Genomic DNA, 60,948 nt, shown 5'->3' on the forward strand with positions numbered 1-60,948 from the left:
GAGTCTGGCGTGATTCTTACCTCTCAACACATGTAGCCCCTGACACACACAGAGCCACCTCAGGACTCCCAGGGGGCTGTTCTGACCTTTATTTACCTCCAGTGGCCAGGGAAGCTGGGGATCCGAAGCAACAGGCCACACCTTCTTCTTCTTCTTTTTTTTTTTCTTTCACCAGAGCACTGCTCAGCTCTGGCTTATGGTGGTGTGGGGTATTGAACCTGGAACTCTGGAGTCCTCAGGCATGAGAGTCTCTTTGCATATCCACTATGCTATCTATCCCCCCACCCCACTCCTGCCTAGGATTCATTCTTAATATTGAGATTTAGTTTTTTTTTTTCTTAATTGAATAAAAGCTCCTCAGATTGCTCTACTTAAGCCTCAGAGTTTTGAAAGTGTTGATTTTGACTTTTTTTTTTTTTTTTTTTTTGCCTCCAGGGTTATTGCTGGGGCTAGGTGCCTGCATTAGGAATCCACTGCTCCTGGAGGCCATTTCCCCCCCATTTTTGTTGCCCTTGTTGTTGTAGCCTTGTTGTGGTTATTATTGTTGTTGTTGATGTCCTTCATTGTTGGAGAGGACAGAGAGAAATCAAGAGAGGAGAAGAAGACAGAGAGAGGGAGAGAAAGATACACACCTGCAGACCTGCTTCACCGCCTGTGAAGCGACTCCCCTGCAGGCCGGGGGACTCAACCAGGATCTTTATGCCGGTCCTTGTGCTTTGCACCACTTAACGCTTAACCCGCTGCGCTACCGTATTTTATTTATTTATTTTTTAACCAGAGCACTGTTCAGCTTTGGCTTATGGTGTTGAGGGGGATTGAACTTGGGACGTTGGAGCTTCAGGCTTGAGAGTCTCTAGTTTCTCTGCATAACCATTATGCTATCTACCCCCACCTGACAATTTTTTTTTAAACCAATATTTTCAATACTCGAATAGAAAAATTCTTGCAAATTTTTCCTCTGCCGTCTAAGTTGATTTTGAAATAAAATGTGATAAAATTCTCAGATGTTTACTGTGATTATACCTAAACATTTTTGTATGTATGTATACATGTTGGTGTTTCTTTATCAAAGTTAACACTCTTTGTTTTAGAAACATGAGGAATAACCTTATCTGTCCTCCATTACATAATGAATTCTGTGGAGTGAACCTGTGAGTCATAGCAGAGGAATTAGGTGGATCAAGATGAGTCTGGAGAGAGGGACTGTAGTCCGAGCGAGCGAGGTAAAGGGCACCTGCCGCCATACCATGGAAACGTTACTGTAGCCTGAGCAAGGGCTGTTACTGGAAGATTTAAAAAAAATAAAATAAAATCCTATCATGCCATTTTAAAAATGAAATCCTATTATACTAAATATTGCATTCTAAAAAGAATGATTTGAGTAGACATGCACAAATCTTTGACTGTGGGACTAGCCCAGGTTCAAGAGACAGAAAAGAGGTGTCTACCTCAGTTTGTTGTGGAAGGGCATTAAAGGAAGTACTAAGGTTAAAATTAGAGTTTTGGGGCCAGGCTGTAGTGCACCTTGTTAAGTGCACACATTACAGTGCACAAGGACCTAGGCTCAAGACCCTGGTCCCCAACTGCAGGGGGAAAGCTTCACAAGTGGTGAAGCAGGTCTGCAGGTGTCTCTCTGTCTCTTTCCCTCCTTATCTCCCACTCTCAATTTCTCTCTGTCTCTAACCAATAATAAGTAAATAAAATATTAAAAAGGGGGGGCTGGCTGGTGGCACAGTGGGTTAAGTGCACATAGTGCAAAGCACAAGGACTAGTGCAAGGATACCATTTCAAGCCCCTCAGCTCCCCACAAGCGGTGAAGCTTCACAAGCGGTGAAGCAGGTCTACAGGTGTCTTTCTCACCCCCTCTCTGTCTTCTCCTCTTCTCTCTGTCCTATCCAACAACAACAGTAGCAACAACAACAACAGGGGGAAAAAAGGTTGCCAGGAGCAGTGGATTCATAGTGCAGGCACCAAGCCCCATCAATACTTGGAGGTAATAAATAAATGAATAACATATATATATATGTATATGTATATATATATATATATATATATATATATATATATATATACATATATATATAATTATTTTTAAATCTGAGTTTCTTGTTTGGATATCTGTGTGAGTGAAGATGCTGTTGACTATTTTGTATTGGTTACACAGGAGGAGATTTTGGGGCAAGGTAATGAATTTTAATATGAACAGGATGACATTGAGGTGCTGGTGAAATATTCAAGTGTAGTAGTGAGAGAGAATGGGAAACTACCCCTCCCCCTTGAATTTTTCTCAAACATAGCAAATAATCAAATTAGCTTCAGATAGATTAATGAGGGATGGCAGTACCAAATTCAGTTAGGTATATATAGATGTCTACATGGAAATGGGAATTCTAAAACCTTCTATGTAGATGGGGTACATATCCTGAGCTGAGGATGAGATAGAAGGTAGGGGCTTCGGAGTTGGGCAGTAGTAGCGCAGCAGTTAAGCGCAGGTGGCGCAAAGCACAAGGACCGGTATAAGAATCCTGGTTCAAGCCCCCGGCTCCCCAACTGGAGGGGAATCGCTTCACAAGCGGTGAAGCAGGTCGGCAGGTCTGCAGGTGTTTATCTTTCTCTCCTCCTCTCTGTCTCCCTCTCCTCTCTCCATTTCTCTCTGTCCTTTACAACAACGAAGACATCAATAACAACAATAATAACTACGACAATAAAACAAAAAGGGAAAATGAATAAATAATATTTTAAAAAGTATATTAAAAAAAGAAAGTAGGGGCTTCAAGGGGGAAAGGAGATATTACAAGATGAGGAGAGGGTGTTTCACATAAAAAGCAGATGCTCCGGGTCGAGGTAGTGCAGTGGGTTAAGCGCACATGGTACAAAGCCGAAGGACTGTCATAAGGATCCCTGTCTGAGTGCCGGCTCCCCACCTGTAGGGGGGCCGCTTCACAGGCGGTGAAGCAGGTCTGCAGCAGGTGTCTTTTCCTCCCATCCCCCCTTCTCCTCTTCTCTCAATTTATCTCTGTCCTATCCAACAGCAACAGCAATAATCACAATGACAACAACAAAAAACAATAACTAGGGCAACAAAATGGGAATTCAATTCCTCTCCTGGGGATATATCCTAAGGAACCCAACACACCCATCCAAAAATATATCTGTACACCTATGTTCAAAGCAGCAAAATTTGTAATAGCAAAACCTGGAAGCAACCTAGGGTTCCAACAATAGATGAGTGGATAAGAAAACTGTGATGTATATACACAATGGGGTATCACTCAGCTATTAAGAATGATGAATTGGGGGCCAGGCAGTAGCACAGCGGGTTAAGTGCACCTGGGGGTCACTTCATGAGCAGTGAAGCAGGTCTTTCTCTCTCCCTCTCTGTCTTCTCTTCCTCTCTCAATCTCTCTCTGTCCTATCCAACAGCAGTAACAACAACAATAATGACAACAACAAGGGCAACAAAAGGGAAAAAATGGCCTCCAGGAGGAATGGATTCATAGTGCAGGCACTGAGCCCCAGTGATAACCCTGGAAGGAAAAAAAAAAAAGATGAATTCACCTTCTTCACCTCATCTTGGATGAAGCTTGAAGGAATCATGTTAAGTGAGGTGAGATAAGCCAGAAAGAGAAGGATGAATAAGGGAGTTTCACTCTTGAACAGAAACTGAAAAATAAGAACAGAAAGGGAAAACGCAGAGAAGAACTTGGACTGGGTTAGGTGTATTGCACCAAAAGTAAAGGACTCTGGGTAGGGGTGGGAGCATTTTCAAGTCCTGGTTTTCGATGGTGGAAGAAGACCTAGACTGGGCATAGTGTTCTGTAAAAAAATTGAGAATTTTTACATATGTACCAACAACTTTATTTACTGAAAACCATTACACCCCCCCCCAAAAAAAAAAAAAGTAACGTGATACAGGGCCTTTTACAGACTCCCTAATTGGTGTTACTTAGCCCACACAAGCCCTACAGTAAGCTCTGCCAGGACAGCTTCATAGGCTGTCATTCTCCCTCACGACCAGCAGGTGAGGCCCGCGGTCTCTTCTGGGAGCTCAGGTCACAACCCCGGAAGTACATACTCCATTTGGTCCTCAGAAATGGCGGCGGCAGCGACTAGAGCTGTGTTGTTGCCATCTGCTCGGCGGCGACTCTGGGGTTTCACCGAGAAGCTTCTGGTCCAAGGTTCAGTCGGGCGGGTGAGTTTCCCTTCACTTGTCAGGACATTGCCTGGGACGAGCCAGTCTTACCCTCGTGCCTCCACGCAGCGACCCTGGGCCGGTGACACCCTGCCTGGCCCCTGGCGTGGGTGCCACCCACCCAGAAGGCCGCTCTGTTCCGGACTGTGGGACCGGGACCCACTGGCGGTGCCAGTGACGTAGTAATGACGCTGATAACCGGCGCCTCTCCTCCCAGTTCCCGAGAAGACTTGGTGAAGCAAGTACTGAAAGCGTGTGCCTGAGGAATGGGGAAGTGAAAGGCGCACGAGGTTGAGCGCCCATGTTGCAATGCTCAAGGACCCAGGTTCGAGACCCGGGTCCTCTCCTGCAGGGGGAAAGCTTTGCAGGTGGTGAAGCAGGGTTCCAGGTGTCTTGCTGTCTCTTTCCCTCTCTGTCTCCCCCTTCCTCTGGATTTTCGACGGTCTCTATCCAATAAATAGATAATAAAAAAAATTTAAAAGAAAGAAAAAGTGGAATGGATACTGCCTTGGAGTGCAGCTTTGGCTGAAGACCGAGTTTGTTTTTATGTTTTAAATTTTTGAGTACTGACAGTTCTTTTAAATCTTTATTATTGGATAGAGACAGACAAATTGAGAGGGGGAGAGAGAGGGAGAGAGGCAGAGAAACACTTGCAGCTCTGCTTCACCACTCGTGAAGCTTTTCCCCCTGCAGGTGGGGTCCAGGTTTCTGTGCAGTTATGCGAGCGCTTAGCCAGGTGTGCCACTGTCTTCCGAGACCGAGTTTTTTTCATTATCTGCTGGGCTTCCTGTCGACCCCAAGTAGTTAAGGAAAACTTTTGATTGTAAATGCATTTTTCTTAGGCGCGAGCGTCAAGTTGTTCACAAGCTATATGGTATTGAACACACTAATGAAAGCTAGGAAAAACAGTTAGAAAAAACACAGTAACACAATATACTTTGAACATCAGTGTATTTTTTTTTCTCTTAAAAAATTAAGTGAAAGCCAGCTTCAATCCCCTGCACCACCATAAGCCAGAGTTGAGCAGTGCTCTGGTTAAAAAAAAAAGTGAAAGCCTAAATTTCACTTCTGTGTGTATAGATATTTTTGTAGATTTCTCCACCTTCCTCCCCTCACCCATTAGCCCCTCCACAGTAGTAGACACTTCTAGCAGAGTAAAAGCAATTTCTGTCTGGATAGTGAAAATAACTGCACATTTTCCTTAAAAGAAGGGTATGTTCATAGTCATGTTGTTTTGGGCTTATGAATAGTTGGTTTTACTGTTGATTGTAAAACATTAATTCCCTAATTAAAAAATAAATAGTAGTTGGTTAAGGAAGATTTCTAGGCCAGGCAAAGGAAAGGAGTGAATCTCAGAACAAAAATTGAAGAAAGAGTACTTTTAGTCTTTTTAGGGATAGTTTTTGTATTTAAATTTTTTTTATCTTTATTTATTTATTGGATAGAGACAGCCAGGAATCAAAGGGGGGGGACAGAGAGGAAGAGAAACAGAGAGACACCTGCAGCCCTGCTTCACCACTTACAAAGCTTTCCCCCTGCATGTGGGGACTGGGGACTTGAACCTGGGTCCTTCAGCACTGTAACATGTGCGCTCAACCAGGTGCACCACTACCCAGCCCCTAGTTTTTATTTTCTAATCAACATTTAATAGTGAACTAGAGGTGAATTTTGCTTCCTTTCTTCTATCTCTCTACTTCCAACTAGTCATATTTTGGAGGGAACAGGTGGAGAAGTGCACAGGCTGCTACACAAGTTGTTCTTAATGTTCCTGAAACACGAGTGACATGTCTGGAGAACGGACTCAGAGTGGCCTCTGAAGACTCTGGGCTCTCTACATGCACAGTAAGTGATTCATTCATGCAACCTTTGAGTGACCTCATAAGGAGAGAGCAAATTGTTGCTTTTCAGCTTGAGCTTTTTAGTTGACTAGTGGTTGAAAACTAGTGGCAATTATTTTACATTGACAGTTGACTTTCAGTTATGAGTCCTTCTAGTGATTGTTTTATATTAGATGCAGGTGTTGTTTTTTTTTTTAATATTTTATTTATTAGTAAGAAAGATAGGAGGAGAGAAAGAACCAGACATCACTCTGGTACATGTGCTGCCGGGGATTGAACTCAGGACCTCATGCTTTAGAGTCCGATGCTTTATCCACTGTGCCACCTCCCGGACCACACAGGTGTTTTGTTTAAGTAACTACATCTGGTTCTTGTGGCCTCTTTAGTAGAAAGAGTGTTCATAATGAAAGACTACTGTTGACTACTCTGATGGATGCTTTTTACATTTTTTTTTTTTTTTTTTTTGCTTCCTCGCTGAACATGGGCGTTGACTGGTCGGTCCATACTCCCAGTCTGCCTCTCTCTTTTCCTAGTAGGATGGGTCTCTGGGGAAGCTGAGCTCCAGGACACATTGGTGGTGTCTTCAATCCACCAATATGATTTTAGATCATATTGTCTTATATGATCTAAAAAACCATCAATTTTACAGCTGAAGACAAGTTTCAAAAAATAGTTTGTTCCATGTCATGCAACTAGTACAGAACAGAACCAAAACTTAAACTTACATTTCAAATATCTTTCTGATGGTTTTTAATCTACAGTTTAATCTACAGCCTATGCTAACAAGTTGTACTAAGCATCCTCAGTGAAGCTGTCAGGTAGATGTTTGTAGCACCAGTCTGGTAATTAAAATTTCAAATTTTGTTTAAAAAAATGTCTTGCCTAAGGTAAAAGATTATATCTTATTAGGCGGGAAAAAATAGTGTTGTAATTGGAAAGTATTTGTCAGAAAAAGTGTCTTCACACTTACATGCTCCTCAAAATAAGGAACATATTTAAAAAAACCATGTTTTTCTTAACTGTCCCTTAATTACATTGAGGTTGGACTCTGGATTGATGCTGGAAGCCGATATGAAAATGAGAAGAATAATGGAACAGCTCACTTCCTGGAACATATGGCTTTCAAGGCAAGTTGTTATAAGACACTTTTTTTTTCTTTCAATTTTTTATTTATAAAAAGGAAACACTGACAAAAACCATAGGATACATAGGGTACAACTCCACACAATTCCCACTACCAGAACTCTGTACCCCATCCCCTCCCGATAGCTTTTTTTTTTAATATTTTATTTTTATTTATTTATTCCCTTTTGTTGCCCTTGTTGTTTTATTGTTGTAGTTATTATTGTTGTTGTCGTTGTTGTTGGATAGGACAGAGAGAAATGGAGAGAGGAGGGGAAGACAGAGAGGAGGAGAGAAAGATAGACACCTGCAGACCTGCTTCACCGCCTGTGAAGCGACTCCCCTGCAGGTGGGGAGCCGGGGTTCAAACCGGGATCCTTATGCCGGTCCTTGTGCTTTGTGCCACCTGCGCCCCTGATAGCTTTCTTATTCTTTATCCCCCTGGGAATATGGACCCAGGGTTATTGTGGGTTGCAGAAGGTGAAAGGTCTGGCTTCTGTAATTGCTTCCCTGCTGAACATGGGCGTTGACAGGTCGATCCATACTCCCAGCCTGTATAAGACACATTTTTATAAACATGCATTTTCTTTAAGAAGTAGTGAGCATAAGAATCTCCCAAGGCAAGGAGAACTACTTGAACCTGGCCTGTACAGTAGCAGATACCCTACTGGTTTTCCGACCTTTTTATCCAGGATAATTATCTGATATAATTACTGAACTTGCCTTGTGGATTTTCTCTTTGGGATAAAAAGGTAATTTGGGGGCATACCACTGTTTTCTGCAGGTTGGTATACTTTTGAAACTGAATTTGGCCACTTGCAAGGAACTGACATAAACTAATTTCTTTGTATTCATTGTTTGAAGTGATTAGAACAAATGGGGGATAAAAGAAAAGTATCATTTCTTTCTCTCTCTTATTCTAGGGCACCAAAAAGAGATCCCAATTAGATCTGGAACTTGAGATTGAAAACATGGGTGCTCATCTCAATGCCTACACCTCCAGAGAACAGACTGTATATTATGCCAAAGCATTCTCTAAAGATTTACCAAGAGGTATTGTGGTTATCTGTTCTACAGATAATGACATTTTCATGAGGGCTCAGAAGTAGTACTTTTTTTTTTAATCATTAAATTCATAGACAAAATTGTCATGGCTGGGAAGGTGGCTTAGCAATTAGCACAGGATTGTATATGAAACCCTGTATTGCATATGCCAGAGTGGGGCTATGCCTCTTTTTCTCTCATGAAATAAGTAAATCTTATCTTAAAATTATATAATTTAAAACTTTTGTGAATTAGGGTCATATTTGTATAATTTTCGGAGGTTTCATTATGCTTCCCCAGGGTTCATTTTAAATCCTTTTGGTACTTAGCTCTCTTGAACTGCTCCAGTTACCATTTATGAGTGACTTTGCTAGTGGTAAGAATCTAGCCAACATTCGTGATCCAGGAGGTGGTGCAATGGATAAAGAATCTAGCCAACATTAGTTAGATGAATAGTAATAGACACTGAGATTAAGTGAAATGGGGAAGTATATTTGGGAGGATATTAATTCTGTAAGTGAATCCTGGGTGCCTTGTCTTTTGTATGGCCTTTAGCTTCCTGTGAGTAGCAGCCCTGTGTCTGTGGGAACTTGGGTCATGTGGAATTTCTGTACACACCTAGATGTTTTGACTAGCAAAATTTTCTGTTTTCATATAGAATGACATACTTGAGCAGACATGCATGCATTTTTCAAGCAATTATAGGTAGAGTGATAACATTTGTCATGGGGACTTATGGCAAGTAGGAATCTTCTAATGCTTTACCACAATAATTCATATTTTACTTTTTTTTTTTTAAGATTGTCTTTCTAGTTTCTGAGTTTAATCACATGAATATTATAGGGTGGCTAGTATCATGGTATCTGATGCTAGTTTAATAAAAAAAGATTTCTTTGTTTCCTATATTTTCAATTAGCTGTAGAAATTCTTGCTGATATAATACAAAACAGTACATTGGGAGAGGCAGAGATTGAACGTGAACGTGGAGTAATCCTTAGAGAGATGCAAGAAGTTGAAACCAATTTACAGGAAGTTGTTTTTGACTATCTTCATGCTACAGCTTATCAAAATACTGCACTTGGAAGGACTATTTTGGGACCAACTGAAAATATCAAGTAAGTGCAATTTTTAGAAATTTTTGAGAAATATTTGAGTTCTGAAAATTAATGTTCACAAACATCCAGAAAAGTCTATTTCAGTCTCTGAGCATTTACAGATGGAACAATACCCATTTCTAGCAAAAGGAAATTCTAGCAAAAGGAAAAGAGGGAATACTCCATACCTCTTTGTGAGACCAGCCAAAACTTGAATTGTGTAAGACCTGAAAAGATCATTACAAGAAAGGAAGACACAACACAGCAATCCCAGTGAACATCAGTTCAACAAAGCATTAGATTATTTCATTAGATGCAGAAAAAATTTGGAGCTAAAACTCTATGTTCATCTATTTTTAGGGACCAGCAGGCTTTTCCTGTAAATGGCCAGATAGCCAATATTTTTTGCCTTGTGGACCACATACAGTTTCTGAATGTTAGTGTAAAAGCTGCCACAGAAAATATGGTCATGATTTGGGGTCAAGCTTTGTTGCACCCGATTGCATGCACACGTTATCTTGTGCAGGGAAACAGATTGAAGCCCTGCTCCTACAGGGGGGTGGGGACAAACTTCACAAGAGGTAAAGCAGTGTTGCAAATGTCTTTCTCTCTTTCTCTGTCTCTACTTCCACCTCCCCATCTCAATTCCTGTCAAAGAAAAAGAATATGGGCATGACTACTCTTTTTTTTTTTTTTTAAATATTAGTGGGGCAAGGGGGAAATAACCCAGCTGGTAGAGTATAGAACTTGCATGCCTGAGGCTCCTGGTTCCATCCTTGGCACTGCATGTACCGGGGTGGTGGTCTGGCTTTTTTCTCCCCCTCTCTCATTCTCATAATAATGAATAAAAAAAAGTTTCTTTCAGAAAGTAAATTCCCACCCCCTTAATTTGAATAAAATTATAATTAGTTATACTTTAGTGCCACCAAACTCCCAGGTATCTGAGTTCATAACTACTATTGGTATAAATATTGGTCCCCCATACCCCTCTCTCTCTCTCTCTCTCTCTCTCTATATATATATATATATATATATATATATATATATATGAAGTTTTATACTTGTTGCATTTAAGTTTTAGAATACCTTTATGATCCAGTTGATTTCATATATATTATGTGAAGACTGGTACTTAAAATTTTTCTTTTAATTCTGCCTTTCTTACTCAATTTATAGATCTATAAATCGTAAGGACTTAGTGGAGTATATAACCACACATTATAAGGGTCCACGAATAGTACTTGCTGCTGCTGGAGGTTAGTCCATTTATACTTCTGTAACTTTTTTTAAAATTTATTTTCCCTTTTGTTTTGTTTCCCTTGTTTTTTATTGTTGTAATTATTGTTACTGATGTTGTCATTGTTGGATAGGACAGAGAGAAATGGAGAGATGAGGGGAAGACGGGGTGGGGGGGGGAAAGATATCTGCAGACCTGCTTCACCACCTGTGAAGCGACTCCCCTGCAGGTGGGGAGTCGGGCTCGAACGGGGATCTTTACACCGGTCCTTGCGCTTTGCGCTGCGTGTGCTTAATCCGCTGCGCTACCGCCCAGCTCCCCTTCTGTAACTTTTTAAAGTCATTATGGTGATGGGTTTATTGGTTTAATCTTATTGGAAGATGTCCTAAGAGTTATATTTACAGACTATTGCAAATTGATATAAGACCATAAGAGGGGCCCAGGTGGTGGCATACCTGGGTAATAAGTGCATGTGTTACCACATGCAATAACCCATGGTCTCCACATGCAGGGGGAAAGCTTCATGACTGAAGCAGTGTTGTATCTCTCTCTTTCTCTCTTGTCCTCCTCCTTTCCACCCCCTTACCCTCTGTTTCTCTCTGTCCTATAAAATAAAACTTTAAAAATATTTTTAAAAGATAATAAAACCTTAGTCATTCTCCAATACCTAATTATATCTACACAGTGGAAAAAAAAAGGCTTCCCTATGTTTTGGATAGAGGTGGTGTGGAATCAGAAGCTGAATATCTTAGTATCTGGATCATTTAATAAGAGAGCCATATGTGGTATGTCATAAAGTAGTAGAGACATTTGTTGTTGGGTACTGAGAACTGTGCAGACTCATGGTTTTTCACTCTCTTGTGTATCACCTTTGTACTGCCAGGGTCTTTTCTATTGTTTTGTTACCCTCTGGAATGATATCCAGAGTGACTCCTACATAATTATTTTGAAAACGTTAAATGGCGAGGGCTGTGTGGTAGCGCAGCGGGTTAAGTGCACATGGTGTGAAACGCAAGTACCGGAGTAGGGATCCCAGTTCAAGCCCTTGGCTCCCCACCTGCAGGGGGTGTGTGTCATTTCACAGGTGGTGAAGCAAGTCTGCAGGTGTCTCTTTCTCTCCCCCTCTGTCTTCCCCCTCTCTCACAATTTCTGTTCTATCCAACAGCAACAACAACAATGATAACAAGGGCAAGAAAAGGGGGAAAAAATAGCCTCTAGGAGCAGTGGATTCATAGTGCAGGCACCGAGCCCAGCAATAAGCCTGGAGGCAAAATAAATAAATAAATAAATATATACCACCTTGGGCATATTATATAAACAGAAGTGTTGGCTTTCTGCTTTAAATTATACTATTAGATACTATGTGAAAATATTTTTCTTTAATTTAGGAGTTTCCCATGATGAACTACTTGAATTAGCCAAGTTTCATTTTGGTGACTCTTTGTCTACACACAAAGGAGAAATACCAGCTCTGCCTCCCTGCAAATTCACAGGAAGTGAGGTAAGACTTGCTTCCTAAACTATTATTTGGTCTGTCAGGTTTTTCTAGCATTATAGTTATGAAAGAGTGTACAGTATGAACATCAAACGGGAAGAAATCAAAGACATAAGCTGAAAGATAGCAAAAGGAAGAGGGTGAATTTATATGCTTTTATTCCTTCCGATTGTAAATTAGCCAAGCACCTGTTTTTTTGTTTTTTTTTTCTTCCTAAGGAAGCAGTTTTAAGGGCAGTATTATAATTTGAACTTTTGTGGTCTGGGAGGTGGGCAGTGAATATAATTGGAACATTTTTTGCTCTTTGACATGATGTCTGCCCATTTATGTGGCAGGCACAGTGAATAAAGCAGAATAATGCTCTGGTTCTGTTTCATCAATAAATAAATAAGTATAAAAGTAATTAAAAACACCCCAATGTTTAACTTTCGCATTAGGTTTACTCTGGACTAAGTTCTGCCTATGGTACATTTCTGGGGATAGCCATTGGAGCCTTATCTTTAGGAGAATCTGCTACATTAATAGCTTTAAATTATGTTGAGATTTAAGTCTGCTGCCTTACAAGATTATGCTTTAAGTAGGATTATTTAGAAAGAAGTCTGATACTAGCAGTTGCATAGAACCAAATATTGGCAATACAAAGATAAGCTTATTTCAGTCTTAGTTTAAGTTGCTAGACCAATTCATATTAACCATTACAAATGCTTCATTTCTACCAAAGATAAAGCAAAACCTTTTTGAGTTGGTAACTATCTAGTGCATGTGTCTGTAGTATTTCACTTGGAGATCTTTTGTTTCCTTGGTGTTGGGGACTGAATCCAGAGCCTCATACATGCAAGGCATGTACTCTACCATTGAGTCTATCCTAGCCCTGCAATGGGAGATTCTTCTTGAAAGTCATGTTTACCTATAAGTCTTTATTCAAGGTTAGATTATATACAATCTAAGGAGGTCTGATAGTTTTAAAAACAATAGTTATTTTAACCTTAAAGCTAATGGAACTGTGGTGGATTTGCCTATCAGGTGTCTTATATAGAAGTAGTCATCTTTACTAGAATCTCGTTTCCTCTGTCCTAACTAGATCCGAATGAGGGATGACAAAATGCCTTTGGCACACATTGCAGTTGCTGTTGAGGCTGTTGGTTGGGCACATCCAGATACAATCAGTCTCATGGTGGCAAACACACTGATTGGCAATTGGGATCGTTCTTTTGGTGGAGGAATGGTAGGTAATTTTAAGTTAATGGACATCTGTATTATGAATTTAGAATTTTAAGATATAAACTGATCCTGAATTTTTGCAGCCTGGAGCAGAAACATGTAATTTCTTTTGAGATAAAACTTGTGGGGGGGTAGTGCAGTGGGTTAAGTGCACATGGAGCAAAGCCCAAGGACCGGTGTAAGTAAGGATCCCGGTTTGAGCCCCTGGCTTCCCACCTGCAGGGGAGTCACTTCACAAGTAGTGAAGCAGGTCTGCAGGTGTCTTTCTCTTCCCCTCTCGTCTTCCCCTCCTCTCTCCGTTTCTCTCTGTCCTATCCAGCAATGACAACATCAGTCACAGCAATAAAAAAACAAGGGTAACAAAAAGGAAAATAAAGACATATTAAAAAATATTTAAAATCTTGTTTGTTGGATAATTAAAAAATTGAATGATAGAATTTGTTGTTATGCATGTGTACACTGTTGTCATTAATGTTCATATTTTAATTTTAGTAGTTCTGAGGTAAATTTCCCTGCTTTTCTATGTGTATACTAAAAAGCACAAAACATCAAAATGTGTGAGAGAGTAATAAATAATAAAGGGAATCTGGATAATGTTTTTTAAAATATTTATTTTCCCTTTTGTTACCCTTGTTTTATTGATGTTGTCCTTGTTGGATAGGACAGAGAGAAATGGAGAGAGGAGAGGAAGATAGAGGGAGAAAGATAAGACACCTGCAGACCTGCTTCACTGCTTGTGAAGCGACTCCCCTGCAGGTGGGGAACCAGGATCCTTGAGCCGGTCCTTGCACTTTGCACCACATGCGCTACCACCCAGCCCTCTACTAGTTTTTTTTTTTTCTGTACTACTGTTACAACTTTTCTGGAAGTTGCATATTTCCAAATACAAGTGAATGTACATGTACACTGAGATTTCAATAACATACATTTCATGTAAATATCTTAGACCTTATACACATTAAAAATAAGCATATCTAACTGCCCTACACATTGATTATAGCAGTGTATTTTACACGTAGAGACAGTTACTAGACTAATTATATATATATATTTTTAATTTCTCTGGGGATGCACTAGGCTGTTTAGTGAAACTTGCAGTGTTATTAAATTTTAGCTTTATTCTTGACTACTGTGTAAAATGGAAGAAAAAGCACATTCAGTTTTTGCCACATCCCATCTTATTTTCTGGTAATTTGAAAATATATACCTACAGTTTCAAGACACTTTATTTCCTTACAGAATTTATCTAGCAAGCTGGCCCAGCTTACCTGTCATGGCAACCTCTGCCATAGCTTCCAGTCTTTCAACACTTCCTACACAGACACAGGATTATGGGGAATCTATATGGTGTGTGAACCAGCCACTGTTGCAGACATGCTACATGTTGTTCAAAAAGAATGGTGAGAAAAATTAAATCTTACTTAGAATTCCACTTCAGGCTAATTTTCTCCTTACAGTGTTGGTGATAGTAACATTGAATCAAGAAAAGTAGGCCAAGGCTTAGCCACATTTCTAAGTCATAAGAACTAAAGTTAGGTGTGAAACTGATTTATACTATAAAACATTTTTTTTTTGGTCATTGTGGGTTTCACCATTCTGAGTCTATATATAGTACCTAACCTTCCTCTAGTATTTTCACGTGGTCTACCTGTTGCTCAAATGTGAATCACTGTAAATCAGGCATCCTCCTATGTGAGCTGTCATGTTAGCCCCCACTATAGACATTCTTTTTTTTTAAATTTAATTTTTTTAACCAGAGCACTAATCAGCTCTGGCTTATAGTGGTACAGGGGATTGAACCTGGGACTTCGTAGCCTCAGGCATGACAGTCTGTTTGCATAACCATTATGCTATCTACCCCCACCTGATTTTGTTTTTAAGTAAGAGAATACATATAAAGAAGCATAGTATCACTCTTGACATGTGATAATGAACATTAAACTTGGGACTTCATGCTTGCAAATCCAGTGCTCTAGACAGTCAACACCTGGGCCACTAGACATTTTTTCTTTGCAGCCCAGGTAGGTGTTGGCTGTGTGGTGGGTAAATGTTGGACTTTCAGGCAGGAGATGAGCCCCCAAGTTTAATTCTTAGCATAACATGTGCCAAAGTGATGCTTCCCTCACCCCCTTTTTTTTTTTTGCTCCACTCTGGCATATGGTGGCACAGAGGATTTGAACCTGGGACTTTGAAGCCTCGGGCAAGAGAATCTCTTGGCATAACCATTATATCTCCCCTGCCCCCCTCTCCTTTTAAAGAAATTGTTACTCTTAAGCAGTAGGTTGCCTGAGAAAAGTTTAAAGCAGTGTTAAAGGCTCATGACTCCTGGAAAATTACTTAGCTCTGGGTCCTTCCTCAACCTTGCTTACACGACTCATTCTAGTGAAAGAGTGTAATTGATTATGTTGAATTCTTATGTTGAGAAACAAGTGGCTCACTAGCATACTGAATCTAAATAAATGGGGATTTATGAAATGATTAATTGGAAAAATAGCAAGTCCAGTGCTCTAGTCACTTGGGTCACTAGACATTTTCTCTTTGCAGCCCAGGAGGTGGTGCAGTATTGGATTCTCAGGCATGAGGCCCCAATTTAATCCCTAGCATAACATGTGCCAAAGTGATACTTTCCCTTCTCTTTCATTAATGAATAGTTTTTTTTTTTGGTTGAAATCCTCAAAAAACACATAACATTCTCAAACTACCTGACATTTTCATTTTTCCAAATGGTATAGGATGCGACTTTGTACAAGTGTCACCGAAAGTGAAGTAGCACGAGCCAAAAATTTACTGAAAACAAACATGTTGTTGCAACTTGATGGTAAGAAAAATGATGAAAATTCTCATTTCATATACAGCTGATCCTAGAAAATGTATGGGAAGGAGCATAGAACCTCCAAAGTGGAAAAATCCTTATATATCTTTTGACCCACGCCCTCAAACTTTACAGTTGTCCCTTGGTATTGGGTTCAGGACCCCACCCCTAATTCACCAGTGTGAAACATGAAAAGAAGTCCTGGGGGCCTGGACTGTGGCACACGGGGTGTGTGTGTGTGTGTGTGTGTGTGTGCGTGTGCGTGTGCGTGTGTGTGTGAAGCATGTCTGAGGGTATCTTTCTCTCCCTCTTTATCATCTCTCAGTTTATCTCTTATCTAATAAAAATTAGAATTAAAAAGGGGGGGAATGGCCACCAGGATCTGTGGATTTGTAGTTCCACTGTAGTTACTTATAGTCTAGTAAGTATTTTCTTTAAAAATCTTTCTTTAAAAAAAAAATCTTTTTAAACAGGTTCAACTCCAATATGTGAAGATATTGGTAGGCAGATGTTATGCTATAATAGAAGGATACCCATCCCTGAGCTTGAAGCAAGAATTGATGTAAGTAGTTCTCAGATACTGTTTGATCTTGTGCAAGAAATACTTTGTTAATGTTGAAATGAGTCCTGCTTTTGACTAAAAAAATTGAGGATACAGAATTTGTCTTTACTACGAGAAGCTCTGGAATGCTATTATCGCCTCTATTTCAGGCTATAAATGCTGAAACAATTCGAGAGGTGTGTACCAAATATATATATGATAAGAGTCCAGCTGTTGCTGCTGTTGGTAAGCTTGGTTTCCTTTTGCCTACATAGAAAGTTGGTTAACTCCTCTGGGGGTATGGATCAACCTGCCAACGTCCATGTCCATGTCCAGCGAAAAAGAAATTACAGAAGCCAGACTTTCCACCTTCTGTAAAGAATTTTGGTCAGTACAACCAGAGGTGGATAGAAGAAAAGGAAGCTTCCAGTGGAGGGGATGAGACATTGAACTATGGTGGTGGGAACTGTGGGGAATTGTACCTGCTATCTTAAAACTTTGTTAATCAGTAGTAAATCATTAATTAAAAAAATACTTTAAATTGTTTTAACTTCTTTTTTCCTTTTTAATTTGTAGGTCCCATTGAACAGCTACCAGAATTTAACCAAATTCGAAGTAACATGTGCTGGCTTCGTGACTAAAGTTCTCCTAGTTGAAAAACAATGAGGAGATACTAATGTATATATATTAAATAATATTAAAGACCTGTAAATTTTAAGCTATCAGTCTCTAACTTTGAATGAAATATTCTGTCAAACTTGAAAGGTATCACTACCCCAGTGAACAGCACACTTAAAATTGTCATCCAGGGGCTGGGCAGTGATGCACCTGGTAGTGCATATACTACCATGCACAAGGACCAGATTTCAAGCCCCCAGGTCCTCACCTGTAGGGGGAAGCTTCATGAGCAGTGGAGCAGTGCTACAGGTCTTTCCCCCTTTCCTCTCAGTTTCTATGTTGCGCTCTGAAAAATGAATAAATAAAACACAAAAAAGATCACCCAAAGTATAATTTTAAGAATGAAATTTATACAGTATTTTCAGTTTTATTATAAAAATGCACACACAAAGATTGTCATAGAAGTCATTTCTTGGCTCTACTTGCATTCAGCACTTGCTCTTGAGCAGCTTTCTTTGCTTTTACCATTTCAACAAGTTCCTAGGAAAGGAAAAAGGTGTTATTCAAACTAAGTTGTCAGAACTTGCAGATTTGACATTTTTAGTCTGGCATATGTAAATAAAATTGAAAAGGTATTTGTTGGGGACGGGTGGTGGCACACCTGGTTAAGTACACACACTACAGTGCACCAAGACCCAGTTTCAAGTCCCTGGTCCCCACCTGCAGGGGGAAAGCTTCACAAGTGGTAAAGCAGGGCTGCAGGTGTTTATCTCCCCCCTTAACCTCTTTGATTTCTGGCTGTCTATCCAATAAAAATATTTTTTTTTAAAAAAGTATCCCACTAACTGCTAGAGCAAGAAAGTCCCAATGATTGGTTATTTTTGACTACTCCATGACTACTGTGGTATTAAAACAATGGCAAAAATGTAATCTAGAGGGCTTAGGGAGATAGCATAATGGTTATGCAAAATGATTTTTATGCCCAAGGCACCAAAAGTCCCAAATTCAATCCCCAACACAACCATAAGCAAGAATGGTGTTCTGGGTTAAGGATTTAGATAATGAAATTTATAAATTAAAACTCTACAACCTTATATCGTTTCATGCAGTCTTTCTTTGTTCTGCCAGGCACTGTTTCTGCAATTTTCTCCCATCTTTCAGGTGTATTTACTGGATATGTTTTCAAAGCTTGTTCCAAAAGCTTCTGTTCTTCTGTTGTCCAAGGGGTGAAATCTGTGCATGGACCTGTTTAAGAAAAAAACTTTACTTGAAAAATAATACCCTGAAAGAACATTTTTTCTTGGAATACTGCCCCATGTGATCCTTGGGTACACAGGTCAGGTACCTTGCTAAGATTCAAATCTGTGATGTGTCATTCTGTACATCTGACAGTGAATACAATCGTTTGTACATGCATAACATTTCTTAGTTTTCCACATAGCAATACAACCCCCACTAGGTCCTCTGTCATCCCTTTCCAGGACCTGTACTCTGCCCCTACCCCCCAGTCTTACTTTGGTGCAATACACCAACTCCAATGAACAAATTTTTCGAGTATCTTTCAGTCTCTTAACAACTTGACATTGTACTTGCCAGGCTTAAAAACAAAAGTAAATATATTAAAACTTGAAATGTTGAGCTAAGACAGCACAAGCAGTGATTAAGGTTCTGTTAAATTTAGTTCCATGTAGGATAGGGGAAGAGAGCTGCTTGGCAGCTACACAACTATTTGGATGAGAGTCTGAAAATCATTCCCTTTTGCTAGGAGGAAGAAAGTCTAGCAAAATTAAGCCAAGTGCCTAAGGTTTCAATTCAGGCCAGATGAGATTAGATTCTGTGTTCTAGTGTAACTTTTACCATATCCATTATAATATTGAACCCTCCAAAATACGTACTTTAAAAAAAAATCCTTTATTGGGGAACTAATGGTCATCAGTAAAATATAGTAGAGTTTGCACATGTGTAATAATATTTCTCAGTTTGCCATATTTCCATTCAGCCTCCACTAGGTCCTCTTCTGCCATCATGTTCTAGTACCTGAACCTAACCCTGCCCCAAACCCAGCATCTTTTACTTTGTTGCAATACACCATTATATGAACTTTTTTTTTTTTACCATACTTATATATTCTACATATACAGACATAACTGGTTTTGAATCACATAGTAAGTTATAAACAATCTAATGCACCTCTACTACTCAACACCAAGGTTATGATTTCCCTTAAATGATGAGATTAACCTTGATATTATCTGGTCTACTTAACTTACCCAAATTTCAATTCTCCAATATCCTTTCATAATACTTTGTAAAATATATCAAGCAAACAAATTCTCCATTAACTCTCAGTAGCATAAACTGAACTTAACACTTTACTAACCAGTCATCTGAAATGTATACCTAAACATTAGGCACCACATACCTTCACAGAGTGATATCTATAGTATAGGTAGCATTATTTACTTACAGAAAAAAAAAAAGTAATTTACCTTCAAATCTTTCTGAAGGTGTTGCATTGTCAGCCTGAGGTACTACTCCATGTTCCTTTTTAAATTTATCAAAAGCCTTTTTGTTTATGTCATCTTTTTGATGAGGATCTGAAATGTGAAAAAAGTAATTACAAATCACCTAATTCTCATCTATATGTGGATGTGTATTTCTGTGGAGCCAGGTCTTACCCATGTGTGATTTCACCATTGCCCACATTTTTATTCAGATAAACTGAGAAGGGAAGAGACATCACAGCACCAGAGCTTCCTCTGATGCCACACCGCTTCCTTACATGATGCTGGGAGCCAAAGCTGGACATGCACGTTAGTCTCATTATGTTACACAGTTTTGTTTTGTTTTGTTTTTTTGGCTGAGCTGAAGTCTTGCCCATGTGCAGTTTTGCCACTCCTGGGGTGAAGTTTTGATTTTAGACAGGTGGAGAAAGAGAAGATAAAACATAGCACAGGAGCTTCTGCTGCCATAGCACTTCCCGTGTGGTGCTGGTTCTTGAACCTAGGCCCTCATGCATGGCAACACATGTGCCATCCCCACTGAGCTCTTTTTAGCCCTACAGAATATTTTTAAACATTCAGGGGGCAACAAGGTGATTCAACAGGGAAGTTGCATGTCTTCCATGTGTGAAGCTCTTGGTATGATCCTCAGCATAATATTAAATAGGTATTCAGGGCAACAAACAAGTTGATTTTTGTAAACTCACCAAGTTTTTGAAGACTCTTTGCTTTGCCAATAACATCTTTTGCAGTTCTTTTGATTCCAGAAGAAGAGTGTATGTTCATGTAATTAGCAATAACTTCCCATCTGAAAATGTGTATTTCAGATACAATAATAAATTAAGAGGGGAAAAAACTGCCAAGCAAAAGATTTACTTGGGGAACAGGTGGTGGTGCACCTGGTTGAGCACACAAATTACAGGGCACAAGAACCCTGGTTCAAACTGCTCGTCTCCATCGGCAGGGGGAAGTCTTCACAAATGGTGAAGCAGGGTAGCAGATGTCTCTTTGTCACTCTCCCTCACTATCTCCCCCTTCCTCTTATTTTCTGGCTGTCTCTATCCAATTAAAGATAATAAAAAATTTTTAAATTAAAAAAAATTACTTGTGGGAGTCGGGCGGTAGTATAGCAGGTTAAGAACGTGGCGCGAAGCGCAAGAACTGGCTTAAGGATCCTGGTTCAAGGCCCCGGCTCCCCACCTGCAGGGGAGTCGCTTCACAGGCGGTGAAGTAGGTCTGCAGGTGTCTGTCTTTCTCTCCCCGTCTCTGTCTTCCCCTCCTCTCTCCATTTCTCTCTGTCTTATCCAACAACAAGGACATCAATAACAGCTATTAACAACAATAAAAAACAAGGGCAACAAAAGGGCAAATAAATATTTAAAAAACTTTTAAAAATTACTTGTAACTGAGAAATGTTATGCATGTACAAACTTGTATTTACTGTCGAATGTAAAACATTAATCCCCCAATAAAGAAATTTAAAAAAAAAACAATTAGTGCCCCCCCCAAATTACTTGTATTTCAACTATAGAAGGACTGATGCTAATATCAACAGAATCAGCTCTAAGTTGGTATGATTATTTGCTAATGTATGATTTTTTATTTTTTTATGTTCAGATCAACTATAGTCTTGGGATTTAAATTTGTACAGAAGAGACTTTCATGCCTGAGGCTCTCAAGTCCCAGGTTCATTCCCCCACACTGCAATAAGCCAGAGCTGAGCAGTGCTCTGGTAAAAAAACAAAACAGATAACACAAATATATAAAAAAATCACATATTTATATTTGCTATTTGCCTGAGGAGATAAACCATTCTCAACAGAATAAGTTTCTTCATCTACAGGAAAAGAAAAAATGGATCTCTAAGGACTCCTTAAGTTATAAATTCAGTGTTGTAGGAAGTACTAGTTTGAGGTGGGGAACAGAGGATTCAGGTTGTAAAATAAAACTATGGAACACAAAATTAGTCTCCAGGATAAATAATGATGAAATAGGCCAACACGATTGTCATGGTTTCTGTTTCATGATCTCTAATTTTCTTAGAAATTGATGGTTATTCTTTTACCTGTGGATGTACAGACACATGTGTGTTGCTATAAACTATAAAACCAGCAGGTTCAAAATCCACTGTGGACCCAGAAGGTGAAATATCAGTAGAGTACATAGTACATGGTTTCCATGTTTGAAGCCCTGAGTTTGTTCCCTGGTACATTTAAAAAAAAAAAAAAACCTGCATCTTCCTTTACACACATCCTACTGTGGAACAGAATTTAGTGGAAAGCAGGAAAGCAGTCTGCCTAGCTTCAAGCTTACCTCTGATAGCTTAGCAAGATTTCTACTACAATGAGTGCTATTTGTATTCTTTTATACATTATCCCCAGGTTACAATGTATATCAAAAAGAAGTTTCATTAAACGTAGTACCTTGAGTTTGTTCCAGCAGGGAAGAGGTTCACAGCTTTAATCAGTAATTGCAGATCATCTTCTGACCAGTTTTTACTGCCATTTCCACCTCCACTAGTTGATTTCTCAGCATTCTTGGATGCTTGTTGGATACGAGCCTCAGCTTCCTCTTTCTCTTTTCTAATTTGCTCATTTATTTCTTCTATCTACACAAACACAGTTAAATCAGAGACTTAAAACATCTTGTTACTCAAAACATCCTGACAATCATCCTGCACCGCTCCCAGGTCAAGCCTAAAAATGACATCAGGTTCTCACTCCAGCTTGACAGCTATTCTTGAGGCACCAAGCATCACCAGCCTAACATTGTGTCCCCATTATGTGACTTCCATTTGCCTTCAACACTATTTGGCAGCTCTGTAGTCACTGGCTTATTTACTCATAAAGCCATTAGAAGCCTCTATTTAAATTCATATTGACCTTTCAGCAGATAATCTCATACTCTACAAAAAGTAAAGGCGGGAGTCGGGTGGTAGCGCAGCGGGTTAAGCGCACGTGGCACCACACCACGTGTAAGGACCAGCAGAAGGATCCCGGTTCCAGCTCCCGGCTCCCCATCTGCAGGGGAGTCGCTTCACAAGTGGTGGAGCAGGCCTGTAGCAGGTGTCTATCTTTCTTTCCCCCTCTCTGTCTTCCCCTCCTCTCTACATTTCTCATTTCTCTCTGTCCTATCCAACAATGACGACATCAGTAACAACAAGGGCAACAAAAGGGAAAATAAATAAAAGGCATACTTCCAGTCTACTCTCAAACATGCACAAACATATACATATATACACATACACCTTCTAGTTTTCTGCAGCTGTTATCTCCAGTCATCTTTGACTCATTTCCCCACTTCAACCACTTAAGAGTTACTAAGTACCAATGATCCCAGTAATTCCTGTTATCACTCTCATAGTCCAAGTTCTTCTAAGAACTCGTCATTGATACCTATCTAGTGCATCCTGCTCATGACTGCTAGATAGTATTACAGTATTGATCTAGAAAGATCTGCAGTAATGGAAACTCATCACAGCAATATTTAAAATGTACTTCTTGGGGGTAAGACTATTTTGCAGACAACACAGTGAGATGAGAAATTATACCCATGTATAAAGTGTTAAGCCTCCAATAAAATGAAAACAAAACATGCTTACTTTTACTGTTTCCTAACCACTTTCTCCCCTAACTTTCTACTCCTGTACATATTTTATACTAAATGCTGTTCCCCTAACTTTCCTTTTAACACTATCTGTTCAAGGCAGGCTTCACTTGGGCCTTTCATGACCAGATGAGCCTGAAGTAGGCACCTCTTTTTTAACCTAACCTATAACATTTAATGTGCCATCACTCCCTCATTTTTTGTGACCTTTTGCTCTATGCCTCTTCTATATTCAGCCTAAGTGTTCTGAAGTCTGGCAGTAATTATCATTAGCATTTCTCCATATCACAGAGTGAGAGTGCTTTATAAAGTGGGTACTACTAATATGTGTTAGTTAGAACTGAGTTTCTGGGCTTATTTCCTCATCTGTAAAATAAAAGGTGTAGAGTAGACAGTACAAAGATCTCTTATGTATCTAAATGTTATTATCCTACCAAAACGCTCAAGGAATAATAAAACAATCATTTTGAAAACAATGATCAATATACTAGTACCACAAATCAAATATTCTACTAGGTAACAATCACACAAGTTGAAACCAACTTAAATAACACCATAAGCAAAACATAGTGGGGAGCGAAGTGCAACATCCTTTGCTCTTAAATTAGGCAGGGAAATAATGAGGTGAATGTGATACTATAAGCAGAGTTTCTATTACCTGTTTTTCCAGAGCAGCTTTTCCTACTTCTTTTGTAGATGATGTGAGTGTTTCATTCAAGCACTGTAAACTAAAAGGAATAAAAGTGATGAAACTTTATTCTAAGCCCAACAGAAGACTTCAATAGCAGTTCTGTTATCTTTACTTACTTATTGGATAGACTGTCAGATGTTGAGAGGGAAGGGGAGACAGAGAGGGAAAGAGACAGAGACACCTGCAGACCTGCTTCACCACTCGCAAAGCTTTCCCCTGCAGGTGGGGACCAGGATTCGAACCCAGATCCTTGCATCTTGTAACATGTGCGCCACCACCTGGTACCCCAATAGCAGTTCTATAGGTATACCTTGATAATTCAAGCCGATCACACAGTTTTTCTACTTCTTCCATCATTTTAACCCGCTCTGCCTCATTGTCAGAAAAGTGATTCCAGGTCTAGAAACATAAACAAACATTTCATCTTCTATTTGCTGACACAGAGGACAATATTCACATGAACACAGAAGATGACCATCTCAAGTTCCTGAAGTGAACATCCAAGTATTAACTACTATCCATCCCCCTATGCACCTATCAGTATTCTCCTTGGCCAACAAACAAACAAACAAACAAATTCCCAGGAGTCGGGCAGTAGTACATGCAGGTTAAGCACACGTGGCGCAAAGCCCAGGGACTAGTGGAAGGATCTTAATTTGAGCCCCTAGCTCCCCACCTGCAGGGGAGTCACTTCACAGGCGATGAAGCAGGTCTGCAGGTGTCTATCTTTCTCACCCTCTGTCTTCCCCATCTCTCTCCATTTCTCTCTGTCCTATCTAACAACGATGACATCAATAACAACAACAATAATTACAACAATGAAAAACAAGGGCAACAAAAGAGAAAATTAATATATTAAAAAAAAAAATTCCCAGAGAACGACTAAAGAACCAAGAATTTCTGTGCAACTCCCGACATGTAACTGGCTAATCTTTACCTTCTCTGCTTATTTCCCCACCATGCTTTTATCCCCTTATTTTATTGTTTACTTTTATTTTCTCTCTGGAACATATACTTAAATTTCTAAGTAAACCTATGTCGGGCGCATACCAACAAACCTACTTTTATTAGCGTCAAGGTAATAGTTTGCTAATTTATCAGCTTTCACAGGTATTCTTTTTTCCTCTTCTCTTCGGGTCCTGATGGAATTGGGAGTTCAGAGCTCTCTGGTCACCTTCCCCTAACATTTAGCCCTCTGGGAGTATGGACCAAAATTCTTTAGTTGATCCAGACCCCCTGCCTGTTTCTATCTTTCCCTAGTGGGGTAGGGCTCTGGAGGTGAGGTTCCAGGACACATTGGTGAGGTTATCTGCCTAGGGAGTGCAGGGTGAAATTGTAGTAGCATCTGCAACTTGGTGATTGTGGCTTAGTGAATTTCTGGAGAGATCCTGGTTGTAACTTTGAGTTTTCTAGTTCTTTTCCTCCTAGTTTATCAGGAGCACATCTGAAATAGCTCCTACTTCATAAACATGCCTCTTGTCGAATTTTTTTTTTTTAACAAATGTATGACAAGAAATACTTTGCTCATTTATAATATATCTTTTGGGGAAAATAATACTTGTAAACTTTTGGGGAGCTGATTCATTTCTTTTAGTGAGAACTACATTTGTATGCAAATTACTAATAGTCATTCAAATGCTATCTCTTAGGCTGAAGAGATAGTCCACCCTATCAGAACACAGATCTTGTATACCTCAAACTCCAGAGGCCACAAATTCAATCCATAACACCATCTTTTGCAAGAGCTGAGTAATGCTCTGATTTCTTTAAACAAACAAACAAAAAACCAAGAAACTGGCTATTTATTGTTTAGATAAAAATGAAAGCTTAAAAGCTGCCCAAATTTTACTAGTGTAAGAACTTTTTTTTTTTGGGGGGGGTCTTTTTCTAAGATAAAAATTATTTATAAACTGTTGGGGATGTAATCAGAAAGAACTAAACTGTGGGATTATTCTCAGAGCAAATGTTCTGATTTTTTTTTTTAAAGAAATCAATAGCAGTGGGGTATACTGATAATTTTATTTAAATCCTACTCTGAATAAACAAAATATAAAAATATATTTTTTTAATCAACTAAGGAGATTTGATTATAGGCTATCAGAATACTAAACAAGTTCTAGGTGACAGAGTAGCAAAATGATTGTACTTAAAAAAAAAAAAAGAAAGAAACCTATCAGAATTGAAAACTGTATTATGTGTGACAAGCTTTTAAAGTGTATTTATCTATCACAGTCTAACATACCTTGCATGAGTTTCGAAGTTTTTGTCTTTCTTTTTTAATGGCTTTTTTCTGAATATCTTTTTCCTTCTTTGCCAATAATGCTTGTTGTCTGACTTCTTCTTCTTCTTTCTCCTTAGCTAACCGAGCAGCTTCTAACTCAGCTTGTCGTTGCTTTAATAATAGGGAATAAAATTATTTTAATATAAAAATTAAAATTTACAAATGCTCTGCAATCATATTCCAAAAATTCAATCTAGAAAACATAAACTTATTGAAGGCAAAAGTTAAACAGGGCAGTGTGTGTGTGGGGGGGGGTGGATTGGGTGGTACCCCCAATTGGGGGTGCACCGGGTTAAGTGTATAGTACAAAGTGCAAGGACCCATGCAAGGATCCTGGTTCAATCCCCCAGCGTTTGTGAGGGGGTCGCCTCACAAACAGTGAAGCAGGTCTGCAAGTGTCTATCTTTCTCTCCCCCTCTCAGCTCTAAAAAAAAAAAAAAAAAAAAAAAAAACACCAGGAGCAATGAATCAGCCTTGGAGGCAAAAAAAAAAAAAAAAAAGTTGAACTGCAAGAAACAGGGAAAACCAGCTAGTAAACGTCAACAGATATTAAGACTATAATATAAAACAGACATTAGAAATAAGGACAATGCTAAAGGAATTTACATGATGTCATGTTATTATTCAACCTGCTGATAAGTTAGAATCCTTTTCTATCAACTTGTCTTGGTTTATTTTACAGCAGCACCTATTTGAATCATCTTCAGACTGTAGTTAAACAAACCAAACAAAACCAAAGAGAAGAGACTTTATGACCATTAAAAGTCCAGTTCCATCAAGTGCCATCTTACTTTTTCTTTAGCTTCTTGCTCTTTCCGTTTTGCTTCTGCTTTTGCTTTCTTTTCTGCTTCTTTCTTGGCTTTTTCTTCTTCTTTAAATTTTTTTATCCTTGGATCACAGCTATATGCATTGTCTATCAGAAAAAAAAAAACACTTTTATATGTCAAGTGCAATGGAATGACAAAAATGTTATGCAATAATTGAGTGGTGACCACTTAAGAGGGTTTGGGAAGAGACTGGTTAGCATTATTCCACAGACTGTGCATTTTAAAAAAAGAAAAGCAGTTCTATGAAATTACTTACTGAGGACTGGTAGTGGTGCACCTAGTTTATCACACATATTATAGTATGCTAGGACTATCATAGTATGTTCAAGCCCCTGGTCCCCACCTGTAGGGGGGAAGCTTCACCAGCGGTGAAGTACAGCTGCAGGTGTCTGTCTCTTTCCCTATCTTTACCCTCCCCTCTCAATTTCTTTGTTTTTATCCAATAATAAGTAAATAAAAATAAAAAAAACTCTTAAAGAAAAAGAAGTGAAATTACTTACCAAAATCTGGTATCTAGATCTATGCACAGAACAAAATAATTCACTAAAAATTGCAGAATTTTTATGTTGCAATAAATAATGCAACAGTGGCATAAAGTTTCATGGATACCAAAGGATCTCTATTTATAATAAAATACACCAATTATTGGGTAAGATTATATTAGACCAAAGTGCTTGCTGGGCTTATCACCAGGCCAACTTTATTAACATTATTTTTATTATCTTTACTTATTGGGTAGACAGCCAGAAATTGAGAGGGAAGGGGAAAGGAACAGAGACACACCTGCAGCACTGATTCACCACTCATGAAGCTTTCCCCCTGCAGCTTAAACCTAGGTCCTTGTGCATTGTAGTATGTGTGCTCAATCAGCTGCGCCACCAACAGGCCCCGTAAGATTTTATTAAATGGGGAGTCAGGCGGTAGGGCAGCGGGTTAAGTGCAGGTGGTGCAAAGTGCAAGGACCTGAGTAAGGATCCAGGTTCGAGCCTCCGGCTCCCCACCTGCAGAGGAGTCGCTTCATAAGCAGTGAAGCAGGTCTGCAGGTGTCTTTCTCTCCCCCTCTCTGTCTTCCCCTCCTCTCTCCATTTCTCTCTTTCCTATCCAACAATGACATAAATAACAATAATAATAACTACAACAATAAAACAAGGGCAACAAAAGGGAATATTTTTTAAAAGATTTTATTAAATAAAATTAAATTTCCCTTTTCTAGCTTATTACTTAAAATAGTCAGAAATTGGGAGGGGAGGGGGAAATAGAGAGGGAGAGAGACAGAGAGAAACCTGCAGCCCTGCTTCACTACTTGTGAAGCTTCCTCCCTGCAGGTGGGGACCACGGCTTGAACCTGGGTCCTTGCGCACTGTAATATGTGTGCTCAACCAGGTGCGCCACCACTTGGCCCTTAAAATAGTTTTTTTTTTTAAAGTTATTTTTTGAATTTATAAATCTATCAATTATACTTACCAACTAATGTTCTTATTCTGTTCATTTCTTCTTTTTTTCTTTGTGCTCTTGTAGCTCTGTTCTGCTTTTCAATCCATTTTCTTTCATCACGACTTTAAAATAGAAAATAATGAAAATAAAATGAGCTGGAGAAATAGTATAATGTTTGTGCAAAAAGTCTTTCATGCTTGAAACTCTGAGGTTTAATCCCCAGCACCACCATAAACCAAAGCTAAGAAGTGCTGTGGTAAAAAGAGAAAGAAAAAGAAAGGAAGAAAGAAAGGAAAAGAAACAAATTACTTATAGAAGATGACTGAAAAATGTAGTATTTTATAAAATTATATGCAAAAAATGTCTTAGAAAGTTAAAACGTGGGCTGGGTGGTGGCACACCTGGCTGAGCACACGTATTACAATGTGTAAGGACCCGGGTTCAAGCCCCCGATCCCCACTTGCAGGGAGAATGCTTTGCAAGTGGTGAAGCTGTGTTGCTGGTATCTCTCTGTCCCTCCCCCTCTCTATCACCCTCTTGATTTCTGGCTGTCTAGCCAATAAATAAAGATGATAAAAAAATTAAAAAAAAAAAAAAAAGAAAGTTAAAATGCTATGTCACTAGTAGCACTGGTTAAATGATGACTGTATTTAATACTAAGTACTTTTCTGATGGGCATTCAGTGTCAAAATTATTTTCCTACAAACACAAGAAAACCTAAAGGAAAACAGGTTAAGTAACCAGAAGAAAAAGATTAAAAAAAAAGGGGGGGGGGAGGCTACAAGGTTAGATCCCTTGAACATATTTAAAAAAATTAATTAATTACTTTGGCAATTTATTTTTAAAAAAAAGTCTCAGCCAACCAGTAGTAGATATGGTAGTATCTTTTTTAAGTTACCCAGCTTAGCCTGTGAGATTGGTTCTCAAAGTGGAAAAAAAAATTTTTTTAAGAGTACAGACAGCACTAGGGAGATAGCTTAACAGTTAATACATAAGACTTTCGTGCCTGAGTCCCTAAGAACCCAGGGTCAACCTCAGGCACTACCATAAAGCAGAGCTGAATAGTGTTCTAGTGAAAGGAAGACAAAAAATAGTTGAAAGAGAATATAAAAATCCATGTTGAATACTTTTACATCAAGAAATACCACAGATGAAGTAAATATCTTCCTTTAATGATTTACATACATACCACTCTGCTTTTTCTTTTTCTTCTTCATCTAAATAAGAAAATTCTCTCCAAGAATCAAAATTATACCTAGTATAGAAATAAAAGTCAAGACAAGTGAGTAAAACTTTCCTTTTAAAATTAACATTAATCACAAAAGTATGAGTCTGCTTCGACTTCCTTTGTGGTACTGGAATAATATTCATCTATTCTTTTTTTATATATTTATTTCTTCCCTTTTGCTGCCCTTGTTTTATTGTTGTAGTTATTATTGTTGCTGTTGTTGGATAGGACAGAGAGAAATGCAAAGAAGAGGGGAAGACAGAGAGGGAGGGAGAAAGACAGAGACCTACAGACCTGCTTCACCACCTGTGAGCGACAACCCTGAAGGCGGGGAGCCAGGAGCTCGAACCGCGATTCTTATGTCAGTGCTTGTGCTTTGTGCCACATGCACTTAACATGCTGTGGTACAGCCCGACTCCCAATATTCACCTTTTAATAGTACTGCATTTGGTATGAAAGTCTAAACTATTTTCATCACCTCTAAACCACACCTCCCATTATCTCTTCTTTGTAAGATATCTCTCTTGCCTGGAACTCATCTAAGATTTTCCTCCTCTCATCTTTCCCAGTGCAGTCAGTCTTTTCTGTCCTTTTTGGAGGCTGGGAGTCAAATCTGGAGCTTCTTATATAGGAAACAAGAGCTTTACCAATGAGCGTCCCTGGTCATAGTTTGTTAAATCTATGTTACCATAATTTGTTACCAGGTAGCCCTGGTATAATTACTTTTTATCTGGTTTGTATTCTCTGAAGACAAAAGTAACTACAACTGATAGAGCTACATTTGTTATTTGTTTGTCAGTCACCTAATGTGCCCAAATTTACCAATTAATGAGAAAATATAGTACATGTAAAATGGCTACTGAGTATGTTCACTAGACACTAGTGAATCAATTAAAAAACAGATACAGAGTTGGGCGGTAGCGCAGCAGGTTAAGAGCAGGTGGCACAAAGGACAAGGACCAGTGTAATGATCCCAGTTCGAGCCCCTGGCTCCCCACCTGTAGGGGAGTCGCTTCACAAGCGGTGAAGCAGGTCTGCAGGCGTCTATCTTTCTCTCCCCGTCTTCCCCTCCCCTCTCCATTTCTCTCTGTCCTACCGAACAAGGACGACATCAATAACAACAATAATAACTACAATAAAAGAAAAAGGCAACAAAAAGGAATAAAATAAAAAAGAAGGGAGTCAGGTGGTAGTGCAGTGGGTTAAATGCACATGGCGTGAAACGCAAGGACCGGCATAAGGATCCCGGTTTGAGCCCCTGGCTCCCCACCTGCAGGGGAGTCACTTCACCTGCGGTGAAGCAGGTCTGCAGGTGTCTATCTTTCTCTCGCCCTCTGTCTTCCCCTCCTGTCTCCATTTCTCTCTGTCCTAACAACGACGACATCAATAACAACAAGAATAACTACAAAAAAGGCAACAAAAGGGAAAATAAATAAACTAATATAAAAAAAAAAGAAAAGCAGATAAGGTGATTCAGAAGTGATACAACGAAAATGGCAACAAACCTTAATGCATGAGGTCTGGAAGTATAGAAAATCACCATACCACAAATGCAATTTAAATTCAGAATTTAAAATTAAATGGACTCTGGGTCTTTTGATGTCAGGTTTAATTATCCACTGAAGTCACTTTAAAGAGTTGAGCTCATGAGCAGTGCTGCTGAATCTCTTAAGGGCAGAGGGTCAACTGGAGATGCTCTTGGTGGTACCGTGTTTGTTTCATCCCTCTGGTGTCAGGAGATGAACCAGAGGCCTCATGCATTGTGTGATAATACTGAGTGGTCTCCCCAGCCCAAATGTTCTATTCTTTATCCTTATAAATATAAAAAGGGGTTGGTGTATTGTACTAAAGTAAAAGACTGGAGTGGGGAGTGGGAGGGTTCAGTTCCTGGAATATAATGGCAGAGGACCCAAGTAGGGGTTGTATTGTTATGTGGAAAACTGGGAAATGTTATGCATGTAGAAATTACTATATTTACTGTTGACTATAAAACACTAATCCCCCAATAAAGAAATTAAAAAAATATATATATATATAAAGGGAGAAATATCAAAGCATCCCATGGAGTTTTCTTGGCATTATCCATGGTGTCAGAGACAGAACCTAGGGCTTCACAACTGGTTAAAACTGCTCAACTCACTGAGCAATCCCCTAGAATCTCAAGGATTTTTTTTGTGTTTTTGTTAAAATAGGAATATAGCTAAATGAAACGTGAATTTTTGGTTTGGAAGGTGGTGCATTTATAGAAGCAAACTTTCAAGCATGAGGTCCCAACTTTGATCCCTGCCATTACATGTGCCCAAGCAATACTCTGGTGTCTTCATTCCCTCTACCCTCCCCCTCCAAAAATAAATAAGCTATGGAGTCAGGTCAGCAAAATAGTTCACTTAGATACTGTGCTACTTTGGCATGTGCGCTGCTTAACTTTGAGCCCAGCCCTACAATACCGAAGGAAGCTTCACTGCTGTGGTATGTCTATCTGAATAAATCAGCCTGGAGCACTGAGGTTCCAGTGATGACAAAAAAGTATGCTTTGATATCTAAAAATTGGATTAATATCACATAAGAGAGAACAGTGTTAAGTGAATATTTTTTAAAGATTTTATTTATTTATTTACTTATTTATTTATGAGAAACATAGGAGGAGAAAGAGGCAGACATCACTCTGGTACATGTGCAGCAGGGGATTGAACTCAGGACCAACCTCATGTTTGAGAGTCTGATGCTTTATCCACTGCGCCCAGACCTCCCAGATCGCAAAATGAGTATTTTTACTGATTTCTGAACAGAATACTTTTCATAGTCTTCACTGATATACCCATCCTTCAACTGATTTATAACAATCAAGTACTTATTGAATATCTGTCTTTTTTTAAAATGACTGCACCAGTGCAGCCAGGATGTGATGCATCAGAAAGAGTGCTGACTTGTAATCCTAGGGTCTCAACTTCGATTTCTGGCTCTGAATGTGCTACATACAGTGTGATACTCTGTTTCTCTCATAAATCTTTTCTTTCTTTTTTCTTTTTTTAAAGAAAAGGAGGGGCCAGGTGGTGGCACACCTGGTTGAATGCACATGTTACAACACGCAAGGACTTGGGTTCGAGACCGTAGTTCCCACCTGTCGGGGGAAAGCTTCAAGAGTGGTGAAGCAGGGCTGCAGGCATCTCTCTTTCTCTCTATCTCCCCCTTCCCTCTCAATTTCTTGCTGTCTATATCCAATAAATAAAGATAATTTAAGTGGTCCAGAAGGTGGCGCAGTGGATAAGGCTTTAGACTCTCAAGCATGAGGTCCTGAGTTCAACTCCTGGCAGCACATGTAACGAAGTAATGTCAGGTTCTTTCTCTTTCTCTCCTATCATTCCTTATGAATAAGTAAATAAATTTTTTATGGTCCGGAAGGTGGCGCAGTGGCTAAGGCACTAGACTCTCAAGCATGAGGTCCCGAGTTCAATCCCTGGCAGCACATGTACTAGAGTGATGTCTGGTTCTTTCTCTACTATCTTTCTCATAAATAAACAAATAAATAAATAAAATCTTTAAAAAAAAGATAATTTGAAAAAGAAAGGAAGGAAGAAACAAAAAAGAAAAGAAAATGAAAGTATTGGGCCAAGGAGATGCCTTAGTAGCAGATGGCTAGTTCACATGCGTGAGGCTCTTGGTTTGATTAACGTGACATGGGAGCAGTTAGAAACCAGGGCGCCTGGCTGTGGTGCACCGGGTTGAGCACACATGTTATAATGTGCAAGGACTTAGGTTTGAGTCCCTAGTTCCAACCTGCAAGTGGTGAAGCAGGGCTTCAGGTTTCTCCCCATCTCTCTCCCTATCTTCCCCTACTCTCTTGATTTCTGGCTATCTCTATCCACTAAATAAATCAAGACAATAAAAAAAAGTTTTTAAAAAACAACCAATAAATAGTAGAGTGAAGCTATGTGCTCTATTTCTCTTTATCTCTTTTATTGACTTTCTTCTAAAAAACAAACAAAGAACCCCAGAAAACCAAATTTAAAAAGTGACAAGGGAGGTGGCTCAGTTGGCAGAGTATAGAACTTGCATGCATTAGGCCCTGGCTCAATCTCCAACACTGTATATCCCAGAGCAATGCTGGTGGTCTCGGTCTCTCTCACAAAATAAATACATCTGGAAAATGACAGCATCACAGGAAGCGTATTCACTTACCAGAAAGAATAAAATGAATCTACATCTTCAAACGATGAAGCCATATCACCAAGTTTTGGGACATTTTTTTTATTTGACCATCTGAAATATTGAAAGGAAAAATTCAAATTTTTATACAGAAGTTCACTAGATAAGCTGACTCGAAGACAACAAAGTTCCCTGCCCCCACCCAAATCCTTACATATTCTATGAGTAAGAGACAAAGCTACAAGATAGGCAGTGGTGAGTTGAAAAAAGAAAGTGCATACTCTGCCACTCAAGGAAGATGGGTCCTGCACTGAGTGCAGCCTAGAATGTTCCAAACTAAGACTACAGAATGCAAGCTCAGACTTAAGGGATGCAGAGGTTACACAAGCTCCTGTGCTGAATATGGGCCCCAGATCAAATACATGGGGTTTACAGTTAACAGTATTTATATACTTTTCCCATATTTGGGAGCTACTCTCTTCCTTGATCCAGCTTTCTAGTCCTATTCCCAACTCTGACACCATATCCACAGAAATGACCTTTAACCCACCTGCATGTTAGCTATCAGTCTCAGGCAAAAATTAGTAAAGTCACGGGTCCACTGGAATATACCTAAAATAAATAGACTTACTAGCTTTTTCCAAAATGGAGACCCCAAATCTCATCTGCTATAGTCTCACCTTTAGATTCCTAATTATTAAGCAGTTTGTTTTGCTTTATATCTTAATGTCTTTTCAGCCACTGAGTTGCAGATGCTACCATGACATCAACCTGGACAGATGATCTCACCAATGTACTCTGGTACCCCACCTCCCAGATCCCTGCCCCACTAGGGAAAGATAGAAACAGGCTGGAAATATGGATTGACCTGTCAATGCCCAAGTCCAGTGGAGAAGCAATTACAGAAAAGTTTCCAATGGAGGGATGGAATACAGAAACGGTGTGGAATTGTACTCCTCTTATCCTACAATCCTGTCAATCATTATTAAATCAATAAAAAAAAAAAAGGGAAAAAGAAAGAGATAGAAAGTGCAACACAGGTCAAGGGTGGACAGGTGCAGGGGAAAATACAGTGTACCCAGCATTAAAGGTATCTTCAGTTTGGGCAGGGGTAAATATGCAAACAGACCCTCATGCTTGAGGCTCCGAAGTCCCAGGTTCAATCCCCTGCACCACCATAAGCCATAACTGAGCAGTGTTCTAGTTTAAAAAAAAAAAAAAAGGGAGTAGGGCGGGTTAAGCACACATGGCGCAAAGTGCAAGGACCCACATAAGGGTCCCGGTTCGAGCCCCCCCGGCTCCCCACCTGTAGGCGAGTCGCTTCACAGGCAGTGAAGCAGGTCTGCAGGTGTCTATCTTTCTCTCCCCCTCTGTCTGCCCCTCCTCTCTCCATTTCTCTCTGTCCTATCCAACAATGACAACAACAAGAATAACTACAATAAAACAACAAGGGCAACAAAAGAGAATGAATACATATTTAAAGAATATATATATCTTCAGTTCAAGAAATTAAAGTTGTAGCAGTTGTCAGAGGAACTACGGAAAACTGACTCTAAGTCAGTTTGTCCAAGCTTGCTTACTTCTACTCCTAGCGTGTAGTACAGACACAGTCATTCCATAGGCCCAATCTTTATAAAAAAAAAAAAAAAGAAGATGGTGCAGGAATGGACCTCCTGCATCCACTCCTTAGCACCACTTTTCTTAAGAGTCAGAATTCTAGATTCAGCAATTTGCTATCACTTTGAAAGGACTCTGAGACAGTGTGTGTGTGTGTGTGTGTGTGTGTGTGTGTGTATTTCCATTTATTTATTAATGAGAAGATAGGAGAGAGAGAGAGAGAGAGAGAGAGAGAGAGAGAGAGAAAGAACTCTGGTACATATGCTGCCAGGAATCGAACTCTGGAACCCATGCTTACTCTACTGCACCACCACATGGACCACAAATAGTTCTTGACCTGTGTTTCACACTCTATGAAAACATTAGACAAGAGGGCAGGCAGTGGTACACCTGGTTAAGCACACACATCACAGTGCACAAGGATGCAGGTTCAAGTCTTTGGTCCCCGCCTGCAGGGGGAAGCTTCACAAGTGGTGAAGCAGGGCTGCAGGTGTCTGTCTCTTTCTATCTCCCCCCCCCTCAAATTCTGTTTCTATCCAATAATAAAATATAAATAAAGGGAGCCGGGCAGTAGTGCAGTGGGTTAAGCACAAATGGTGTGAAGCTCAAGGACTGGCATAAGGATCCCAGTTTGAGCCCCCAGCTCCCGACCTGCAGGGGTATCGCTTCATAACCGGTAAAGTAAGTCTGCAGGTGTCTATTTCACCCCCCACATCTTCCCCTCCTCTCTCGACTTCTCTCTGTCCTATCCAATTACAACAGCAGCAATAACAATCATAATACTAACAACAACAATGATAAACAACAAGGGCAACAAAAGGGAAAAAATGGCCTCCAGGAGCAGTGAATTCGTAGTGCAGGCACCAAGCTCCACCAATAACCCTGAAGGCAAAAAAAAATAATAAAAATAAATAAAAAGAAAATAAAAAATTACTTTCATGAAATAAATTGTATATACTTGGTTAGAGAAGCATGATTATCATTTTTCTCAAATGATAATGAACAAAAACAAGACTATCCATTAGTAATACGGGAAAAAGAAAAGCATACGTCCCTCAATCACTCTAAGTCTAACCTTGTCAGGTAAATTAAGGGCTACAAAAGCTGGATAAGGGCAAGAGACCAGCATACTCGAGATGGCCCATTTGATCACTACCAGGCCACCCCACCATCTAGGTCTCTTGGATTCCCACATAGATATGAGTGGCCTAAACCTCTGACAGATCCCTCTCTCTAGTATCACTTGTCACTCCATTAGGAACAACATAGTGGACCCTCTTGTGGGCCTCTATAGGACCTTGCCCTCAATGTAGAACAAAAGTGGTGGAGACTGCCCCACTCTCTGAGGGAGGCTGGGCCAACATACTCTGCCACTCGAAGACTGGTCTTGAAATAAATAAATAAATAAATAAATAAATAAATAAAGCAAGCAAGCCTAGAATGTTCCTAGCTGTGACCATGGTCTATGAGCTCAGACTGACAGGGATGTAAAGGTTACACAGGCTCCTGTGTTAAATATGAATAGATATGGGCCCTAGGTCAGATTGACGGGGTTCAGTTTTAATAATGGTATTTATATACTCTTCTCATATTGGGAGCTACTTTTGCCTTGATCCAGATTTCTAGTCCTATTCTCAACTCTGACACCATCTTCCCAGATAACACTTTTAGTCCACCTGAATGTTAGCTATTGGGGCTCAGGCAAAAATTACTTAAGTCATGGGCCCCTTGGAATATACCTAAAATAGACTTAATTTCTTCCCACACAAAGACCCTTAGACCCATATGCTCTATTCTTATCTTTAGGTTCTTGTTTATTAAACAATTTGTTCTGCTTTATATTTTACTCCTTTTCAGCCACCAAGTTGCAGATGCTACCATGATGCCATCCTGACTTCCCTGGTCAGACAACCTCACCAATGTGTCCTGGAACTTTACCTCCCCTATCGGGCAGCCCCCCCTGCTCCATCCTCCATTGCTGACACTATGGCCTATTTACATAATCATTGTTTTACCTGAAAGATTCCCCACCTATTCCTTTGATCTATCCTATTTCTACCTCGAGACCCACCCTATCTGCAGGGTACATTAACCCCCCCAGTTAAAACCCTAGCAATTGTTTTTACTGAAGCTTTTTACCTTCACTCTTTCTTTTCTCCACCCCCTTTCCCAGCCATCTCCGTTCAGACTTGCCACTTCTGGTTTTACCCTATAAAGCCCACTTCTGTTCCTGGTTTCACTCTCTTCCTCATCCCGACCTGAAGAAGGGCTAGTGTGCAGAGCGGGAGGTGGCCATTGTGGTTTGGTGCCACGTGGCTTAACCCACTGTGCTCACACCTGACTCTGGAGCTCCCACCTGAATAAAGAATTGTATTACCACGCCGCCACGAGTACCTGGTCTCTCTCCCACGAAGCTAGCTCGGCATTCCCCAGAACCCTATCCCATCAGGGAAAGACTGACACTGGCTAGGGGTTAAGGATCAACCTGACAACGTCCATGTTCAGTGAAGAAGCACTTACAAAAGCCAGACCGTCCACCTTCTGCACCCCATAAAGGTATTTGATCCATACTCCTAAAGGGTGAAGAATAGGGAAGCTTCCAATGGAGGGGATAGGATATGGAACTCTGGTGGTGGGAACTGTATAAAACTGTACCCTTCTTATCCTACAATCTTGTCGATCATTATTAAATCACTAACTTAAAGCAATTTACTGTCATCTACGTATTGATATCATGTCAAATCAACTATTATTCTTTCTAGAAAGGAAAAGTTTAAAGAAAACCATCCCAGGAATTTCACTATGGGAAGGTAGACCCTCTGCTTAGAGAACAAGATAAATGAGAGCAGTACTTTTGCTGGAGGTGCTCAACAGTATAGAGAAGAGGAAAAATTATCAGAGGAAAAAAAAGCAGAAGCCCAGAAAACTATACGAAGTAAGCAAACAAAAGCATTAGCATCAAAAAGGGATGCCTTAACCCACCTGGAATTTCTTTCAAACACTGGGGAAAATACTTCAAAGAAATTGTCCTTTGCTTCACTCTTAGAAGGAACTGAGTTGTCAAAAGTAGGATCTACACTGTTAAAAGCTCGTCTTTTCACTGGATCAGATAGCATTTCATAAGCTACGGAAAAAAAAAAAAGAAATTGTGATGACTCTACCTTTCCCCATTTTTCAAAATAATTATTATTTATTTATTCATTCATTCATTCCTTTGTTGCCCTTGTTTTATTGTTGTAGTTATTATTTTTGTTATTGATGTCATCATTATTGGATATGACAGAGAGAAATGGAGAGAGATGGGGAAGACAGAGGGAGAGAGAAAGACACCTGTAGACCTGCTTCACTACTTGTGAAGCTACTGCCCTGCAGGTGGAGAGCCAGGGGCTCAAACCAGGATCTTTACTCGAGTCCTTGCGCTTTGTGCAGCTTGTGCTTAACCCATTTCACTACCTCCCGACCATCCCTTTCCCCATTTTTGTCAGAAAAAATTTTTAAAAATATTTATTTATTCCCTTTTGTTGCCTTTGTTTTTTTTGTTGTTGTTGTTGTTGTTGTAGTCATTGTTGGATACCACAGAGAGAAATGGAGAGAGGAGGGGAAGGCAGGGGGAGAGAAAGACAGAACCTGCATACCCAATTCACCGCTTGTGAAGTGACTCCCCTGCAGGTGGGGAGCCAGGGGCTCAAACCAGGATCCTTAAGCCAGTCCTTGTGCTTTGCGCCATGTGCGCTTAACCCACTGCACTACCGCCCAACTCCCTATTTGTTTATTTTTACTTAAAAACCATGAATAAGGAACTGCCTGTGCTTATGAGGAGGAAAGAACCCAGGTTAATTCTAGCACTACTTTATAAAACAGATGTAAGTTCTTTAAAAATCTCTTCTGGAAGACACACACATCAGTAGTTAAATACTCATTCCTTAATAAGCATGGCTCCAAGGAAAAAAAAATAGTGAGAAAACTAACTAGTAATTTCCAAGTTTATAAAACCTAGAAAAAGGGCTGGCAAAATAGCTTCCTTGGCTAATGAGCTGCTTTACCATGAGAATGAACCAGGTCCCCAAGGTAGTGAAGGAATCTCTCTCTCTCTCTCTCTACCTCTCTGTCTCATACTGAAAAAGTCAACTGGGTGGTCCGGGAGATGGCACAATGGATAAAACACTGGACTCTCAAACAGGAGGTCCTGAATTCAATCCCCGGCAATACATATACCAAAGTGATGTCTGGTTCTTTCTCTGTCTCCTCCTAGCTTTCTCATTAACAAAATAAAATCTTTAAAAAACAAATAATTAAAAGAACAAGACTCGAGGCCACATGGAAAAAAAAAAAAAGAAAAAAATCAACTACAGTGGTAAAGTCCTAACAATGGCCAAAAAGATGGCAGTGAAAATGGGGAGACACCACAATACCAAAGCTTTCCTCAGTGCTGTGGTGGGAGATACAGAACTTGGGTCTTATACATGGTAAAACAGGTGCCTTCTCTATTGCACTATCATCCAGTCCCCTAATTTTAAAGAATGAAAAATCACATTAAGAAATGGCAACCGGGAAGTCGGGGCGGTAGCGCAGCAGGTTAAGCACAGGTGGTGCAAAGCGCAAGGACCGGCGTAAGGATCCCGGTTCGAACCCCCGGCTCCCCACCTGCAGGGGAGACGCTTCACAGGCGGTGAGGCAGGTCTGTAGGTGTCTATCTTTCTCTCCCCCTGACTTCCCCTCCTCGCTCCATTTCTCTGTCCCATCCAACAATGACAACATCAATAATAACTACAACAATAAAAGAATAAGGCCAGCTAAAGGGAATAAATATTAAAAAAAATAAATAAATGAAAGAAATGGCAACCACCCAAATTAATTTGCTTAATGAGGAAATGACTGTGTAAACAGTATTTGTGGGTTCCACAATAATGCATAATCAACTTTTAAAATTTAAATTAGTACATATGAGTAACAATCCCACAAAGTTTCAGAAATAGACTAAAACCAACCTCAGCAATTAAATAATTATGACTATTTGAAACTCTTGATTCTTAAGTGTTTACTTACCTTTTGTTATGCAAGTGAAGTAGTCATTATCTCCTTCTTTTATTAGTTCACCTGCTGCTTTCCGTTTGTCCGGGTGATGTTTTAAAACCATAGCTTTATCTATAATGTAAAATGTATCACATTAGGCACCAAACTAAAAATAATGATGAGTTAAATAGCCACTAATGGGCTTTGGGGGCCTGGGACTGTCTTTACCACCCTCCACTGGAATTAGAAGGAAAACCTGTGGCCAGAAGCCGAACAGAGCGATAGCCTAATGGTAGAAAGCTGGCTTACCAAGCTGGAGCTCCATAGGTCCAAAAACCATGGAGTAAGATGCAGCATTTCTTATTGCAAATGTTTTAAGCACATATGAATTGTATGGTGATCTTTTAAAAGCCAAGTTATAACCACATTGTGTGTAACTTACAACAAATATACTTTAAGTCTCCCCCCGGAAAAAAAATAAAAATGTTAATATTAAAGTTTTTCCACAAGAAGATAACACCAATGTAGTGCAACAGACTTTCATGCCTGAGGCACAGAAGGCCCAGGGTCAGTCCTGGGTACCACTGTAAACCAAAGTTTACAGAGCATTGCTCTAGTCAGTTAATTAATTACGTAATCAATAATAAATAATTAAATCTTTTACCTATGACAAACTATGTGTTTACTAAATGTAGAAATTAGAGAGAAAGGGCTGGTGAGGTAGCATAATGGTTATGCTAACAAACTCTCTCATGCCTGAGGCTCTGAGGTCCCAGGTTTAATCCCCTGCACCATGAGCCAGAGCTTAGCTGTACTCTGACAAATAAAAAAATAAAAACAAAGAAAGAAAAAAAGGTAAGAGAAAAACTAAAAGAATTAAGAGTTGGGGAAAATGCTAGCACTTAAAGCAAATCACATGCTCTGGGAGGTGGTACAGTGGATAAAGCACTGGACTCTCATGCACAAGGTCCTGAGTTCAATCCCCGACAGCTCATGTACCAGAGTGATGTCTGTTTTTTTTTTCTTTCTTTCCTCCTTTTTCGCTAATAAAATCTTTTAATTAAAAAAGGTAAATCACTACTAATGATCATTTTGCTATGTTTATATAGATTTTTAAAAATTATACATAGATTTTAAAGTATGTATGTATGTGAGAGAGATCACTGTTCAGTCATTTACAATAGTCTATTTCTTTTTCTTGCTTTTTTTGGGAAAAATTATTTAATACTGGATAGAGACAGAGAGAAATTGAGAGAGGAAGGGCAGATACAGAAGGAGACAGACACCTGCAGCTCTACTTCACGATTTGTGATGTTTTCCCCCTGCAGGTGGGGTCTTTTTCTTGCTTTTATACGGTACCAGGGCCTCACCCATGTAAAATCTGTGCTCCACTACTCCTCTGACCCCATTAAACACACACTTATACTATATTCAGAGATGCCCAATTTGTAATAGCCAAAGCCTGGAAGCAACCCAGGTGTCGAACAACAGTGGCTAAGAAAGTTATGGTATATAGACAATGAATACTACTCAGCTATTAAAAATGATGAAATTTACCTTCTTTACCTCATCTTGGATGGAGCCTGAAGGAGTCATGTTAAGGTGAAATAAGCGAGAAAGAGAAGGATAAATACGAAATGATCTCACTCACAGACATGAAATGAGTAGTAAGAACAGAAAGGGAATCACAAAGCAGAACTTAGGCTGGGTTTGGTATACTGTACCAAAGTAAAGGACTCTCAGGGTGGGGGTGGAGGGTTCAGGTGCCGGTGCATGATGGTGGAGAAGAATCTAGACTGGGGGGAGAGTGTTTTGCAGAAAACTGAGAAATTTCACACATGTACCAACAATTTTATTTACAGTGATTGTAAACTACTAATCCTCCCAATTAAAAAAAAAAAAGAGAGAGAGAGAGACATTTTGGTAGTGACATCTCCATACAAGACTGGGGAAGTTGTTCAGCAGGCAAAGTGCAGGACTCACTTGCATTAAGACCCCTTTTGTTTAGTCTCTAGCAACACATATGCCAGAGTAGTGCTCTCATGTCTTATAAGTCAGTCTTAAAAAATTAGGCATAATTGGGGTCAGGTAGTGGCAAATCCATTCGAGGGCACACGTTACTACTATGTGTAAGGACATATCAATAGAAGTAAGCCCCACTTCCCACTTGTAGGGGAGAAAGCTTCATGAGCGGTGAAGCAGTGCTCTGTGTGTGTGTCTCTCCTCTCCCCCTCTAGATTTTCATCTCTATCTAATAAATAAATAAATAAAATATTTTAGCATTTTCATTTCCCAGGTGTTGCCAATTCCTCAAAGAAGTGTAGTAACTACTCAGTTCAGTATTTCAAGCAGATTATAGCTTAAATATTTTCTGATGCATAGTTTAGTGTTGGCAAGTTTTTTGAGCAATTTTAATCATTTAAGAATTTCTTAAAATGTTTATCCTTTTATAGAAGTACTGTTTAGGATCCTTTCTACTTAAATACACATACACACCCCACCTGCAGGGGAGTCGCTTCACAGGCAGTGAAGCAGGTCTGCAGGTATCTACCTTTCTCTCCCCCTCTCTGTCTTCCCCTCCTCTCTCCATTTCTCTCTGTCCTATCCAACAACAATGACAATAAGAATAACTACAACAATAATACAAGGGGAAAAAAAAAAGGGAATAAATATTTTTTAAAAAAATTTTTTTAATTACACACACAAAATTGTACCATAACTGTAAAACCACACACACACACACACACACACACACACACACAAATCAATTATTTAAGTTATGAATAGATTTAGGTATATTAACATATTTTCCATGTTGAATTCCTGAGAAAAACCCTACTTGTTCATGAGTATTATTCTTTTTCTTTTTCTTCTTCTTTTCCTTTGCCTCCAGGGTTATCTAGCATTGGGGCTCAGTCCCTGCACCAGGAATTCACTGCTTCAGGAGGCCATCTTTTCTTCATTGTTGCACAGGACAGAGAGAAACAGAGAGAGGAGGGGAAGACAGAGAGGGGGAGAGGAAAGATAGACACCTGCAGACCCGCTTCACTGCTTGTGAAGCAACCTCCCTGCAGATGGGGAGCTGGGGGTTTGAACTGGGATCCTTACTCAGGTCCTTGCGCTTCGTGCCATGTGTGTTCAACCCACTGCACTACCGCCCGGCCCCCTGCACAGGTTTTAAAAACAAATTTACTCATCTGTTACTATTGTTTTCTGGAAAAAAAAATTATTTTATTTATTTTGTCTACCAGAGCACTACTTAACTCTGGCTAGTGGTGGTGAGGAGGATTGAACTTGAGGCTTTTGAGCCTCTTTTGCATAACTATCATGCTGTCTACCCCCTGCCTAGAAAATTTACTTTTAAGAGAGAGGGACATCAGCATTCTCTTTCTCCACAAGTCATGCTGTGTACTGAACCCAGGATTTCACCCTTCAGTGTCCTATGTTTTATCTATTGAGTCACCTCCGCAGCAGTGTTACTATTTTTAATTATTATTTTTTTACATTTATTTCCCCTTTTGTTGCTCTTGTGGTTTTTATTGTTGCTGTTGTAATTGATGCTGTCGTTGTTGGATAGGACAGAGAAATGGAGAGGGGGAGGGAAGACAAAGGGGGAGAGAAAGACAGACACCTGCAGACCTGCTTCACCACCTGTGAAGCGACTCCCCTGCAGGTGGGGAGCCTGGGCTCGAACTGGGATCCTTATGCCAGTCCTTGCGCTTTGCACCACATGCGCTTAACCGCTGCGCTACGACCCGACTCCCAATTATTATTATTAGTAGTAGTAGTAGTTTTAGGTTTACATAAAAATTGAGAGGATAGTACAGATTCCCTATACTTTCTATCCCCATAATTGCATACTTTCCCTGTTTCTGTTATCACTATCAACTACTAATGTGGTTCATTTGCTATAACTAATGATCCTACACTGATACATCAATATAGCCCATAATTTACATTTTATTTACCTTTGGTGTTATACATTCTCTGTCTTAAGACAAATCATACTACGACATACATCCACCATAACTACCATACAATGCTTTTATTTTTATTTATTATTTTTTTTTACCAGAGCACTGCTCAGTTCTGGTTTATAGTGGTGGGGGATTGAACCTGGGACTTTGGAGCCTCCGGCACGGGAATATCTCTGCATAACCATTATGCTATATACCCCCACCATATTAAAAACTGTGTTCTTTCTATTCACGTGTCCTCAATCAACTCCTAGCAACCATGTTCTTTTTGCTGTCTCTATAATTCTGCCTTTCTCTCCTAAGCTTTAATTTCAGAAAATGAACTGTTCAAAATCAGTTTATGTTCAGCCTAAGAATTTTCAATTCACTAATTTTTTTTTAATTTCTTTATTGGGGAATTAATGTTTTACATGCGACAGTATTCATTAATTTAATAGGACCTCAGACAAACCCTTGGTTTCTACCTGCAAGGGAAACAGTTCTGTAAATGTTTCTCTTTCTCTCCCTCTCTATCCCCTTTGCCTCTCAATTTGTCTCCACCAATAAATTTATAAATAAACAAACATGAAATAATTCACCTGAAAAACCACTTTGGTTAAAAAAAAAAAAAGAAAAAAATTTTTTTTAGTTGATTCTCTGATAACTTAAAAAAAGTTCGTCCTGTGGTCTGGAGGTGGCGCAGTGATAAAGCTTTGGACTCTCAAGCATGAGGTCCTGAGTTCGATACCTAGCAGCACATGTGCCAGAGTGATGTCTGGTTCTTTCTCTTTTCTATCCTCCTCATTAATAATTCACTTGTGAAATGACCCTCCCACAGGTAGGGAGCCAGGGGCTTGAACCAAGATCCTTGTGCTTTGTATTGTGTGTGCTTAACCTGGTGTGCCACCGCCTCCCCCCACCCCCGCATTTTTTTTTTTTTTTTATCAGAGCATTGATCAGCTTTGGTTTATGGTGGTGCAGGGGATTGAATGTGATACCTTGTAGCCTCAGGCATGAGATTTTCTTTGCATAACCATTGCTATCTACCCTTGCCCTAAATCTCCCTTTTTAATTTAAAAAAAAAAAATTTTTTTTTTCATGGTTTAGATCCTTTGTCATAAATTAAATGTCTCCATTTCTCTTTTTCTTCCTCATGAACACTTTAGCTATTCAAAGCTTTTTATGATTCCATGTAATCCTTAGTAACTTTTTTCCTATTTCTTTAAAAAAAAAACACACACAATAATTGAGATCGCATTAGCTCTGTATGTATGTGCATGTGTGTGTGTATATTTACAGTAAAATGAGCATTTCAATTATACCAATTCTCCCTATCCACCCCTGTGGACTATCTATCTTATAATGTCTCTTAACACTACAGGTTTTCATTATATATTCATGTCTTTTGTTAGATTTAATTCTTTTGAACAATTGTACATAAAACTGCACTTTAATTTCTTGTTGCCTGCATACAGAAATGCAACAGAACTTTCTATATTGACTTTGTGACCATTCACTTTGTTGTAGACATTAATTGTTTCTAGTACCTTCTTAATGGAATCTCTAGGGCTTTCTAAGTATTCTCATACCCATGTAAAATGTGATACTTCCACCTCCTTACCAATCTGGACTCCTTTCCTTGGTAACTTCTTTTTGTTGTATAACTGCTTTAGCTAAAAATTCAAATCCTAAATTAAACAGAAGTGGTGAGAGTGGACAACCATGTCCTGCTTCTAATTTTTAAAGAGGTTTTCACCATTGTGTGTAGTATTAACTGTAGGTTTACAGTATATGGTCTTAATACTGAGACATGTTTCTGCTATCCCCATTTTTTACTGAGTTTTTACCAATACTTGCTTCTCTTGACTGGCCTTAACTTCCTATTCCTTTTCCAAATGGCAACAATCTTACCTCCTCTGACCTCAACATCCATTTTCTAGAGAGGAAGGCAGAACATTCTCCTAAGATAAAGCATAGAAAACTAATCACTTTCATTGAAGTTTAGTAATCAGATGAACTGAATGGCATGACGGAACTATGTCCGCATGAATTTGAAGGACAAGGCATTTTTGAGTGGTAAAGGACTGGAGTTTTTTTTTTTTTTAGACATGAAGATTGGGTTCCCAACAGCCACCACTCCCCAAATCAGTTTTAACCTGTCAATGAAGTATCAATTAACATTTTCTTGGGTGAGAGAGAATATATATATATCCTAAGGCCACAAAACAATGTAGAAAAGCCAAGGTAACAAGGCAGTCTCCACTAAATACTTCTATAGGGAGGTGAAATACTATGTTTTAAATATTTATTATTTTTATTTATTCCCTTTTGTTGCCCTTGTTTTTTTTATTGTTGAAGTTTATTGTTGTTGTTGATATCCTATCATCGCTGGATAGGACAGAGAGAAATAGAGCAAGGAGGGGAATACAGAGGGGGAGAGAAAAATAGAAACCTGCAGACCTGCTTCACTGCCTGTGAAGTGACTCCCCTGCAGGTGGGAAGCCAGGGGCTCAAACCGGGATCCTTACACTGGTCCTTGTGCTTCGCGCCATGTGCACTTAACCACTGTACTACTGCCCGACTCCCAAAAAATTATGTTTTAAAAGTTTTCCAAAAGCACTGAGGAAAAGTGCTCCAATTTGCATGCCTGAGGCCCCAGAGATCCCAGGTTCAACCCTCAAGATCACCATATACCTAAACTAAGCAATACTCTGGTCTCTCATTAAATCTTTACAAAAAAGTTAAAACTTACCCATGGACAATGTTCTTTATTCAGAGAGAGAGAGAGAAAGAGAGACACAGTCTGATTTCTTATCACTAATAACTCCATACAGACACTGATAGCTTCTGAAGGTAAAGAAGACTGTTCTGAACAAATAAAATTAGCTGTTAAATCTAAAGTTATGGTTATAAACTGTAGTCCTGCATCTTTTCAAAAACAGTAACATCTTCTATATCAGATATTAACTGTTTCAAAAGAACTAAGTACTTACGAGCTGCTTTGATCTGTCTCTGGGTAGCTTTATATCTGATGTGGCCAAGTCCAAGCACTGCATAATGATCCTGGTTCTGATAAAAGATACAAAAGGGAATCAAATTTGAAATGGAGCAGTATAACCTATCTTTCTTTTTTTTAATATTTATTTATTTATTTATTTATTTTCCCTTTTGTTGCCCTTGTTGTTTAACATTGTTGTGGTTATTAATGTCGTTGTTGTTGGATAGGACAGGGAGAAATGGAGAGAGGAGGGGAAGACAGAGAGGGGGAGAGAAAGATAGACACCTGTAGACCTGCTTCACCGCTTGTGAAGCGACTCCCCTGCAGGCGGGGAGCCGGGGGCTCGAACTGGGATCCTTACGCAGGTCCTTGCGATTTGCGCCACGTGCGCTTAACCCGCTGCGCCACCACCCGACTCCCATAACCTATCATTTGTATTTGCAAACTAAAACAGTATTTCCCAAACTGAACTTTCCAAATAGAAGTTCAGTGAGAAGTTTTGCATAAAATGGGCTATCAGAACTGTAGTTATTTTGTTCTTGATGATTTGCATGCCTACTAAGAGTAGGTCTAAGAAGTCCTGGTTCAATCTCTGGCACTACCACATGCCAGAGAATTAAAGTGATAGGGTGAAGGGGAGAAGGTAAAAACAAACAAACAACAACAACAACAACAACAACAAACAGCTTTTTTTTTTTTTTAAAGAGGAGCTGGAATGAACCCAAGGTTTTATTCATGTGTGGTTACATATTTGTCATATCACTACACTTACAGGGTCCACTTTTCTTTCTTTCCTTTGGGGAGTGGGTAGGGGGGAGAGCAAGAGAATAAGAGCATGAAAGAGTGAGAGATAGGAAGAGAGAAAGGAGAGGAAAGAGAGACAGTAAGCACTGTTCTACCATCCATGGAGTTTCCCTGGAGCTGTTGGTGGAAACAAAGCAGTTTCTATGTTTAAAACTCGTAAAACATAACGTTTGATGGTTAACCTTAAATCAAAGAATAGGCAGGGAGATTTCGCTGCTTCCTCCACTACTAATCCACTGCTCCCAGTAGCCACTTTTTCCATTTTTTTGGGTAGGACAGAGAGAATTCAAGAGGGGAGGGGAAGACAGGGAGAGAGAAAGACACCCACAGACTTGCTTCATCGCTTGCGAAGCGACTCCCCTGCAGGTGGGGAACTGAGGGCTTGAACCAGGATCCTTGCTGCTTTGTATTATGTGTGCTTAACCAGGTGTGCCACCACCCAGCTCTGGAAACACCAGCTTTCATTTCTGTTAACGTCCCATCTAATTTACAAGTTGAGACAGTAATGTGAATTCCCTAGGCAAATGACCTCATCAATGTGTCCTGAAGCCCATCTCTCCAAAGCCCTACCCCACTAGGGAATAATAGAAACAAGCTGGGTATATGGATAAACCTGCCAACACCCATGTCCAGCAGAGAAGCAATTACAGAAACCAGACCTTCCTCCTTTTGCACCCCATAAAGAATTTTGGTCCATACTCCCAGAAGGATAAAGAGTAGGAAAGTTAGGAATAAAGAATAGGATGCGGAACGCTGGTGGTAGGAATTGTAGGAATCCCACTCCTCTTATCCAACAGACTTGTTAATCATAATAAAATCAATAAAAAAATTATGAACACAAGTAGAACCTGAAATGTAATTGGCATATCGCACCAAAGTAAAAGACTCTGGGGTGGGTGGGTGGAGAGAAAAAAATATATATATGGGGGCTGGGCAGTAGTGCCAAGTTAAGCGAATATGGCACAAAGCGCAATGACTGGCATAAAGATCCCGGTTCGAGCTCCCGGCTCCCTACCTGTGGGGGAGAGGGGGGCACCACTTAAGCGTTGAAGCAGGTTTGCAGGTGTCTTTCTATCCCCTCTGTCTTCCTGTCCTCTCTCAATTTGTCTGTCCTATCCAACAACAATGACAGCAACAACAACAAAAACAATAAGGGCAACAAAAGGGAAAAAATAGTCTCCAGGAGCAGTGGATTCATAATGTAAGCACTGAGCTCCAGTAATAGCCCTGGAGGCAAATAAATAAATAGTAATAAAAAAAAAGAAGTTGAGGCAGTAACTGGGTATATCTAGTATTGAAGAATTAACTAGAGAGGTAGGGAATAAGAGGGAATAAACTATATGAGGTAAAGTCAAACCAGTCTGTTTTTCTTTAAATTCAGGATTACAATGTCATATGGATGTGCTCATTTACTATGCCTGGCAGTTTTCCTTTATTCCAATTAATCCACTTTTCTTTCTACTCGCCTTAGCCAAAGTATCCCAAACCTTGTGTCCTTGTGTCTCCTCAAACGTCACAGATTTTTCTCCACCCTTTTAATGATGGCCTTGCCTCAGGCATCACTAAAAATTTTATTTATTTACTTATTTATTTTTAATAATATTTATTATTTATTTATTCCCTTTTGTTGCCCTTGTTGTTTTATTGTTGTAGTTATTATTGTTGTTGTCGTTGCTGGATAGGACAGAGAGAAATGGAGAGAGGAGGGGAAGACAGAGAAGGAGGAGAGAAAGATAGACACCTGCAGACCTGCTTCACCGCCTGTGAAGCGACTCCCCTGCAGGTGGGGAGCCGGGGTTCGAACCGGGATCCTTATGCCGGTCCTTGTGCTTTGCGCCACCTGCTTAACCCGCTGCGCTACAGCCCGACTCCCATCACTAAAAATTTTTAAGCATCCTCTCAAATACCAAATCTTTGTACCACCCTATTTTCTTCTAGACATCTCTCCTTGTCATCCACTCATAATTGAGAAAAGCTGTCCTAGCAAAATAAATTATTTCTCTCTTCCGGTTTCTATATGGGTCTCCTCAAATAACAGCAGTTTTCAGTTATCTCCTAAATTTCTATTAATCCTTAATTTAAAAGTTAGTTTATATATTTGCCACAAGGATTATAAAGGGTGGTTCCTGCACGATGATTCCACCATTCTTCATGGACATTTTTGTTCTTTCTTTTCTGATGGAGAGAGAGAGAAAGGGAGAGCAAGAGACACCTGCAGTAATTCCCCACTACTCAAGCTTGTCCCCTGCAGGAGGGCTTGGGGGCCTGAACCTGGGCCTTTGCTCATGGTAGTATATTTGATCTACTGAATGCACCAACAGGCCTGTATTCCTAAACTTAACTGGGTTGTTTTTATTACTATGAAAAGATATTTTGTTACCCATCATGTTTAAAATTGCTTCTATGATCTCCCATTTACCATCTGACTTAGCGGTTGCCTATAAAAACTGAAATTCTTATAAAACCTATCTACACATTTTGACCTCCTCTAACATCCATTTCAAGCCAACCACTCCAACCTGGTTCTGCTCCATCCACTCCCACTGGAGGTGCTACTTTCTTCAGTCTCAGTTTCCAGGTGCTAGGGCTGGTAAAATAGTGTGCTGTTTCGCCATGCACACGACCTAGTTTTGAAGCCAGCTCCCATTACACCGAAGGAAGCGTCAGTACTGTGGTGTCTTTCACGCTCACTGACTCAGTCTCTATCAAAAATTAGCAGTGCTAACTTCAAGACCATTCATCTGCCTGCATTTGAATTCAACTTGCAGTGGCAATATAAATTACTCCTTCCTTAAGATGCTATTTCTCCTTTGGCTTTCTGATGAATTCACTGTTTTCTGCCTATATCTCACTGTTCCCCACCTCTACCACCATTTTCACTTGCTTCTAATGACCACTAGCTCATTTTGAGTTTATTTGGTATCTCTATGTTGTGGTTCCAGATGATCTGATCAAATGGGATTAGGGCTTATCCCACTGCAAACCCCCGGATATATACATGGCTCTCATTCCCACTTTTGTGCAGACCTCTCTTCAGTTCACTCAAGATGTGGAGCTCTTTTCCACCTTTGGGCCTCATCTTTTTTTTTTTTTTTTCAATTTTTTATTATCTTTATTTATTGGATAGAGACAGACAGAAATTGAGAGGGTAGGGGGAGATAGAAAGGGAGAGAGAAAGAGAGACATCTGCAGCCCTTCTTCACCACTTACAAAGCTTTTCCCCTGCAGGTGGGGACCGAGGGCTCGAACCTGGGTCCTTGTACATTGTAACATGTGCACTCAACCAGGTGCGCCACCATCTGGCCCCAGGGCCTCAACTTCTATTCTTCCTGCCCGGCACACTCTTCCCCCCTCTTCATGTAGCTCATCTTCTCATCTTTAAATCTCGGCTTAATGTCACCACTGTAGTTTTATTTATAAAAGAATATAAACAGCCTTTTCTCATTTCTACTCTGTTTTTGTACTACTGAAGTACGTAAAAATTGCCGGGACTGGGGCTAGGCAGGGGCACAATCAGCTGAGTACACCTATTACCATGCGCAGGGACCCAGGCTTGAGTCCCCACTCCCCACCAGCAGGAGGATGCTTCATGAGCAGCAAAGCAGGTCTGCAGGTGTCTCTCTTACCCCCTCTTTATTTCATTCCCCTCTTCTCTTTATTCCACAAAATAAAATAAAACAGGAAAAAAAAAATGGCCCTCAGGAGCAGTGGATTTGTAGTGCAGGCACAGAGTCCCAGTAATAACCCTGGAGGCAATAAATAAGTTGCCAGTGCTTCAAACTTTCCAAAGGTTTTCCACTATTTCTCCTTATCACCCCACCCAGCCCTCATTAACTCTGTTCAGTATTTAGCACAACCCAAACTTTCTGCTTTTGTGTAAACTTTTAGTCTGGGATGATAATCTCCCTGATCTCGGCATACCTACTAATATTTTATCTTGAATTCCAACTCTACAGACCTTTCTTTTTACCACCAGGGTTACTGCTGCAAACAGGTACCTGCACAACTCCACCATTCACTCCTGAGAGTTATATATATTATTTCTAACAGAGACAGAGAGAGAGATGGAGATACCTGCAGTGCTGTTCCACCACTTGTAAAGATTCCCCCCCCTGCAGGTGGGGACTGAGGGCTTAAATCTGGGCCTTTGAACATGGTAGACCCATCACTTTATTCTTAAAAGATTTTTTCTGCATTTTCACTGGAACTAGAATATAAGGAATTATAGTTTTATTTGGCACAATATCCTTAGCACCTAGAACAGTACCTGCCATATAGTGGATGGTTAATCTTCATTTGCTGAATGAAATAACTGAACAAATATAAACAAACCCTTCTATCTCACTTTGATGCCAGCTACCCCCCCCTTCTTTTTTTGAAGAGGGAGGGAGAGAAGGAGGGGGGAAGTGGAGAGAGAGGAGGAGGAAGAAGTGGAGGCAGGGAAGGAGAGACACCGAGACAGACAGGAAGAGAAAGGGGTGTGGGGGTGGGAGACTCAGACTACAGCACTGATGCTTCCTTCAATGTGGTAGGGTTTGTGCATATGCCAAAGCAGCACACCATCCAAATGTGTTAATTACATCAGCCTACTCTTTCCTATACGTTTCTCACTTTCTTCTCCTTCCTTAAGAGATCTTAACATTCCCCCACTCCTGACCTTAACTTTTCTTCATGTCACTGTTTTCTCTACACTCTAGTGTTGAACACTTTGCTCTTACGTTTCTAGTTCCTCACTTCCTAATCACTCTTTAATCCATTACAATCTCTAGAACCATTTTCCTATGAATGCTTCCAATGTCCTCATCTTAACTTCAACTGCAAATCCATTAACATCATCATTGTTCTTATTGTTAAATGATTGATCTTTCTTCAAAGCTGTGATTACTCTTTATCTTCCTTGAAAGAGTATAAAGAGTATATATAGTACCTGATTATCTTTCTTCCTTTTCGCTTGTGCTTAGAGGTTACACAAGCATCCCAGTGAGTCCTCTGTACTTTTTCTTTCTTTTTTTTTTTTTTTAAGACAGAAGATGAGAGCCAGAAAGTGAAAGAGACAAGAAGAAAGGTGCGCTGCCCCACTCCACTGCTCATGAAGACTCCCTTTGTATGGTTCTCCCACTTTACAATGTTGGGAGTCTGGGTTAGTGCCCTCAGAACCACATAGGAACATCATACTCACAGCCTCATGAATGGTAGAACAGTGATGTGGTGTTTCTCCTCTCTATCCCTCTCTATCTATATCTGAAATTAAAAAGAAAATAGGAAAAGGAAATAAGGTGTAGGAATGTCAAGTAACATTGCCAATGGTTTCAGTGCACTAAGTGGGGAGAAACAGATTTGATTTCAGGCACTCTAATCCCACACTATACACACTGGAATATTGTATGAGCTGCTACTTAAGCTTTATAATATCAACTTGTTTATGTTCGTCTTGGTTGATGTCATTAATTTTCCCACAGCTCTGTCTATTACATATGTACTTACAATGCTTTTGCTTTAGCTTTAGCTTTTTTTTTTTTTTGCCTCCAGGGTTAATGCTGGGGCTTGGTGCCTGCAATACGAATCCACTGCTCCTGGAGGCCACTTTTCCCATTTTTTTGTTGTTGTTGTTGTTGCCCTTATTGTTATTGCTTTAACTTCTTTTCAGAGTTGCAGAGCTTCACCAGTATATTATGACAGCCTCAACTTTGACATGACTAAAGTTGACCATAAGTCCCACACTGTCTACAAACTTCCTTTTTGTGTATCCTAGTGCTGGTTACTGACATCACATTCTAACACGTCATTCAAGTTAGAATGCTCAGAATTTCTCAGGGTATTTTCCCTTCCCTTGTCACAAAGATCTGTCCCATGTACTCTGGGACACCCTGTTGAGTGCACACATTACCATGAGCAAAGACCCAGGTTTAAGCCTTAGTCTCCATCTTCAGGGGCAAAGCTTCACAAGTGGTGAAGCAATGCTATAGATATCTCTCTTTCTCTCTATCTCTCCCTCCCCTCTCAACTTCTCTTATCAAATAAAATTTTTAGAAAGGAAGAATGAGGAAAAGACTGAAAAAAAGGTTATTCACTCTTGCGCAGCATCTAGCCAGAAATTGAAACATTCCTTTGCAAGCTTGGATTGCTGTGTTGCCCCCCCAACCCCCCTTTAAGAGCAATCTATTCATCTTTCCACCAGTCCTGTCCTCCTTTCTCAAGGAATTTTCTGTACTGACAAACTGGTTTTTTTAAATTAATTTAGACAGTTTTGATGATTGTGGCTGTCCTGAAAGGTTTTTTTTTTTATTTCTTCCTCAGCATGCCATAAAAAGGACACTATAAAGTTTAGTCTATAGTCTATTTCAGATCTAATTTCTCACCACTATCCTTCAAATATCCAAGTCTACTCTTAGTCCCCAGAGGCAGTACATATTCTTTTACTCTTCTGTATCTTCCCATAGCTAGTCCTTCTGCCCAGAATGCACTTTCTCCATTATCTGCTTTACAAAATATCATTTTTAAAACAGATCTTATTTATTTATGAAAAAGATAGGAGAAGAGAGAAAGAACCAGACATCACTCTGGCATATGTGCTGCCAGGGATCAAATTCGCAACCTCATGCTTGAGAGTCCAAAACTTTACCACTGCGCCACCTCCCGGACCACCAAAATGTCACTTTTAAGACCAACTTAAACAATCTCTTTTCTCTGAAACTTCCATGAACCACTCCAGTAGAATATTCTATGACCAAATGTTTATCTTACACTTAGGATTTAACAATTAACAGTTGCTCACCTAGGGTTATCGTGTTAAAGCATCTTAAAATGTGATTTAGTGAGGAGCCAGGTGGTGGTGCACCTGGTTGAGTGCACAAGGACCCAGGATCAAGCAAGCTCCTGGTCCCCACCTGCAGCGGACAAGCTTTGTACGTGGTGAAGCGGGGCTGTAGGCGTCTCTCTGTTCCTCTTCCTCTCTATCTCCCCCTACCCTCTTGATCTCTGTCTCTATCCAATAAATAAAGACAATAAATTTTTTAATGTGATTTAGTAATGAAAACCAAATGGGAAAAATTGCCTGTATTTAACAAAGTATTTGGCTGAATAAAAGATGCATATAGTAAATACCTTCCAGTCTTTGGGATCAAGTGTTTTCAGCATGGGAAACTCTTCTAACTGCAACTCTTCATCTTCTGATTCTTCTGACAACTCTTTCTTATCCTCCAGTTCCTGAAAAGAGGCAGAAGCATTTCTGTTTCTCCTCTTAACAAAAGCTTCAAACCATCTTCCCACAGGTTCAACTTGACAGAGTGTTGAGGCTGTGATTGAAAGGTTAAGAGATCTTAATGTACTGAGTGGAATAAAATAGTTTTAAGAAGTCTTTTCAAGTAACAAGATCAAAATGGTAAAAACATCAGAATTTGATTTGCAAACTATCAGCTAGGAAAATATCTGCAATAACCATCAGTGATAACCATTTCCTAATTTTTACAAAGCATATAGTTAACTTCTATTAGTTATCTTACAAAATATTTAGCAATGTCAAGAATAAATTAATACTTTTCAAAGAATGTGTGAGGAAGATGAAGGACAGTGAGAAATGTTGCAAAGTACACTACTTTAAGATAGTTATAATAAAGCAACAAATTATATTGTCATGAAAAGTTACCCTAAACACACACACAGACTTAAAAACAACTCAATTTACACCACATAAAAGTTTCGACAATTCTGTGGTCCAGGAGGTGGCGCAGTGGATAAAGCATCGGACTCTCAAGTATGAAGTCCTGAGTTCAATCCCTGGCAGCACATGTACCAGAGTGATGTCTGGCTCTTTCTCCTCTTCTATTTCTCATTAATAGATAAATAAAATTTAAAAAAAAAGTGTGACAATTTTTAACAGCACAGTGATTTATTCATACACTCTTTCATGCCTGAGGCACAGCCAATCCCTGATTCTACATAAAAGCCAGAGCTAAGCAGTGCTCTGGTTAAAAAATAAAATCGTGGGGGTTGGGCAGTAGCACAGTGGGTTAAGTGCATGTGGTGCAAAGTGCAATGACTGGTGTAAGGATCCCTGTTCGAGCCCCCGGCTTCCCACCTACAGGGGGGTTGCTTCACAGGCGGTGAAGCAGGTCTGCAGATGTCTTTCTCTCCCCGTCTTCCCCTCCTCTCTCGATTTCTCTCTGTCCTATCCAAAAACAATGACATCAATAACAACAACGATAAAACAAGGGCAACAAAGGGGGAAAAAATAGCCTCCAGGAGCAGTGGATTCCAGAAATCACCCTGGAGGAAAAAAAAAAAAAAAAAGAAGAAAAAGAAAAAAGAAATAAAATAAAATCATTATCAGTGACATGTTCTGAAAAACAACCTTCTAAACAGATAATGAAAACTTACAACAAATGTAGCTGGGATGTGATGAAACAAACTCTAGACTTGATAGTAAATTTTGAATTTGAATCTAGGTCTGACCAATTAGTAGCTATGTGAAACGAGTCACAAAATGCCTACAAGTTTAAAATGAGAACACAGGGCCTGTTCATAGTGGCATTATTCACAATAGCCAAAATTTGGAAACAACCAAAATGCCCTTTGACAGATGACGGGGTAAAAAAAAGTTACGGGACATATACTCAGTGGAATACTATTCAGCAATTAAAAATGGTAATGTCTTCTGAGATAAAAATGGATGGAACTGGAGAAGATTATGCTTAGTGAAATGAGTAAGGAGGTCAAGGACAACTACAGAATGACTTCACTCACATGTGGAATATAAAGAATTGAGCATGTGGTGGTCTGGGACATGGCACAGTGGATAAAGCACTGGGCTCTAAAGCATGAGGCCCCGAGTTTGATCTCCATCAAGACATGTACCAGAGTGATGTGTGACATCTGGTTCTCTCTTTAAAAAAAAAAAGGGGGGGAGTCGGGCTGTAGCACAGCGGGTTAAGCGCAGGTGGCGCAAAGCACAAGGACCGGCATAAGGATCCCGGTTCGAACCCCGGCTCCCCACCTGCAGGGGAGTCGCTTCACAGGTGGTGAAGCAGGTCTGCAGGTGTCTATCTTTCTCTCCTCCTCTCTGTCTTCCCCTCCTCTCTCCATTTCTCTCTGTCCTATCCAACAACGACAACAACAATAATAACTACAACAATAAAACAACAAGGGCAACAAAGGGAATAAATAAATAAAATAAATATAAAAAAAAGAAGTTTCTTTAAAAAAAAAAAAGAAGAAGAAGAAGAAGAACTGAACATAGGAATGTGAAAAAAGTCAACCTATATCTAAGGCTGAAAGAGAACTGTGGTGGGGATGGGGACATAGACCTTTGGTGATGGGAGTGGTGAGAAACTATTTCAAATAAAGAAAGAAATAGAAAAAAAAAGAAAGATACAGAGAGCTGGGAGATGTTAAACATGTAGCAAGAGTTGTATTTACTGTAAACCATTAATCCCTCGGGGGGGAGGGGGGGAGAATAGGGCCCACCAGGACCCCAATACATCCCCTTTCCTTCTAATATAAAAAAAGAAAAGAACATGGGCCCTGGGAAATAGCTCAGCCGGTAGAGCACCACAGTTGCAGGTTCCTAGTTGGATACTAACACTGCATGCACCCAAAAGGACCTAGGAACCTACTCCTCTTATATGTATTAAATTAAGAGCAATATCTATATTGTTCCTTGGAAAACTGAATGATAAGAGCACTGCAAATTACAAACTGCTGCATAAAACTAGGGCGTTACCATTATTTCTGGGAAGTAGAGGTCAGTGTACTTTTTTTTTTATTATTAACAATTCAGAAAACAAAATATGGGAATCGGGCGGTAGCGCAGCGGGTTAAGCGCATATGACGCAAAGCTCAAGGAACAGCGTAAGGATCCCTGAGGACCCCGCTCCCTACCTGCAGGGGAGTCACAGGCGGTGAAGCAGGTCTGCAGGTGTCTCTCTTTCTCTCCCCCCCTCTGTCTTTCCCCTCCTCTCTTCATTTCTCTCTGTCCTATCCAACAACGACAACAATAGTAACTACAACGATAAAACAAGAAGGGCAACAAAAGGGAATAAGTAAATATTTTAAAAATATGAGACAGAAGAGGAGGAGAAACAGTGAACATCTTATTTCCCACATGAAAACAAAGAGCTTTTTCTCTGTCTAGAACAAATAACTCAGAGTTAACTTTCTTCTCTTCCTGAATGATCATAACTTTCTAAGAATAACTCCCTTGTCATATTTTAAATGGTTTGGGAAAGTAAGAATCCCTCCAGAATAAACAGGTATAAACAGATTTAAACACTCTAGGCCCATGAAATCATGTATACTGTGGGTGTGCCTTTACAGGCCATCAGCTTTCTAGCCTTTCTCTACAGTTGTTAAGATCACAGAGATTGTAGAAGGATGAATGTTCAAAAAAAAAAAAATTTACTAAGTAGTTATGCTGATGATTATAACACAGCGATTATTCTGCAGGCTGCTCACTCCCCAACACCAGCACCTGCTCTGTGCGGTGCAGCCAAGAGCCTGGAGCAGTGGCAGGTTCCACTCGTCCTTGGGGCTTTTAAAATCTGTGCACACAAGAAAAGACTAAGAGAGATGAGCAAAGGCCTCTCAACTCCAACTCCACGAGGGAGGGGGGAAGAAAGGAGGGTCATTTGGATGTAGTAATAGGTATACGTGAAACTTCGAAAAGAAGATGGAACCTTAAAAAAGAAAGGTGGCCTGGGAGGTGTCCCAGTGGATAAAGCACTGAACTCTGAACTCTCAAGCGTGAGGTCCTGAGTTCAATCCCCGGCAGCACATATACCAGAGTGATGTTCGGTTCTTTCTCTCTCCTCCTATCTCTCTCATTAATCTTAAATAAAAATAAGTAAAAGCTTTTTCTTTAAAAAAAAAAAAAGGGCAAATATAGTTATAGAAATAATAGCTAAGGGGAGTCGGGTGGTAGCTCAGCGGATTAAGCGCACGTGACTCAAAGCGCAAAGACCCGCCTTAAGAAGCCCGGTTCCAGCCCCCGGATCCCCACCTGCAGGGGAGTTGCTTCACAGGCGGTGAAGCAGGTCTGCAGGTGTCTTTCTCTCCCCACCTTTGTCTTCCCCTCCTCTCTCCATTTCTCTGTCCTACCCAACGACGACAATAACTACAACAATAAAACAACAAGGGCAACAAAAGGGAATAAATAAATTAAAAAAAAAATTTTTTTTAAAGAAATAGTAGTTAAGAAGCTGAACTGGAGTTGGTGTATTGCAACAAAGTAAGTCTCTGGTGTTTGGGGGGGAGAGTACAGGTCCTGGAAAAGGATGACAGAAGACCTAGTAGGGGTTATACTATTACGTGGAAAACTGAGAAATGTTGTACAAACTATTGTACATGTAACATGTACAAACTATTGTATCCACTGTCAAATGTAAAACATTAATCCCCCAATAAAGGGAAAAAATAAAAATAAAAAAAATAATAGTTAAGTGGTCCGGGAAGTGGTGCAGTGGATAAAGCATTGGACTCTCAAGCATGAAGTCCTGAGTTCAATCCCTGGCAGCACATGTACCAGAATGATGTCTGGTCCGTTCTCTCTCCTCCTTTCTCATTATTAAATAAATAAATAGATAAATAAAAACTAAAAAAAAGAAAGAATAGTTAACGCACATCTGCAACCTTGGGAGAACAGCTGTAGCTTGTAATGGAGGGATTGGGGATCCTGAGCTCTGGTGGTGGGAACGGTGCGGAGTTACACCCCTGTTATCTTGTAATTTTGTAAATCAATACTAAAGCAATAAAATAGTACTAATAAAGCCTGTCCACACGGGTCATGCAAGCAACACAGGCGGTGGTTTTTGTGTTTGTCTGTTTTGTTTTTATGCTAGTCCTGACACTAGAAAGCAACAGTAACTATCTAAGCAGCTCAGCGCGCAGCCGGCACAGGCGGCAGGTGAACGGCGGCGGCGCGCAGATCCGCGCGGACACGGAGATGCTCCCGGGGGGTCCGCTCGCAAACTGCTTGAAGTTGGGTCCTCGAGTCGGCGGGGACGACAGGAGGATGAACTCGGAGGAGCATAACGAGGACGTCCCCCCTCCTTTGACTCTCCCCCCAGCCTAGAAAGGGGCTCTGGGGAGCGGGGAGCGGACCGACCGCCATCGCCCCGGAGCGAGTCCCCGGGGGCAGCCGGGCTTGGTGGACACGTACCGGAGGTCAGGGGGTGGGTGATAGCGGTGCCCTGGGCGTCTGCTGCGCCCGGCAGAAGCAGCATGATGGCGCCGGGCCCGGCCCCGCGGGCTCAGCAGCTCGCGTCCCGGATCGAAGTCGCCCGGTCGCCCTTCCAGCTCTACCTTCCCGTCCAAGCCTCGCGCCCAGGCTCTACTACACCCGGGAACCGGTGGCGCATGGAGGCGACTAGTAACTACTTCCGGATTGGACTCAGCGTAGTGCAGCTGCCAATTCTACCCCCTACCCACCCCCAGCCAACGTGTGCGGCCGACTGTTGCATCGCGAATTCAGATCCGGCTTGGGACTAATACTCTAGAATATATGGTTCCTAGACTCATCAGGTCCTGGAAGGAAAAAACAAAAGTTACCTGATTAAAAATAAATGCTTTCTTTTTCCCCTTCCTTCTTCAGGTAAAATACGTAGGGCATATTTTTATTTTTAAAAAGTGTGACTCATTTA

The 60,948-nt window shown here is 40.1% G+C and overlaps 2 protein-coding genes across 4 annotated transcripts; one reads left to right on the forward strand and one right to left on the reverse strand.

Annotated features, from left to right (window-relative positions):
• The first annotated feature begins 4,048 nt into the window (after positions 1–4,048).
• PMPCB (peptidase, mitochondrial processing subunit beta) lies at positions 4,049–17,314 on the forward strand. The gene is made up of 13 exons (XM_007532682.3): positions 4,049–4,192; positions 5,897–6,034; positions 7,071–7,157; positions 8,076–8,205; positions 9,113–9,311; positions 10,467–10,546; positions 11,916–12,028; positions 13,104–13,247; positions 14,483–14,643; positions 15,976–16,061; positions 16,529–16,617; positions 16,767–16,842; positions 17,173–17,314. The coding sequence occupies exons 1-13, from the start codon at positions 4,094–4,096 to the stop codon at positions 17,235–17,237; spliced, it is 1,467 nt and encodes a 488-aa protein (XP_007532744.1). The 5' UTR covers positions 4,049–4,093; the 3' UTR covers positions 17,238–17,314.
• A 127-nt stretch (positions 17,315–17,441) lies between these two features.
• DNAJC2 (DnaJ heat shock protein family (Hsp40) member C2) lies at positions 17,442–60,733 on the reverse strand. 3 transcript variants are annotated; one of them, XM_060196366.1, is made up of 18 exons: positions 60,468–60,733; positions 55,421–55,611; positions 47,508–47,583; positions 40,592–40,690; positions 38,528–38,669; positions 33,962–34,042; positions 29,744–29,809; positions 28,585–28,676; positions 27,085–27,206; positions 26,255–26,404; positions 24,323–24,411; positions 23,980–24,049; positions 22,139–22,323; positions 20,423–20,523; positions 19,704–19,811; positions 18,305–18,459; positions 17,663–17,754; positions 17,442–17,560 (listed from the first exon to the last, which is right to left on the reverse strand). In XM_060196366.1, exons 1-17 carry the CDS (start codon positions 60,529–60,531, stop codon positions 17,680–17,682), a joined length of 1,866 nt encoding a protein of 621 aa, XP_060052349.1. In that variant the 5' UTR covers positions 60,532–60,733; the 3' UTR covers positions 17,442–17,560; positions 17,663–17,679. The 3 variants fall into 3 exon arrangements, with proteins under 3 accessions (XP_060052349.1, XP_060052351.1, XP_007532741.1); XM_060196368.1 differs by lacking the exon at positions 17,442–17,560 and having other exon boundaries at positions 17,605–17,754; positions 55,421–55,522; XM_007532679.3 differs by lacking the exon at positions 17,442–17,560 and having other exon boundaries at positions 17,605–17,754.
• Between the last annotated feature and the right edge of the window lie 215 nt (positions 60,734–60,948).

The sequence above is a fragment of the Erinaceus europaeus genome, chromosome 8 (assembly GCF_950295315.1).
Source record: "Erinaceus europaeus chromosome 8, mEriEur2.1, whole genome shotgun sequence".
Lineage (NCBI taxonomy): Eukaryota > Metazoa > Chordata > Mammalia > Eulipotyphla > Erinaceidae > Erinaceus > Erinaceus europaeus.

Excerpts from the sequence above, each read along its gene's own strand:
- PMPCB (XM_007532682.3), top strand. The coding sequence starts at position 4,094 with ATGGCGGCGGCAGCGACTAGAGCTGTGTTGTTGCCATCTGCTCGGCGG. Across the intron at positions 10,547-11,915 it reads AGTACTTGCTGCTGCTGGAG|GAGTTTCCCATGATGAACTA; the intron begins GTTAGTCCATTT and ends TCTTTAATTTAG. Across the intron at positions 12,029-13,103 it reads GCAAATTCACAGGAAGTGAG|ATCCGAATGAGGGATGACAA; the intron begins GTAAGACTTGCT and ends TGTCCTAACTAG.
- DNAJC2 (XM_060196366.1), bottom strand. The coding sequence starts at position 60,531 with ATGCTGCTTCTGCCGGGCGCAGCAGACGCCCAGGGCACCGCTATCACC. Across the intron at positions 28,677-29,743 it reads GAAAAAGAAAAAGCAGAGTG|TCGTGATGAAAGAAAATGGA; the intron begins GTATGTATGTAA and ends TCTATTTTAAAG. Across the intron at positions 18,460-19,703 it reads ACCTTCAGAAAGATTTGAAG|GTCCATGCACAGATTTCACC; the intron begins GTAAATTACTTT and ends TTTCTTAAACAG.